The sequence below is a fragment of the Mus musculus genome, chromosome 2, assembly GCF_000001635.26.
Source record: "Mus musculus strain C57BL/6J chromosome 2, GRCm38.p6 C57BL/6J".
NCBI classification, from domain to species: domain Eukaryota; kingdom Metazoa; phylum Chordata; class Mammalia; order Rodentia; family Muridae; genus Mus; species Mus musculus.
Genome location: NC_000068.7, coordinates 152336374 through 152389349, shown reverse-complemented (window position 1 = coordinate 152389349; position 52976 = coordinate 152336374). Strand labels below are relative to the sequence as shown.

General features: G+C 48.0%; 2 protein-coding genes, 1 long non-coding RNA gene and 1 pseudogene across 8 annotated transcripts; 2 read left to right on the top strand and 2 right to left on the bottom strand.

The window, feature by feature from the left end:
* The first annotated feature begins 12724 nt into the window (after positions 1–12724).
* On the top strand, positions 12725–20595 carry Nrsn2 (neurensin 2). Of its 6 annotated transcripts, none has more exons than XM_006499311.1 (4): positions 12725–12802; positions 13345–13501; positions 15060–15254; positions 19427–20595. In XM_006499311.1, exons 2-4 carry the CDS (start codon positions 13364–13366, stop codon positions 19847–19849), a joined length of 756 nt encoding a protein of 251 aa, XP_006499374.1. In that variant the 5' UTR covers positions 12725–12802; positions 13345–13363; the 3' UTR covers positions 19850–20595. The 6 variants fall into 6 exon arrangements, with proteins under 6 accessions (XP_006499374.1, NP_001357679.1, NP_001357678.1 ...); NM_001370750.1 differs by lacking the exon at positions 13345–13501 and having other exon boundaries at positions 12745–12802; positions 19427–19588; positions 19670–20595; XM_006499312.4 differs by lacking the exon at positions 12725–12802 and adding an exon at positions 12867–13239.
* Positions 14028–43681, bottom strand: Gm14164 (predicted gene 14164). The gene is made up of 5 exons (NR_033505.1): positions 43624–43681; positions 27406–27551; positions 20550–20652; positions 18380–18546; positions 14028–15550 (listed from the first exon to the last, which is right to left on the bottom strand). It is a non-coding gene; the product is annotated as a predicted gene 14164 (long non-coding RNA).
* Positions 34713–35808, bottom strand: Gm14165 (predicted gene 14165; annotated as a pseudogene).
* A 1608-nt stretch (positions 43682–45289) lies between the features above and the next one.
* Trib3 (tribbles pseudokinase 3) lies at positions 45290–51925 on the top strand. Its single transcript, NM_175093.2, has 4 exons — positions 45290–45493; positions 46023–46313; positions 49343–49635; positions 50663–51925. The coding sequence occupies exons 2-4, from the start codon at positions 46023–46025 to the stop codon at positions 51141–51143; spliced, it is 1065 nt and encodes a 354-aa protein (NP_780302.2). The 5' UTR covers positions 45290–45493; the 3' UTR covers positions 51144–51925.
* The last annotated feature ends 1051 nt before the right edge of the window (positions 51926–52976 follow it).

The window sequence follows — 52976 nt, the reverse complement described above, 5'->3', positions numbered from 1 at the left end:
TCTTCCTCTTCCTCTTCCTCTTCTTCTTCTTCTGGAACACACCACCACCACCTCCTCCTCCTCCTCCTCCTTCTTCTTCTTCTTCCTCTTCCTCTTCCTCTTCTTCTTCTTCCTCTTCCTCTTCTTCTTCTTCCTCCTCCTCCTCTTCCTCCTCCTTCCTCCTCCTCCTCTTCTTCCTCTTCCTCCTCTTCCTCCTCTTCCTCCTCTTCTTCCTCTTCCTCCTCTTCCTCCTCCTCTTCCTCCCTCCTTCCTCCCTCCCTCCTTCTCTTCCCTCCTCTTCCCTCCTTCTGTTTTTCCAGGCATGGTTTCTCTGTGTAGCTCTTGCTGTCCTGGAACTCACTCTGTAGATCAGGCTGACCTCGAACTCAGAGATCCACCTGCCTCTGCCTCTGAGTGCTGGGACTAAAGGTATGTACCATCACTACCCAGTTTACCAGGCACAGTCTTAAGGCTAGAAGATGCATCAGGGAAGAACTCATAGTCCCTGCCTCACAGTGCTTGCACACACAAATGGATGGAAAACCAAAATAATAGGGTCGTGTGATAGATTAAATACATGAGGTAATTAATCAAGTGAGGAAAGCCAAAACAGGTAGAGACCCAAATCTGCAGCTACTCTGGGTCTCACTCTGTCATGTGTGTTCCTCAGAGGCTGAGATAAGCTGGAGCTGCTGAGATGAGCTAACAGCTCTACAGAGGAGGAAACAAGTGAGGTATTGCTGAGAGGCAATGGGGTCGAGAGCCATTGTGGGGAACAAGATTTTTGTGTTTACCTCCTACCTGCTGACAATTGGGGACCCTAGGATCACTTTTCTAAGTACCAAAAAGTCTTACAAATTTGGTAAAAATGTATGTAACAAAAATTACCATCTTAACCCTCATTCAGGACAACTTAATGGCATTAAGTGCACCATGCTTTTGCAGTGTCCCCTGAACCACTCCCCTTGAGGGCCGCTGCATGAGCTGAACTCACTGTCTGGCTCTCCTCCTTTCTGTCCTCTTGCCTCAGTTTCCTCACTATTGCCGGAGCTTGCAGTCACTCACACATCAGCAATACATCCAGCCTCCAGCAGCCATACCATTTTCCTTTTGTATGTGTGCAATTTATTACTAATGAGTGTGCGTGATTTGTCGCTTTTGTATGTGTTTGTATGTATGCTGTGTGTGTTCTCAAGCCGTGGCGTGCATGTGGAGGTCAGAGGACAACTTTCGGAGTCTTCTCTCTCTTGCTACCTTTACCTGGGTCTTAAGAATCTATGCCAGGTCACCTGGCTTTCATGGCAAGTGACTTTATCTGCTAAGCCACCTCCCTGGCTCATGATACCCGGTTTTATTAATAATAATAAATAAAAAGAAAGAAAGAAAGAAAGAAAGAAAGAAAGAAAGAAAGAAAGAAAGAAAACAGAAATACAAAACTGACTCCTGAAAGTTGCCCCTGTGCACACCATGGTACATGAGCACACAAAATAAAAACATAAATAAGTGTAATAGGAAATGATGTCAATGCTTTAAAACAAAAATAGGTTGTCACTAAGTAAGTAGCCCAGGCTGGCCTGTGATTCTCCTGATTTAGCGTCCAAAGTATCTCGCAATACAGGCCAGTGACAATAGGCCTGGCCTGCTATAGTGTTTTTCCATAGTGTCAATACCATTTTCACTGTTTCTTGTTTGTTTGTTTGTTTGTTTGTTTGTTTTGTTTTTCGAGACAGGGTTTCTCTGTGTATTCTTGGCTATCCTGGAACTCACTTTGTAGACCAGGCTGGCCTCGAACTCAGAAATCTGCCTGCCTCTGCCTCCCAAGTGCTGGGATTAAAGGCATGTGCCACCACTCCCAGCCCATTTTCACTGTTAACCAACAATCCCATCACACAGTTACTTTTTTTCCTTATGATTTTCTATTGTTTGCTTGTTTTAGACAATGGGATGCACCCCAGTCTAGCCATAACTTGATATGTAGCAGAGAACGACCTTGACCTTTGCCTCTGGAGGGCTGGGATTAAAGGCATGTGTTACCTTGCCTAGTTTTATGTGATACTGAGGATGGAACCCTGAGTATAAGGTACACCAGGCAGGCCTCTACCAACTAAACTACACCCTCAATCCTGTTACAGTTCCAGAGAAATGACTCCTGAATTGTCCTCTGACCTCCACGTGCCATGGCACACATACACACATACACAAATGCACTTTTTATAAGTGTTACATGCTGGTGAGATGAGATGCTCAAAAGTGCTAAAGGCTCTCAGCACCAATCTAAAGACTCATGTTTAAGACTCATGATTCACTCCTGGGACCCACATGGTGGGAAAAAGGACGGACTCTGCTGCCCACTGACCACCATAAATATACATGCTTGCTTGCCCACACATATTCACAAGCCACACACAAAATAATAAAATGCAATTTAAAACATTGTTGCTTTTTCAGACAGGGTCCTGGCTGTCCTGGAACTTGCTCTGTAGACAAGAACTGAGAAATCCGCCTGCCTCTGTCTCCCAAGTGCTGGGATTAAAGTCATGCGCCACTACACCTAGCCAACAAAATTAATTTAAAGTAGACTCAAAAGGCAATTCAAGAACAATTTTATTCAAGTTTGAGGAAACACAGAAGCTGTGGAATGTGACCCTTGATCCTTTTTTTTTTTTTTTTTGGTTTTTCGAGACAGGGTTTCTCTGTATAGCCCTGGCTGTCCTGGAACTCACTTTGTAGACCAGGCTGGCCTTGAATTCAGAAATCCACCTGCCTCTGCCTCCCGAGTGCTGGGATTAAAGGCGTGTGCCACTACTCCCGGCTCCCTTGATCCTTTTTAGGCCATTTACATAACATACATGCTTTCCCCAAGAGTACATATAGGTGGGTGGGTATGGGGGACTTTTGGTATAGCATTGGAAATGTAAATATGCTAAATACCTAATAAAAATGGAAAAAAAAAAAGAAATATGGGATGGGGATACCTTCAGCCAGTGTTTTAAATTCAGGATTGTTCTAGCTATCCTCATTTTTTGTTGTTGTTGTTTTGTTTTGTTACTGTTGTTCAGTTAAGGTCAGCCTGGACAACTTAATAAGAATTTGTCTTAAAATAAACTCTAAGGGAGGCCGGGGGGAAAAAAAAAAAAGAGTACATATAGATGGCTTTTCTCTCACATGTTGTTCCTTAAAAGAACTCCTGGTCAGCTATAAACAGACTCCTTGGGTTTTTAGTCCATGCTGTGATTCCTGTTAGGACCTAGGTAAAAATATTAAGGCCTAGATGGACTGTTAAGGCCTAGGTGACTGTTACCTCGCTAGCCTGCCATTGGAAGGAAACTCTCTCATGTATCTGCTATTACTGGGACATTTTCTAATGCCAAGGTTGATTACATATTCTGTGCCCTTGGAAACCAATCATGTTAAGTCAATAGAACTGTTTTGTATAGTTACCCACAATAAGCCTGGACCCGAACCAACCACCCAGCAGCACTCCCTGCAGGTGTGTATAAGCTTTTATGGCATTTGCCATTATAAACTGCCCTGAGGGATGGACCCCCAACATAAGAACGATACCTGTACCAATGTATTTGGAATAAGACTTCCATTGTGAGTAGTGGTCTAGTAAGGTTTAAGTCCTAAGACCTTCCTGGGAACTGACATCCTACTCAGCAGAAAGGTGACTGACATCCTGGTTGGCAAGTTAAGACATGAGTGTTTGACAAGTCCCTCATCCTGGTAGACAAGTTAAAACATGAATATTAGACAAAGCAAATTCTTGCCACAGTTGAATGCCCCAACCAATGGGAACAGGATAAGTGTACAACAAAGACCTGTCCCCAAGGAAGTCCCCTCTCACTAAAACCTGATTAGTGAAATTACATGGCACAAATGTTTGTGGATTTTGGACTTAAAAACCCTGTAGAATCTTAACTCAATGTCCTGATTCAGTTCCCAAATCTGGACCATGCATGGCCCTAGTCAACCAGTCCTGGGGTATATATACTCAATAAACTATCCCTGTCTAACTGAGAGCAGTGTTTGTGTGGTTTGTGCAGCGATTCATGGATCTTAACACAATCTAAGTAACCAGCTGGCTCCAAGTCCTTCTTCTCCACACCCCACCCCCATCAAACTATCTATAAAACCCAGTTCAGCCTTGAACTTGTGATTCTCCTACCTTAGCCTTCTCAGTATCTAGGATTACAAGCCTCTAGGTCTAGCTCTGTGTGTGTGTGTGTGTGTGTGTGTGTGTGTGTGTCCCTTCCTTCCTGTCTGCTTGCTTGTTTTCTTTCTTTCTTTCTTTCCTTCTTTCTTTCTTTCTTTCTTTCTTTCTTTCTTTCTTTCTTTCTCTCTTTCTTATCTTTTTCCTTTCTTGTTTGAGACATAGTTATGTTGTTGTGTGACAAAACTTTTCCTGGGGAGATGCAACTTATACATCTGCTTGCCCTAGACAGGAACCCACAACAGACACCACCAAAATACAGATACTACCAAAGTCCAATTTGGTGACCCATAAATTTTATTGGGATTACTTACCAAAGTATAGATGAGGAATTACAGAAGGAATGATTCAATGACAGCTGCATCACCAAAGCGTACCCCAACATGGGTGACCGCTCACAAAGGTGGGAACCTGGAGCACACTGCACAGCCTACAGACAGCTCAATAGGTTGAAATGCACTTCAGTTGATCTGAACTTCTTTCAAGCAGCTCAGCTGGGTTTTGTTTCTTACAAGCAGCTGGTTTAGCCTCAGCTTCTTCTTTGCAGCTGTCTGCGCATCTTTTTTGTAGCTCAGCTTCATTCCTCTGAAGACTCTCAGGCTTTATTGCTGACGTTGGCAGGGAGGAGCCTAATAAGTCTGATCAGTTTCAGGGACTTCCTGAAGATATACTGAGTAAGCTACACCCTAGCCACTGCCTCCTCCTCTTCTTCCTTATTTTGAGACAGGGTATCTGTGGTAGTTTGAATATGTTTGGCCCAGGGAGTGGCACTATGAGGAGGTGTGGCCTTGTTGGAGTAGGTGTGACCTTGTTGCAGGAAGTGTGGCACTGTGGGGGATGGGCAATGAGATCCTCCTCCTGTTTGCCTTTAGAACAAGATGTAGAACTCTCAGCTCCTCCAGCTCCGTACCTACCTGGACGATCTGGTGCTTCCCACCTTGATGGCAATGGACTGAACGGCTGAACTTGTAAGCCAGCCCCAGTTAAACATTGTCCTTTATAAGATTCACCTTGGTCATGGTACGGGGTCTCTTCACAGCGTGGAAACCTTAGCTAAGAGAAGTTGGAGAGGAACTGAGGTATTGCTGTGATAGGCCTGACCATAGGAATGTGGATTTGGGGACTTTGGAAAGCAGTGGGATGCTTTATGTAGGTAGGGCTTGATGGGTCATCCTACTAAGAATATGGAAGACTTTGGTGCTGAGGGTGATTTAAACTGCGTAGACCTGGCCTAAGAGGGTTCAGTGGAGAAGAATTTCAGTATGTGGCCTAGAGACTGTTTTTGTGTTATTTTGGTGAATAAAATAAAGTATGTGGCTGCTTTTTGTCCTTATCTGAAGAGTCTGCCCGAGTCTGAGATAAAGAGATTTATATTAATTGCAATGACAAAGCAAGTCTCAAAAAACACCCAACAGAGACTTTGTTCTCTGGTTAAGCCTCATAAAGAGCATTTTGAACAAGTGTAGCAAGCTTAGAAAGGAAAAATATAAAGTATATGGTTCAAGTATTAAAGGGGCACCAGGAAGTGAAATGAAGCTAAATCCTGTGTTCAAGGAGATAAACAGATTAAGAAAGTGGTGATCTCTGGACAAGATCCCAGCCAGCTAAGCTTAGTCCTTGTTTTTCAGTTGAACAAGGAATAGTTATATCATGTTAGGTGTTATTACCTGGTTATTGTTTTCCTTTGAACTTTTAGTATAAAGTGAACTACAATCCAGAAATGTATGACATAGGCTTTTGATCTGGATCTTGAGGAATTGTGACCATGAAAAGCTTAAGCTCAGGCATCGTGGTATACACCTTACATCTCAGGAGACAGAGGCAAGAAGATCTCTAAGTTCAAGGCCAGTCTGGGTCAGAGCAAGTTCCAAGTAGGAAAAAACTTATGTCCAGGCATGGTGGTACATGCCTTTAATCCCAGACCTCAGGATACAGAGTCATACAGATCTAAGATAAAGGTCATCTTACAGAGCAAGTTTCTGAACAGCCAAGCTTAGGCAATGAAGGATGTAATAGAAAAGAGGGGCCATGTTCCTGCTCTAGCAAGCGGCAGAACTTAGCAGCTTCAGCCATGTGACTCTGACTTTAGAGTCAAGAATAAAAGGAACTACTGGGATAATTGATGTTGGTTAGCTGAAGCTAAGAAATTAGCAGATTAAGAAGAGACCAGCATCACTGAGGTGAAATCTTCTGGGAAGTGTTTTCTGAGAGCACAGAAGCTGTGTTCCAGAGATAGCCAAGGTTATACCTCATGCTTCACCTGGACTTGGTAATGTGTAAGAGTCACTCAGGTGGTACTGGTTTTGAAAGTATGAAGGGGTCATGAGAGCAATTGAGAGACTTGGTACTGTGAGTGCTAGGAAAAGCCATGTAGCCTTAGTTGATGGCCCAGAGGGCAGAGCCGGAGAAGTATCACAAGCCCTTTGGAGGAACCCAGAAGATCATATGTAGATCCCAAACGTTGAAACAAGAAGCTATAAAGTTGAAGTTGCCTTAGATACCCCAAGATGTCTGAGATGTCGGAGCCGTTGGATACCTGTGAGGAAAGCTCTAATAGGGAATGGAACCAGCCCAAGAAAATGAAGTTTCTTACTGCTGAATGCCAGATTCAACAGCGGTCTACAAGGATAAAAGGAGCTGGAGATCTGAAGAGCACTTTGACATCAAAAATGGAGATGTGGAGTTTGGAGTTTGCCCAGCTGGTCTTCTGTTTTGCTTTGGTCTAGTATTTCCTCATCATAATGCTTTGAAATGATAATGTATATTCTGCATGATGTTGGAGGTATATGATCTGCTCTTTGACTGTTAAATGATTGAATGATACTCAGAAAAGACTTTGAACTTTGGACTTTTAACATTGTTGAGACTGTTATAGACTATGGGACTTTTGAAATTAAACTAAATGTATTTTTGCATTATGCTATGCCTAGGTACACTCTCTAGAGACTCATGTGATTGAATAAACCTAAGGGGGCCAGGAATGGAATGTGGTGGTTTGAAATTTTTTGACCCAGGGAGTGGCACTATTAGGAATAATGGCCTTGTTGGAGTAGGTGTGGCCTTGCTGGAGGAACTGTGTTGCTGTATGGGGGGCAATGAGAACCTCCTCCTAGCTGTCTGGGAGACAGTCTTCTCCTGTTTGCCTTCAGAACAAGATGTAGAACTCTCAGCTCCTCCAGTGCCATGCCTGCCCACATGCTGCCATGCTCCTGCCTGGATGACAATGAACTGAACCTCTGAACCTGTAAGCCAACTCCAATTAAATGTGATCTCTTAGAAGAGTTGCTTTGGTCATGGTGTCTCTTCACAGCAATGGAAACCCTAACTAGGACACTAATTTGCCCAGAGAAGTCATTCTGAAGCCCAGACTGACCTGAACTTTTCATTCTCCTGCCTCAGCCTTCTTAGTGTTTGCTTGTTTATTTTAGAGACAGGGTTTCACAGTGTAGACCAGGCCGGGCAGTGGTGGTGCACGCCTTTAATCCCAGCACTTGGGAGGCAGAGGCAGGCGGATTTCTGAGTTCGAGGCCAGCCTGGTTTACAGAGTGAGTTCCAGGACAGCCAGGGCTACAGAGAAACCCTGTCTTGAAAAACCAAAACAAAAAACAAAAACACAGTGTAGACCAGGCTGACCTGGAACCCACACAGATTCCCTTTCCTCTGCCTCCCAAGTGCTGGGATTAAAGGTGTGCGCCATTAAACCTGGCTCCCTAGCCTCCTTGGTAGATGGAATTACACTCCTATGCTACCAAACGTGGGTTTAATCATCAAACAAATATTTAAAACAACTTTTGATGGTTTAGGTAGAACTCAGCGACAGAACATTTATTCAGCATGTGTGAAGCTATTTTTACTCCCTAGTGTTATGTTAAAAGAATTAGAACCATTTGCTCAGGTGCTATGTGAGCAGAGATCAGAGGAAAGCAAGACACCATCTATGCAGATACCTGAAGAAGAAGAGCAAGAGATACAGGAAGAGAAGCAAATGTGTGCAAAGGCCCTAAAGACCTGAGGCAGGAGCTTGCCTGGGTGCTTGGCTCATGCAAGCAGCCTAAAAGAGCCAGGGTGGCTGGGGTCCAGTTTGAGTGAAGGATGAGGTCAAAGAAGTTGGGGTGGGGCCAAATTCAAGGTCATGAAGACCTGACTGGCTTGGCTTTTTTCCTTTCTTTTCTTAGGACAGGGTCTCACTTTGTACCCTAGTCTGGCCTTAAACTAATTCTCCTGCCTTAGCTTCTTTGGTGCTAGGGTTACAGGGTGAGCCACTATGCCTGTCTGGCTCTGTATTTCCACTGCCCTCTAATAAACCAGTAGCTGGAGACAACCCCATTTTATTCTCTGCCAAGATTCTGTGGGTTTTGGGGATTTGGCTGGATGGTCCTTGTAATCATGTAGTGTCATGTGAGAACCAGGATCTCTAAGATGACTTCTTCACATGATCCCACCCAGTGCAGTAGCGTAGAGACAAAGAGGGATCTAGAAGCCTCTCACACATGAGTGGCTCAAAAAGGGACAGGAGGGAAACTGCCAAGTTCAGAGCTGGCACAAATGACCTTGGCCATATTATGCTAGCTGAAGTTTTCACGGGGCCAAGTCAGGGGAAGAGCCCCTCCCCCCCCCCCCACGGAAAGGGAGAGGAACAAAAGGCTGGTGGCATCCTCAGTCCTGCACAACCTTTTCCGTTTACCTGGAGGAGCTGAGACGTCATCAGAGGGCTCGCTTTGAGCAAGGGCATCAGAGAATATGCCGTGTGCTTTTGTGGGCAGTATAAATTAGGCTGCATTTTATTTATTCATTGTGTGTGTGTGTGCGCACGCGTGTGCGTGTGTGCGTGTGTGTGTGTGTGTGTGTGTGTGTGTGTGTGTGTGTGTGTACACATGGGCCATAACACTCATATGGAAGTCAGAGGACAACTTGCAGGAGTCTTCTTTATTTCCATCGTGTGAATTCCAGGGGTTAAACTCAGGCCGTCAGCCTTAAGAGCGGATTTGTGTGTTGTTTGCCACTGCAAACTCCAGGCTAAATGAAGGCCCATGAGCTTTCCTGAGTTCTCCTGTTTCCACCTCTCCTCCCGGCAGGAGTGCCTGGTTTCTAGATGCTCTACTTTCCTGTCCCACTTTCCTTGGGTTCTGGGGATCTGAAGTCAGGTCCTCCTACTTGTGTGGTGAGTGTTTACCCACTGAGTCTTCTCTCTAGGCCCCGTTCTCTGGATTGTTTTGTTTTGAGCTCTTCTCCAGGCTATCCTCAAACTTGGAGTGTAGTGGAAGGAACCTGGTCTTGAACTCCTGATCCTCCGGTCTCAACCTCTCATACATTGGGATTAGAGGCCTGAGTTGCCACATCTGGCTCATGTTAACCATTTTCACCACATTGCGAACATCATAACTGTTTTCAAGTTCATATCTTACAGGTTATTGAGTTCATATATACCTTATTAACTAGCTGGGAAGTAGAGACAGGAAAATAAGGAGTCCTTGGTTCAAGAGCAGCCAGGGCTGAGTCTGACAAAACCTAAACAAACAAACAAACAAACAAACAAAACAAAATCCTTCACCAATAAGTGATGTCCATTACTGTTGTTGTGACTGATTGTCTCAATTATTCAAAAAAGATATTTGTTTTTAAATTTTAAAAGTGTTATTTATTTATTTATATTTTTTAAAAAGATTGTTATTATATCTAAGTACACTGTAGCTGTCTTCAAACACACCAGAAGAGGGCATCAGATCTCATTGTAGATGGTTGTGAGCCACCATGAGGTTGCTGGGAATTGAACTCAGGACTTTCAGAAGAGCAGTCAGTGCTCTTAACCGCTGAGCCATCTCTCCAATCCAAGTTATTTATTTTATGTGTATGATATTTTGACTGCAGGAATTGTGGATCACCTGGTGTCCTTAGAAGTCAGAAGAAGGTGTCAGATCACCCAAAGCTGGAGTCAAACTCTCTGAGGGGCAAATGCCTCCATTTTATAGACAGAGAACAGCATTCAGAGTGGCACTGCCTCATGAGCTGCAAGGGCCTCCTCACCTGGCTTGGGCTCCCAGCCTCCCATCTGCCTGTCACCCAGGGCCACTTTCCTCCCACAGCGGGCAGAGGATACAGGACAATGGAGCACAGCGTTTGTGTTACTTACTTCACATGTTGCATCGACAGAATACCTGACCTGAGGGGGGTGGGGGGGAAAGCAACTTACAGAAGGAAGGGTTTATTCAGCTCACGGTCTTAGAGCATGGTCCTCGGTCACAGGGAAATCAGGATGGCCGAAGCCTGAGGCGAGGCAGGTGACATGGTGTCCACAATTGGGAAGCAGAGTACAGTGAACCACGGGGTTGAATAATCTTTTTCCTTTTTAGTCCAGGACCTCAGGCCTTGGAATAGTGCTACCCGCACTGAATGTGAGTTCCCCCATTTCAGGTAACCTAATCTAGACAATCCCTCACAGACTCGCCCGCCAGAGACTTGTCTAAATACAGAGGCGATGCAAGATCTTGTCAAATACATTTCCTGGCTCAAGGTTGGCCCCACTTCCCAATGCATTTGGTATCCATCACCTCCAGAAACTCACATAGCTCAGTATGATAACATCAGCCATTCTCAAATTCCCTCCCTCCTGTTCCCAATGATGGTGCTCCCCAACACATGCACACAGAGACTTGTGCACACACACAAATGCAAGTGCACACACAGGTGGTTAAGTAAGCACTATAGTGCATACAAAGCCCTTCACACAACATCATTCATTTGTAGCTGTTATTAGCAGGTGCTCAGTAAATACGGACACAGTAAGTCACTTCCAGGGAGCTTGGGATACGGAATGGAAGAAGTGTATTGTACAATCATGCATGTCACACTTATCTCTCTATCTCTAGCCTCCAGCACAGGGAGCAATAGACTAGAGACTTTCTTAGTCACTGTTCTATTGCTATAAAGAGACCTCATGACCATGACAACTCTTATAAAACGAATGTATTTAACTAAAAGGTTGTTTACAGTGCCAGAGGTTAGTCTGTTATCATCATGGTGGGGAGCATGACAGAACACATGGTGCTGGAGCAATATCTGAGAACTTTATATCCTGACTCCCAGGCAGGCAGGCAGGCAGGCAGGCAGGCAGGCAGGCAGGCAGGCAGAGAGATTGGGCTTGGCATGGGTTTTTGAAACCTCAATACCCACCCCCAGTGACATGCTTCCTCCAACAAGACCACAGCCACTCCAACAAGGCCACACCCACTCCAACAAGGCCATGCCCCCTAGTCCTTCTAATCCTTTTTAAATAGCACTATTCCCTAATGACTAAACATCCAAATATATATGAGCCCACTGGAACCATAACCACCACAGATGCTCAAAATCCAAAGGTATTTGAAAAGGCTCAAAGAGGTACTATGATTCCCTTGGGACCATGCAGTGAATGTGGGCACACATGACAAGCTATGAAGCTGACAGTCTTAACAAAGGCCATCATGGATCCCTGGTGGATGTCACTGACAGGCATGGAGCATAAAAGAGGCTGTGTCACAGACTTCTGAGAGAGGAAGGACATTCTTCAGGGACCTCCTCCTCCCCATCCTGATTCCCATCTCAAGATAGGGACAGCTAATGCTTAGCTTGGGGTGGAGACTCAAAGAAGAAAGAACATGAAGAAAGAATAAGGATGGTGGACTCTGAGGGGGAGAGGGAATCAGAGAGATTAGGGATCTGATGGTGTTGGGAAGGATTCTCTAAGAGAAGTCCGTGAGAGATGTTACTCAAGGATGGCAGCTGCTGAGCCAAAGCCAAGGCCTTGCAGAGAGTGGAGGCCCCGAGAGGACCTCAGGATCTGTAGATTTTCTTATTTTGAGACAGGGTCTTGCTGAGTAGTACAGGTTGGAGATTTTCCTGCCTCAGTCTTCCTTGTTGGTATGCACCTCTAGGCTGCCTTAAGATGTAGTAGGGTTTGTTGTTATTGGTATTTTGGTTTGTTTGTTTGTTTGAGATAGGGTCTCATGTAGCCCAAGCTAGCTTAGAACTAGGTATATAAGACTAAGGACGACCTTGAACTTTTGATCCTGCTGCCTCTTCCTCTGGAATGCTGGGATTGCAGGCAGATGCTACCATACCGCGTTTAGAAGGTCCCGGGATAGAACACGCGGTTCCTGTATGTTTCATGGAAGCACTCTACCCACTGAAAGCTACATCCTCCAGCTCAGGCGTCTGCTTTCTGTATGTGTCAGGGGCACCTGGAGAAATGGAGACCCAGAGGAGGGTCTGAAGATATCAAGTGAGAAGACCGAGGCTCATGGTTTCCTGCGAGCGTCAGATCTGAGTGTGGCTGAGGAGTCTGAGCTCTTGAAAGATGCCCAAGGAGATGCACATAAAGAGCCTCTCAGAAAGAAGAGAAGGAAACTGAGTAAGGGACAACGGTGGGGAGCTGCACAGGACTACAGTCTGCAGAGCCAGCCTCCGGGGTCGGAGAGACACCCCCCCCCCACCTCCCCTCTCCACAGTATCACCTCCTCCCATCCCACTCCACCCCCGCCCGGGATTGTAGCGCAGGCGCGAAGCAAACTCGCTCTGCTCTGCTCTGCTCCAGCTCCGACAGCTTCTGTTGGCTCCGGAGACGCAGGTCCAGAGGTGAGCTCAGACCCCTGCGGCCCAACCCCCGCCCGGCTGGCTCCCCTACCCTTAGCGCCCCTGCCCACCTCTGGCATCCCCAGTATGATTGTGTCCTGTCAGAGCTGGCACATCTGCTCCCTATGCTCTGGCTTTGGGAAGTGAAGTGCTACAGAGTCCCTTGGCACTGAGGGCCTCGACACCCCAGGGCTTATAGACAAGGCAGAGGCTTCACAGAATGAGTTCACCCGCCCCTTTCTAACAACTCATTTCTATTTCTCTGTGCCTCAGTTTCCTTTCAGGGAAAGTACGCAGTTTATTTCGTCAGAGATGGTCAGGTCAGAGAGTGTGGCTGATGTTTTTGACTCCTCTAGCCATCGCACAAGGAGGGCTTTCCTTCCTGCTGCGCTGGAGTGAGCGGACTTAAGGACAGATTTTGTGCGTCCTGTGGCCCACAGGTTTGTCTCCTTCGAGACAAGTCCCTAGCATTAAAGTCTCTTTTCCTGGACCACGCAGCTTCTTCCTCTTCCAGCTCTTTTCCCATTAAACGTCTCCCTTTGCAGGTCAGGAACACACTCCTGGATGTTTCCATGGCAACCCCGCGGGCTCCTCAGCATCCTGTCGCTCCCTGTCCTCTTCCCATCCTCCACTCCCAGACCTGCTTCAGACCACCCTAAGATGGGAGGAGGCGGGGCCAGGCAGAGGGGACGCACAGTCAAGGTCACCTTCCTTCATCATCTGCTGGATGAACAGACCCTTTGCATTTGGAGGCAGGGCGAGCAAGAATTACAGGGGAGGGGCTGACTCTGGCCCTTTGTCCCTGTATCCCTCCCCGCCCCTTCTGGGCCTCTATTTGACGCTCTGGTTGTGGCGTCTTCAGGCCTCGTTCATTTTCCTCACTAGCGCACTCCCAAACAGGGCCTCTGAGATCTCTGCTCTGGCCGCATCGCTGCCCCCACCTTCTCTTGCAGTCCTGTTATCTGGCCCTCATTTTAGGTCACTGCTGTGCCTTGGCCTCTACCATTTATCATTCTCTAGGCTGTTTGTTGTTGTTGTTGTTGTTGTTGTTTTATTCCTCCTATTTTTCTTCCTTCCCTTGAATTGTGGGGCGAGTGGACAGTCACGATCCCGTCAGCACTCCCGTGCCTATGTGTGCCTCGTGTGTGTGTGTGTGTGTGTGTGTGTATGTATCTACGCAGGGATTCTGGTGTCTCGCTGATTGAAGGACAGAAGGCTCCATCAGAACAAGTCCACTGGTTTTATTTTGGTTGAAGCTGCACGTGGCGCTGAGGGAGATGGGAATGAAGCAGCAGAAAGAGCCACGTTTTTCCCCCCAGTACCTCGATGGACACAGGTCCCTTCCATCCCCAAGATCTCAGAGTCTCCTTTTGTGGGTTCCTAAATGGTCTTCCTGGAAATCTAGTAGTCAAAAGGACCAAGAGCCCTTAATCCTGAACTCACAATTCCTTGGGACTTGTGTATAGGGGAAATCTGCCTCAGGCTTTTAGGACTATACAGTGTGAAGACTCCCACCCAACTGCACGAGTATCGTCTATGAAAGTTACCCCGAGAAATGGTTCTAAAAGGACAGAAGTTTTGAGGGGGAACATAAGGATCTCTCACTGTAAACATGGGAGCCCCAAAAGTTGAGGAAGGAAATAAAAACAAAAACAAAGAATAGTAATTGGAGTTGTCAAGATGGCTCATGGGGGTAAGGACACATGCTGCTGCCAAACTGATGGCTGGGGGATTCACTTGGTCAAAGGGGAGAGGTGACTCTGAAACACTTCCTTTCACTTCTACACGGGTTTGCCCGCACATATGTGTACATCACACGGGTAGTAAGTAAATTGGAAGAAGACAATGCCATAAAAATTACAGAAGATCATTGAGTGAAACAGCTGTCATCGTTAGCCCTATTTCCCAGACAAGGTCGTTATTAGTTCTATTTCACCAACAAGGGAAGCCCGAGAGGTCAGGACCCAATCTAAAGTCACATCAAAGACGCTGTGGGCCCTGGGACTCAGTCCGACAGTGAGGCTCCAGAGCCACATTCCAGATGCCAGATGGTCCTCAGAGAAAACACTCAGGCGGACAGACAGCTACGGGGGGGGGGGGGGGTGTTAAGCGGAAAACTCCTGGCTCGTGCACGAACTTAAGGAAGGATGCTGAAAGGGTAGGTGGCCTGTGAGGGCGAGGTGACAGAGAGGTGGAGAGGGGACCTCACTCAGGGATGAAAGGCAACTCTACTGACCTCCCTCTGTTGCTGTGCCCACAGGGATCCGTGATGAGCTGCAGTCGCCCCTGTGTCTGTAGTCATGGCACCAGTGTGGAGGAAAGTACATGGTATGGGTTTGACTTCTATCCTAATCTCTTCTACAATGACTGGCTGGGCACCACCACTCTCCCCTATAACCCAGAGAGAATCCCCATTCGGTATATCAACCGACCCTGGCCCTCACTGTGTTGGAAGGTAAGGACAAAGGGATGGCACCTGTGGCTTTGGGGAGAAGGTGGCGTTGGACTGAGGCCAGATCATGGCTATAAGAGAGATGCTAGGGTGGCCAGGAGTCTTCATGTTCAAGGGCCAAAAGTACGGTGTGAATAGGTTCCGACAACAGAGACCGGAGGTTGGATGCCTTCTGGCAGAGGTGGATCCAGCCAAGGGCTAATAAGTTTACCAGCTTCTTCTGAAGTCTTCAAGCGAGCTCCTTGTGTTATCAATTCACACAGCCCAGCTTCTCGGTGCTACAGTGCTGACTCATGGCCCTTTAAAAAAAAATGATTAAAACATCATTATGTATTAAACTCCCAGCATGCACATGGTGGCTCACGAGCAGTCGAAACTCTAGTGGCAGGGAACCCAATGCCCTCCTTGGTCTCCACAGGCACTAGGCATGCGTGTGCTGCAGTTGTAACTGCAAGCAAAACACTCATACACATGAAATAAACACACTGAAAAATCTTTTAAAAGCACGATCACGGGAGTGTGTTCATGTGTGTGTAACGGTTTTTAAATGTTATTTAATAATAACTACTAGTTATTAATATGACCAGGCCAGCCCCCACCCACCCAATAATTGAGGCAAAGTCCTAAGGACTTAATTTAATCAGTTGTAGCACAATTACTGGGCAAATTATCCCTAGTCTATTCTTCTGTATGCTAGACTGTTTAATTCTCCAGCTATGCTCCCTAGGTACTGCTGTTTGAGTCTCACCAGAGTTATTTCTGTTCCAGCAGTCTGTCCTCAGGGGGCGTGTTCACTTGGCCACATTTTCCTGGCCCATCCCATCTAATGGAGACCCCCTGTTCCTCTCTTCTTTCTCCCTCTCCCTCCTTCTCTCTCCTCCTTCTCTCCTCATGGTCCCTGAAACCCCACCCACCTCTATTCTCCCCAGTAATTGGCTGTAGCCACTTATATTTAATCTACGGCTTTAAATTGGGGAGCAAGGTTTGTGCAACAAAAGTGGTATGTGTGAGAATTCTGTCATCTGGGAGCAACCAGATCTTGGGGTACAAAATTTAGCATTTGAATACATAGCAGCACCATAGCAATCTCCAACATGTGTATGCATTTGTATGTACATGCAACAGATGTGTATATACAGGTATATACAACAGAGAGAGAGAGAGAGAGTTAGTTCTGCCTAAAGTACTCTGACCAGGAAGTCTTCTCGGATAATCCCAGGTCAGAGGGCAACTCTACAGAGTCACGTCACTCTCTCTACTTCCTGTGAGTTCTAGGTCATCAATGAAGCAACCCAGGGTCTGAATCCCAGCATGGCATAAACTTGAGTGTATTGGTGACACTTTGATCCTAGCCCTAGGAAGTTAGACGCAGGGGGACCAGAGTTTTAAGGTCGTATTTGGCTATATAGCAAATTTGAGGCAGCCTGAGCTACATCTGTTTAGAAAGAAAGATCAACCTAAAAATGCCAGAAATTAACTGACTTCCGGGAGGCATAATAAAACTGTGGTCTACACTTTGGAAAGCCGAGGAGGAGGGATCATGAGTTCAAGACCAGCCTGGAATAGAAATAGTGTGTTGTAGGCCAGCCTGAGCAACTGAGTGAGACCCCCCGCCTTGAAATACATCAATTAATTAATAAGTTAATAAGTGAATAAATGAAATTAAATCGAGAAGGAATGAAAGCATTTTGTTCCTAGAAGTCTGACTCTCTTTGGGCCATTTGCCAACGCTGTGCTAATTATCACGGCTTTGGAGGGGAAACACAGCTGCCGGATGTGGAGTTCATCTCACCTACATCTCACTGTGGTTTCCCACTGTGGGTACCATTGGCAGGCAGAAGAGACATGTGAGAAACACACAACTGATGCTCATAACAGCCTGAGGTGTCAATCAGTAGTCCCTTTGTATACTTCTTCACTAAATACTGTAGAGAAACTGAAGCCAAGGGTCCCTCCGTCTGCTTTCAAGGGGCTCCGCTCTAATGGTGAGGCAAGGTGCTAACTCGTGTGTGTGGGGGGCGGGGGGATAAATGTGTGTATGTTATGAGGGATTGCACTGAAACATCCTAAATAAGCTTCCAACATTTGCCTGGGATAACCTTAAACTCACTCTGTAGCCCAGGTTGGCCTTCCACTGGCCATTATTCTATTTCAGTCTCCTGATAGCTGAGATTACAAACGCCACCAGACATAGCTAACATCTTTTTTTTTTCTTCCTAAGACAGGGTTTCTCTGTATAGCCCTAGCTGTCCTGGAACTCACTCTGTAGACCAGGCTGACCTTGAACTCACAGAGATCCACCAACCTCTGCCTCCCAAGTGCTGGGACTAAACGTGTGTGCCACCATTCCCGGCCTCTTTTAAAATTTTTGTTTACTTATTATTGTATCTCTGTGTGAATGATGAGTGTACATGGGCATGTGTGCCAGGGTTAGAGGGCAACTCTGTGGAGTTGCTTCTACCTTTACATGGCTGACTGGGCTCGAACTTGGGCTGTCGGGCTTGCTCAGCAAGTGCCTTGTCCTACTGAGACATCTTGTTTGTCCTCTTTTTTTTTGAAACATGTGTACATGTTTGATTGTACATGTGTATACATGCTTGGGAAGGTAGGTGTTGTGTGTGCTGTGTGTGCACATGGGGAGGTAGGTGTGATATCTTCCACTATTTTTCTTCACGTTACCTTTTGAGACAGTCTTTCACTGAATTCGTCTAGTCAGTGAGCTCTGGAGGTCTCCACCCTTGTGGCACTAGAATTATAGACATATGTTGCCTGGCTTTTTAAGGCAAGATTTCACTGTATACAATAGCCCCAGCTGGCCTAGAACTCACAGAAAACAGCCAGCCTCTGGGATTACAGTCATGTTCTTTCTACCATGCCCTGACCCAAACCTAGCTTTTTTTTATATGGGTGCTGGGAATCAAAACTCGGATACTTGTGTTTCCATGGAAAGCACTTAACCCCTGAGCCATCCCCCAACCTCCCACTTTAAGAACTCTCATGTATGGTCCACTTCATTGTTCAACTAGTACTTAGCACTGCATCGAGCACAAGACACCCAGTGAGTCAAAACATGTCCCGTCTTTGTTCTCATAGGGTTCAGTCCAGTAAAATAGGCAGCCATCACTCACCTAAAAACTAAAATCCATGGCCAAATCTGTTCAGAGGTGGCTGCACTAAAGGGTCACTCGGCTCTGGGCTTTGTAAAGAGAAATGACACCTGCCCGAGCCCAAGTCTCCGGGAAGGTGCCTTAGAGGAACGGTTCGAGATGAGATTTGAGGATGTATGAGCATCAACCTAGGAAAGAGACAGAGGCTGAAAAGGATCATGGGGTCAGATGGTACCCAAGGAGGAGTGCCAAACAGAGCTGGGATATAGCTCAGTCAGTAAAGTGCTTGCCCTCCATTCAATCCCAGTACCCACATAAAAATGCCAGGTAGAGCTGGATATGGAGGTACATGCCTTTAATCCCAGCACTTAAGAGGCAGCTGGAACTTGGTGAGTTGGAGGTCAGCCTGGGCTGTATAGCAGTTCCAGGACAGCCAGACCTACGTAGAGAAGTCATGTCTCAAAATCAATAAATACAATAGTGAAAAGAGACACAGAGACAGGAGGATCTCTGGGGCTTACTGGCCACTCAGTTCCGGGTCCTGGTGAGAGATCCTGTTTCTGAGAAACACCAGAGGTTGACCCCTTGCTACTATATGTCCTATATACACTCCCCTTCATACAACACACACATACACACTCAATAATAATAATAATAATAATAATAATAATAATAATAATAATAATAATAATAATAATAGAGCCTAGATAACAATGGACAGAACTCAAGGTTAGCTTTGGAAACCATTGCTAGGGTGGGTATGGTGATTCATGCCTGTAATTCCTATACTTAGGAGGCAAGCTTTCAAGGCCATCGAGGGCTACATAGAAAGTTCCAGGCTATCCCCAGTAGCAGAGCACGACTGCCCTCAAACTAAAATTCAAAAAGGGCTGAAGGTGTAGCTCCATAGTAGAGTGTTTGCCCCTTCCATGTGCAAAACCCTGGGTTCTCCTCCCATCTCTATCAATTAAGTCCCAGAGGGATGTTCTGTGAGGCCCATTTCATGATCTTATGACCCCCGGCCACAGTTGAGCCTGAATCCTTGCCGATCCGTCTGCTTCTCCTCAGGTCACCGTGGCCGTGGCCTCTCTGTTTCTCCTGCTGGGTGTGGCAGCCTTGACCACTGGCTATGCAGTGCCCCCCAAACTAGAGCTTGTTAATGAAAGTAAGTTCTCATCGATGGAGGATCCAGTAGCCGACTACAACCAAGCCCTCATGACCTGCCGTGTGGTAGGAGCGACGCTGTGCGGAGTAGCGGGGATCATGCTGGCTGTCTGCCTCTTCTTGATCGCCTCTGGTTGGATGTTCCAGGACATCAAGGCAGAGCCCCTCGTCACTGAAACTGACAGCCCCGTGGAAGTATTCAGGGATGAGCCTGAGAAGCTGTCCCCGGCCTTCCATGAGACCAGTAGTCAGTCGCCGTTCTTGACCCCGCCCAGCCCTTTTGGGCAGCAGTCTGTGCAGACCAGCCAGCCCCAGCGGGACTTGTAAGTCTGCAGGCTGGAGAAGTCAGACCCTTCCCGCCTGGCACTCCTTGCTTTCATCACCTTGACTTCTTCCTCTCAGTAGTGCCAATCTCTCTAGGACCCTTATAGCTCCCCACTCCCCCCAAATCAAGTCCCATGCTCCAATCTCACCCCTGTCCAGGATAGGAGCAAACTCAACCAAGAACTGCTCATTCAGACTCGTGAAACGACCCAGAGAGGGCTCAGAAACGGCCCAGGAAGGCCCAGGGCCTTCCTGGCGTGATTGACGATCTGAGTTTTATCTCTCACACCTACAAGGTGGAAGAGGAGAACTGGCTCCCCACAGTTGTCCCCTGACCCTCACCCCTAACCCCCAATCACAAAGAAAGGTAATAAAAATATAAATTCCAAGGATTAGGAAAAGTGGAATGTTTTTGCCCCTCAAAGTCCACCCCCTAGACAGCAATGCCCTCTGGACTTGATCCTGAGCCTAATAAACCTGTGTGCACTCCTTTAGGTCCCAGCACTTTCTTCCTATGGGTGGTCCAGACAAAAGTATGTCCTCCTGTAGGACGCTAGAGGGCGCTCTAGGACAGCGTCGGATCCTGTCTCTGGCAACCCCTTGCAAGCCCACGGGGCTTCCTGGGTGGGAGGAAGAGGGTTCAGGCACTTCCCACCACCTTTGTGCCCCCTCTGGTTGTACTTTCCAGGTCCCTGCTTCTCACCTCCTCCATCTTGCTTCGCCTTTCAATAAACAGTTGATGCATACCACCAGCGTGGCTTCCTTTTGAAGTTCTCAACCTGTGGGTCGCGACCCCCAGGGTCCTCCTAAGACCATCAGAAAACGCAGATATTTACATTACGATTCATAACAATAGTAAAATTACGAAGTAGTAACAAAAATAATTTTTTCGTTGGGGTCACCACATATGAAGAGCTGTATTAAAAGGGTCACTGCGGCATAGGAAAGTTGAGAGCCACTGTTGTAGATCATTGGAACATGGGGGATGGGAGAGAGAAATGGTTCCTAGCTGAGACCTACTATATGCTTAAGTCCTTTATTCTCATTTGCTCCCTAGGACAATCATTTAAGAAAAAAAAAAAAAAAAAGACTATTAAGTAGTAGTGGTTCAAGCCTTTAATCCCAGTTCTAAGGAGAAAGAGGCAGGTGGATCTCTGTGAGTTTGAAGCCAGCCTGGTCTACTTAGAGTTCAAAGACAGCCAGAGCTACATAGAGAATCTCTGTAATGGGGGGTGGAGGGAGGTTATTGATGGTCAGATTATTAATGGAGGCAGATCACTGATGGTCAGAGATAAGAAGTCAGATGTCCAAGGCTTCTTCTAACAGCTTTATTGGCTCGTTGCTCCAGGATAGCGCTTCCTCCCTGCTGCCCTTGGGTGGGAAGGATATCAATGACTCATCCCTGAGAGGAATGTGGAGAGGAGGGGTTAGAAGCCAGTGGGGACTCCTTTGCAGGACCCTAAGAACCTGGCATGCAAGCAGGCGCCTGGGAGCTTACCACTGAGGAGTTGGCGCAGGAAAGCTGTACAAGCTCAAGGGTAGTGTGGGCTGTCTAGCAAGAAACACACACATGCAGGTGCACAAGCGCACGCACAAACACATGCACGCACATACACACACACACACACACGCGCGCACACACATCCATGCACACACACATGTACACACATGCATACACACACATGCACATGCACACACGTGCATGCACACACACACACACACACACACACACACACAGGGACCACCCATTCTGCAGGACATGAGTAAAGCCAAGCCCACTCTCCATGCTTTACAGACAAGAGTTTCATGTCTCCAACACAAGCCAGGGTGGTAGGAAAAGCTGTCATTCCCAAACCTGGCTCCTAACCCCTAGGCCTGTGTTTTCAACTGCATTACTTACCGAGTGAACTTCCTGTCAGCCACCCAGGCTGTCCCACTGTTCCACGCAAGCCAGCGCAGCCGCTCTGCTGCCTCCATGATGGCGTCTAAGTTTCAGTTGCTCTGTCAAGCCTTGAGCACTTTCTTTGCTCATTCCTCAAACCCAGCACAAGTCAACCTTGGACACAGATCCTGTCCCCAGCCCTGTCCTGGGTCAAGCTAGCTCCCTGATCTAGGCTATCACCATCTCTCTTCCACTTGGGTAGAGCATCAGCATCTCCCTGGTATCTGGAGCCCACTTTCCCATGCACATCGTACTTCCTGGCTCTAATTTCTGCACTAGAGCTGGACAGGCACTTAGGTCAAGCTCCACCAAGCTCAGGGTCTGCTCCTAAGTAGCTTGGTGAAGCCCAGAGTTTCCCTGAAGCTTACAAGGCTTCATCCCACTGATGGCACTGTGCTTGCCTTCCTTTGTGACCTTGACCCTGCGACCAGTCAAACCAGTCCTCTGCGCCTCCAGCACTAGTGCAGCTCCAGCCTCCCAGGTTTTGGTTAGCTGTTCCAGCTGCAGCCTGCCCCTCCTCAGTGGTCAGTTCCCTGACTTCCTTCAAGACTGCTCAAAAAAGACCAGGGTGTGGTGCGTGCGTAGGAAGACTCTGTCTCAAAAAATAGAAAAGACTGCTCATAAATCACCCTATCAGTGTACAGTTTATTTAAAAATCGTGTACCCCATTTTTCTGCTCTCTGTATACCTTGGGTTTTGGTTTTGCTTTTTCATAGCACTGATCACCTTTCTTTCTTCTCTTCTCTTCTCTTCTCTTTTTTCTTTTCTTTTCTTTTCTTTCCTTTCTTTTTTCTTTTCTTTTCTCTTCTTTTCTTTTCTTTCCTTCTTCTTTTTAAATTTTGATACAAAGTCTCACTATGTAGATCTGGCTGTCCTGGAACTCACTCTGTAGACCAAGCTGGCCTCAACTCAGAGATCCACCTACCTCTGCCTCCTGAGTGTTGGGATTAAAGGCAAGCGCCATTGTGCCTGGATATTGATCATCTTTCAATACACTGCTTCTTATATCATTGTTTACTACCTGTCTACTTTGTTGATGTAAGCTCCGTAGGCTCAAGGACCGGTACCTACAGATGCCTCCCACAGTGCCTGACTCTCAGAAGCTCAGTAAGTATATAATGAACAAAGCAGTCCGTAGTACCTGAGAGGCCGAGGCAGGCAGAGTGTCTGAAACTACCTAGAGGTCTCAGCACTTGCCACCCTAAAAACCCACCGGTCTGAGTTTTATAGTAATGGGTTTTTTCTGTTGGTGAAATAAGCCAATTCAAACAAAATTAAAAATATAAAACAGGTTCATTTGGGGTCAGCTCTTGGGCAGGTTCACTGGTCTCAGAGAACGGTCCCAGCAAAATCACCATGCAGACAGGAAGACATGGGTGGGGGGGGGCGGGGGGAAGAGGGGGTGGAGCCCACACAGAGACAAGAAGTGCAAGGAGAGTGTATGAGAGAAGAGACAGAGCTCATGACCAAAATATCTGGATTATATAGGGAAAAGCCTTTGGGGGAGGGGAAGTCCAGCTCTTACATTGCAAAGTTCAGGGTAGAGAGTATCCTATAAGGGTCCATGATTCTCCAAAGAATGATACCCAGGACTCAATTAGTATGTAAACTGCAAAGAGTGTTTTATTCTGTAGAAGTCCAGCACACTCAGGTTCCCCCATTACCAAGAAAGATGGCCAAGTGAGCTCGCAGGCCAGATTAAAAGCACATTAAGGGATTCCGGGGTAGGTGACCTTCATCTTACTCCATCTCTAGGGACATTCCATTACTGGGGCGTGGGGGCTGGAAACTTGCAGGGGAGGTCTGGAAACTGTAGCTGAGGAAGTCTGGAAACTGCTGCTGACCCATTGTCCTTGCCTCAGGCCAGTTGGTGGGGCAGCTTTGAGGCCTGGACTTGAAGCCAGTCATGGACTCAGCCTAGCCTTCTCAGTGGCAGCCATACTAGGTAACAGGTAGGAACCGAGGGACACTGGGAGAACCTAGAGGCCAGGTCTGCTCAGCTGCTTGTCCTGCTCTGAAGTCCATCATAGAGATTTGGTCACTGAAGCTTAAAGACCTTCAAGCTACCGGTTCAAAGACACTCAGCTCGTGAGTGGCAGACAGGGCACTCTGAGCCACAGACCAAGCCACGCTACAGTGTCTCTCAGCTTGAAGGTCCCAAGCTGGGAACACAACCCGAGAAGCAGCCAGTGTGTCCATCTCTTGCTGCTAGATGGGAAGGCGAGCATGTGCTAGTGAGAGACCAAATCTTTTAAATTCAGACTTCATTTTAGAAAACTTGAACTCAGGTAAACTAACAGGCTTGTACCTAGCATTAGTTTTCAAATTATTCCCCTAACAAAACCCGAGCCTGGCTCCAGTTTCTAGGCTAATCCCAACAAATTCAGCATTTCCAAGTTAATTCTCAACAAGCTTGACAACCGTCAATGCAGAGGGAAGCAGAAACGAAGCTTATTGTTTGACTCTTGGCACCAGATTATGCTAAAGGCCATAGCAGCTCTCTGATTAGATGCTTGCCAGGCTAGAAATACTCAGCCCCTTCTTGCTGCTTTCTATAAAGCCTTACCCCACAGATATTCAGGGTTCCTCCCCACCAAAACTGTCCTGCAGTTGGTGATGGGCTGAGGGGCCCGAGCTAGCTTGAATAAAGACCCTGTTGTGATTTGCATTGGATAGCTCCTGTCCATTTTGGGGTGGGGGTGGGGGGGTCACTAAGACTTCCCTGGCAGTACATTAACAGAGCATTTTCCCAGACAAGTTAGGAATCCACTGTATTTTTTGGAATTTAATTTTTTTTAAAAGATGTATTTATTTTATGTATTTGAATACACTATTGCTGTCCTCAGACACACCAAAAGAGGGCATCAGATCACATTACAGATGTTTGTGAGCCACCATGTGGTTGTTGGGAATTAAACTCAGGACCTCTGGAAGAACAGTCAGTGCTCTGAACCACTGAACCATCTCTCCGGCCCTCGAATGTTTTATTAAAAATGTATTAATTAAGAATTGGGGTCAGTGGTTGTGCACGCCTTTAACACCAGTACTTGAGAGGCAGAGGCAGAAGGATCTCTGTGAGTTTAAGGCCAACCTGGTCTACAGAGAAAGTTCCAGGACAGTCAGGGCTACACAGAGAAATCCTGTCTCAAACAAACAAAATAAATAAATAAGAGCACATCTTTAATTTAAATTTAATTAAATGATAATTAATAAAATTTAATTAATTTAAATAAATAGAGTGTTGACTCTAGAGAAACAGAGGCAGGGTCTTTGTTTGAGACCAGCCTGGTCTACAAGGTGAGTTCCTGTTCAGCCAGGGCTACATGGTTACATACAAGATCTTGTCTGCAAACGGGGAACAAAGTCTGGGGAGAAGATCAGTTGGTGAATTGTGGACGCCAGTGTAATTCCCTAAGCCACTCGCACCCCAGAAACCAGGCATGATACTTGCTGTGTGTCTGTCTGTGCACCACGTGCATGCAGTGCCAGTGATGGCCAGAAGAGGGCGTCGAACACCCATTCCCCGCCCTCACCTCTGCCACTCTCAGCCTGTAGCCCAGACTGTCCTGAATCTCTCTATGTACAGCCAAGAATGACCTTGAACTTCTTCTGATCTTCCTCCGTCCTAGGTGCTACAATTCCAGTACTACATTGTAACTGTTCCCTTCTAACCCCACAACTCCTCCTCCCCTCCCCCTCTCTCCCACCCGGTCTCTCCCTCCTTCCTTCCATCCCTTTCCTTCCTTAGGCAGCGTTTCATTCAGCCAGGCTGGCTTCTAAATTGATAAGCTCCTCATTCTTTTGCCTTAGCCTGCCGAGTGCTGAGGTTACTGGCACGTGCCACTCTACTCAGCTTGTGAAACGTGGAAGCCCTGACCTTGAACTAAACTGCTGTTTGTAGATCATTCCTCACAACCGACAACACAAGGCTTTGTGCCAGGAGCTCCTGGAGAGGGGCAGCTAATAGACACGAGGCAGAGTGATACAGGTCGCCCCCTGGTGTTCCTGAGGTGAAATCGCAGCTGCTCCGAAGGCTCTCCTACCTGGGAGGGAAGGTCTTTGTCCCTCAGGGAGTCTCTCCCTCCCAGAGAGGCCAGCCAGAATAGAGAAGTGGGTTTTGTTTTATGTTCTTTCTCTCTCTCTCTCTCTCTCTCTCTCTCTCTCTCTCTCTCTCTCTCTCTCTCTCTCTCTCTCTCTCTCTCTCTCTCTCTCTCTCAAAAAAAAAAAAAACATTTACCCCGACCTCAATTCAGGTATTCACACTTGAACCTTGCTCTGCCTATTTAAAGCAGTAGCCAGAGCTCTGAACCAACACACCATCGTCAAGCTGCCCCCTCCCACCAACGCTGTAAATCCAGGGGACTAAACTATTTCAGAGAAACACCTTTAACTCATCCCCAGCCAGAATAGAGAGGTTCATTTCTGGGAACATGACTGGGGCAGGGAGCCAAGGAGCAAGAAAGTCAAGCTGACAGAAGTAGAGAAGATGTTGGGGGAAGGTTAGGGGGTGTTCCAACAGCCAGAGAGACAGAAACGAGCAACAACCTGTTCTAGACTTTTCTCCCAACCCTTCTATCTAGGGCCTGTGAGATAAGCCGGGGTTAGATGCTGTGTGACCCTAGGGCATGTCTTAACCTCTCTGAACCTCATGTTTTGCTTTTGTTTTGTTTTCATTATTTATTTATTTATTTATTTATTTATTTATTATATGTGTGTACACTGTGGCTGTCTTCAGACACTCCAGAAGAGGGCATCAGATTTTTGTTATGGATGGTTGTGAGCCACCATGTGGTTGCTGGGATTTGAACTCAGGGCCTTTGGAAGAGCAGTCGGTGCTCTTAACCCCTGAGCCATCTCATCAGCCCTGTTTTCATTTTTTAATTAAAATCTTATTTTATTTTATGAGTGTGGAGGGGGGCAGCATATACCACATGTGCATGGGTGCCCACAGAAGTCAGAAGAGAGTGTTGGATCCCTGGAGCTGGAAATGTTCTATATCTGACACAGGTGCTGGGAACGGCACTTGGGTCCTCTGGAAGAGGTCAGCCATCAATGTCTTCACCACTGAGCCATACAGCAGGGTGTGGTGGCGCACGCCTTTAATCCCAGCACTCAGGAAGCAGAGGCAGGTGGATTTCTGAGTTTGAGGCAGCCTGGGCTACAAAGTGAGTTCCAGGACAGCCAGGGCTACACAGAGAAACCCTATCTCGAAAAAAAAAAAAAAAAAAAAAAAAAAAAGGCTCCTGCCTGGCTGGGTGCACAACCTTTTTGCTGTTGATTTTATTAGTTTTGTCTCTAAAAGATAGACAACAACCCTGAATCCTTGAGATTGTTTGTAAACCTGTTGAGTCTGACACCTGAACCAATAAATGTAAGCTATGATGGAAAGCGAAAGCCAAGCCACACAGACTAGAAGTAGATATGACACAGACAGAAACCTGTCCTCCAGGGACTCACAGTCTAGAGGGATGTCCTGTTCTGCCAACAGGACAATGGACCAGGCAATGACCAGGGTAAACATTGTAAGGGGTGATACAGTGTCATATCACAGGGGACAAACAGGGAGATTCAGAAAGCACATGGGCTGGGGAATATAGCTACTTGGTAGAATGCTTACCTAGCGAACATAGAGCCTTGGGTTGAATCCCAGTACTCCATAGGCAAGGTGAGGCTCGTGTCTGTAATTCCAGCACTTGAGCGGTAGAAGCAGGAGGATCAGAAATTCAAGGTCATTCCTGGATACATAGTGAGTTCAAGACCAACCTGGCATTTGGAGAGAGAGAGAGAGAGAGAGAGAGAGAGAGAGAGAGAGAGAGAGAGAGAGAGAGAGAGAAATCTGTGAGAATTGTGAGTTTGGAGCCAATCATGGCTACATAGTGACATTCTGTCTTAGAAATAACCAATAATAGTGACACATCTAGCACCTGACTGGGTTAGGTTTTGTCCTCAGAAAACTCTAGAGGTTTTTGGGTTTTGCACACCTATAGATCTGAAGGTGGTGATCACTGTCTCCAGCTCACAGAAAGTGGAGCATACTATATGTGCATACAAGCATCCAGCCCGAGATTGATCCGCTAGTGGGCTTGAAACCATGCAAGTCCAGAATGCTCCATGCCTGCAGCACCTACAGTACAGAAACTCGCCAACCTGCCATGGGTGAGGATCATGCCCTCAAATGCCACCCTGTCCAGACCCACAGACAGAGGCAGCGTACCTGTCTATTTCAATGAACATCCTCTCCTGCCCCTGACGCATGCTCAGAGAACCTCCGAGTATCACTGTGGAACGGTGTGCATTGTTGGAGGTGAACAGTAGCTCCATTCGAACTCCCAGACACATGTGGATGGATGGAAATCAGACATAAGTTCAGGAAGCATGTTACATCCCAGGATGCTCTTTGGTGTGCACTCACATGTGTGTCAAGTATTAGGAGGAGGTCTGAGATCCACTGACAGACCCCCTGTGCATTTAGTCTTTCTCTGCTACTGTTTTATTTTTCGTCTGTTTCCTAGTAGCTACATTGACTGAGCACTTACTGTATGAAAGTGAAGCGGCTTGGCCAATGCCACCCAGTCGGCAAATGATTGGGAACTGGAGCCCTGGTCCTATCCGCAGTCTCTACTGCTTCGCCCGTGTACCTGAGTGAACAGGTGTGTTGTGGTTGGGTTTCCGTACTGACATTCCCCGTGGCCTTGGATCTCACATGTTCCTGTGAGCCCATGTTCACAGGTGTACTCCACGGTCACTCGTGGTGATAGGACCAGCGCCTCTAGTTCCTCTCATGTGTCAGGCAGGGTTGTTGTTAGCAGAGCTGGGAGTTTCCTGTCCCAGCCTCACCAAAGCCAAGCTCTGGGCTGCAGGCCACCAGGGACCCGGTGAGGGAGGAACACAGGATTTCATAAGCATCCGATCTGGGACACGTGCTCGGGGCCGAGAGAGGCAAAAGAGAAAAACAGGATGTCCTTTGGGGTGAACACCTGGGCAGGGGCCAGACCTGATCTGGTTTGGCAGGGGAGGAGCTGCCAGGCATGGCATCTGATTGTGTATACACCAAGAGGGTGTGTGAGTGCAAGTGGAGGAGGGGTTTACAGGGAGGGAGCACTTCACTGACCCAGGAAGGCAGGCCAGTGGGAAGGGCCAGAGGAAAGAATAGGGGAAGGCAGGGATTTATCTCTTTTCACGAGTCTTTCTTGTTGCTGCTGTTGTTTTAAGAGATGAGGTCATCCTTCTATTGCCAGGGCTGATCTGGAGCCTGGCAATCCTGCCTCACCGTCTCAGAGGCTGGAAATATAAGTGTGAGGGTTACCCCACTAGGTAGCCATTTTAGAGATCATAAGTGATCAAGTATTATAGTACATCCTTTAACTTAACCCAGCACTCTGGAGATGGAGGCTGATAGATCTCTATGAGTTCAAAGCCAGTCTGGTTTACACAGTGAGTTCCAGGACAGTCAGGCTACAATAGTGAAACCCTGTCTCAAAACACACACACACACACACACACACACACACACACACACACACACACACACACACACACACGGCTATCTGAAGTGGCTCCGGATGGCTGCTGTGGGTTCTTGGTGTACAATATCCACCTGACCCTGCCCACTTCCTGGCGACTAAGAGGACTCCTGGAACATGGAATGACCCAAGCCCTTTGACCTTGCTGTGTCTTATCTGGAGGAGCAGGTGGGGTGTGTGTGTGTGCACGTGTGCCTGCACACAGCTGTCTGCCACTGCATATGCCCCTAGACCACAGTCCGGGCATCTCTCTCCCAGGCTTCCACTTCTGCCCCGCCCAGCAGCAACTAGGCCTGGTGCATGTGAGGCCCAGCACCCACACAAAACTTCTTCAGCTACAGGGTAAAGGTCTCCTCAGAGTAGACTCCAGGACTCCTCCCAGCTCAGAGATCCCTGATCCTGTCAGCATGGACTTCTCTACCAGGAGACTCAGACATAGGAGAAACACACATAGCCAGAGGCTACTCTTCTGGCCTATGTACATGAGTTGTTCCTAGGTATATTCCCAAATTTCTTTATTTTTTATTTTTTATTTTCTTCTTTTTCAATTTATTTATTTATTTTAAATATTTATTCATTTACTTTATGCATGTGAGTACACTGTAGCTGCACAGATGGCTGTGTGTGAGCCCTCATGTGGTTTCTGGGAATCAAACTTTCAGGACCTCTGCTCGCTCCAGTCTGTCCCTGCTCACTCTGGCCCAAAGATTTATTTATTACTATACGCTGTACCTGCCCCAGGATGCACCAGAAGAAGGCGCCAGATCTCATCTCTGCTCCAGTCTGTCCCTGCTCACTCTGGCCCAAAGATTTATTTATTACTATACGCTGTACCTGCCCCAGGATGCACCAGAAGAGGGCGCCAGATCTCATCACTGGTGGTTGTGGGCCACCATGTGGTTGCTGGGACCAGAACTCAAGACCTTCAGAAGAGCAGTCAGTGCTCTTACCTGCTGAGCCATCTCACCAGCCCCTAGTCCCAAATTTCTAAGCATTGACAAAGCCCTCAATGGTTCAGACAGATGTGCAAATGAGACAGTGGTCCCTCTGTCCACAGGTACTATGCTAAGTACTTTCAGTCTGTACAAAAACTCTAATGCAACCCAGGCTGGCCTCACTGTGATGCCAAGGATAACCTTACATTCCCGACCCTTCTCCCTCTACCTCCCAAGGACTGGGATTACAGTCCTATGACATCACACCTTGATGTGTGTTCATAACTTTGTGCTTCGGAAGCACAATGACCAACAGGTTGGTCTTAATTTTGTCATTCTCTGAGCCCCAGACACTTTTGGTTTTGTTGTTTTGTTGTTGTTGCTGCTGCTGTTGTTTTGAGACAGGGTTTCTTTGTGTAGCCCTGTCTTGGAACTAGCTCTGTAGACCAGGCTGACCTTGAACTCAGAGATCTGCTTGCCTCTGCCTCCCAAGTGCTGAAATTAAAGGAGTGCGCTACTACTGCCAGACAGGCTTTTGTTTGTTTGTTTGTTGTTGTTTAAAGATTCATTTATCAGCCGGGCGTGGTGGCGCACGCCTTTAATCACAGACCTCGGGAGGCAGAGGCAGGTGGATTTCTGAGTTTGAGGCCAGCCTGGTCTATACACGAAAGAAAGAAAGAAAGAAAGAAAGAAAGAAAGAAAGAAAGAAGGGAGGGAGGGAGGGAGGGAGGGAGGGAGGGAGGGAGGGAGGGAGGGAGGGAGGGAGGGAGGGAGAGAGAGAGAGAGAGAAAAAAATTAAAAAAAGAAAAAGCCGGGCGTGGTGGCGCATACCTTTAATCCCAGCACTCCACTCGGGAGGCAGAGGCAGGTGGATTTCTGAGTTCAAGGCAGGCCAAACAAAGGTCTACAAAGCAAGTTCCAGGACAGCCAGGGCTATACAGAGAAACCCTGTCTCGAAAAACCAAAAAAAAAAAATTTAACTTGCTGACCCCTACAGAAATTCTCCAAGCTTGCTGTAACTATAATAACACTCCTAAACTTGGGTCTCTCACTCTGACCCAAATGATGGGGACAGTGAGTGACCTTGCTCAAGAGCTCATAATAAAGACCCTTTTGTATTTACATTGGAATTGGCTCCTCGGTTGTCTTTGGGGTACCTGCACCTTGGGCAAAACAGTACTCACAGGAAACAGCCTGCAGTCTCTTCCCTGCTGCAGTGCCCTGCTCCACTCACATCTGCGTCTCCACATTCCTACAGAGCACACCACACTTGTACTTCCCCAGGAATTGCCATGTGATGTTGTCTCCAGATAGATAACAGTGACAGTCACTAGGGCTTATGTAGTGACAAGAAACCATGAGGAATTATGGGATTGTCAGTATCCACCAGGCACTGCATTCAGCAGTTTCTGGCCCAAACCTTCACTGGACAGACACCTGCAGGTCCCAGGCCTGCGTGAGGCTTCAGAGAATCTTTGAGCGCAGAAGGGACAGACAATATTACATGTAACACCTAAGAGACAGCAGGTCAAACCATGGCAAGTCCTCTGAGTGGGAGACAGAAGGGATGGGGAAGGTATATACTTTGGATGTGAGTCTGGGAGGAAGAAATGACTGGAAAGACAGGACCATGGGACAAAGGCTCTGAGGCAGAGAGAGCTGGGCAGGTTCAAGGGCAAGAGCAAGGCTGTGAAGCAAGTCTAGAGAGTTGGCTAGACATGAAATGACTCATTAGGGGTCAGCTCCTTGATCACTGACCCAGCTGAACAGCAGGGGTCTTAACACTCAGAGGCTTGGGCTGGTGAGATGGCTCAGCAGTTAAGAGCACCGACTGCTCTTTCCTAAGGTCCTGAGTTCAAGTCCCAGCAACCACATGGTGGCTCACAGCCATCTGTAATGAGATCTGATTCCCTCTTCTGGAGTGTTTGAAGACAGCTACAGTGTACTTACATATAATAAATAAATAAATATTTAAAAAAAAAAAAAACACTCGGAGGCTAAGGGGCTGGTCCAGCATCACACAGATAATTCTAGAGGCTAGACTTACCATGGAGACACCCATTTCTGCCAGACACACCAGTATTCACATATTGATTCTGCTCCACAGCTAAGAACGTAGATAGAATGCCTCAGAGTCTGTTTTCTTCCCTGGTGTCTTGTGATTTTGTGATTCAGACAGAAGGGCAGGGTATCTACCCAGCCCAGACTTCTGGAACCCCAGGGCCAAAGAAAATTACAGAAAGAGGGACTGGTTTCCTATGGAGGAGAGGGATCAGTGTATGGGGGTGGGGGGTGGAGTGCAAGGGCTGGGTGGGGTGGGTGACAATGTGGAGGTATGAGAGGCCGTGGACATGTATGGAAAAAGAAACTGTAGGCCACAACCCCTTCCTCACTACGCAGCGCCTCCTCCCAACAAGTGTGCCCCAGTCACCAACATGGTCCCTGCACATTTGCCTTCAGGCTGGTAGACTACAGAAAGTTTCACTCACCCACTGGAACCAGAGAAAGCTCCTAAAAAGCCACACAAAGATACTTCCATTTTTCCAACTTGGCAGAGATCAGAAGTTTGGAGAACTGCCTCTGCTGTGGAAATAGTGAGGAAGCAGGCAGAGGGGGTTGGGGACCAGCCCCATGGAGGGAGCCCAGTGAAAGTACAAATGCACTTTGACTTAGAGATGCCCTGTAGTCGGCTCCAAGGGTTTCTGCACAGCACCTGCTTGAACACCAGCCTTGCTTGTACAACAGAAGCCTGGACATCCTGTCACAGGGGAGGGCAAGTATCTGCATCCCTACTGGGGCATCCATAACTTGCAAGGACTCACAGGAGGACAGGAGGGTCCCTTTGAACGGCTAGCCTGTCCTCCTCAAGACATCTGGTTAAACCAGAAGGAATCTGATGTGGTGGTGCACACCTGGAACCCAAGGCTGCTCAAGGACAGCCTTGGCTACATCCTGTATTCAAGAACAACCTGGGCAACATGCGACACATGTCTCAAAACCCTAAAAGAGGCTGGAAAGATGGCTCAGAGCCCTGGGTTCCTGAAGGCCCCGGTTCAATTCACAGCACCCACATGGCAGTTCACGACTGTTTCTAACTCCAGTTCTAGGGAATCCTTCTCATGCAATGGCCAACTAAGAGACCCCGCTGCTTCCTCTGCACAGGTTCCAGCGTCCATGGACGTTCACACCTCCACACTGTCACGTGTTATGAGGATTGAGCTCTGGAACTCACTCGGTAGACCAGGCTGGCCTTGAACTCAGAAATCCGTCTGCCTCTGCCTCCCAAGTGCTGGGATTAAAGGCGTGCGCCACCACGCCCGACAGAAGCGAGGGTTTTACCAACTGAGCCATCTCCCATCTCTCCCTTCTCGCCATTAAACCCTATTTATTTATTATTTTAAGTCCTGTGGATGTGTGAGTCTGTGTGGGGGCTGTGCATGTGAGTGTGGGTGCCTGTAGATGCCAGAGAGATCAAATCTAGAGCTGGAGCTATAAGCAATTATGAGTTGCTCGATGATATGGGTTCTGGAGACTCCACTGCTAGAGAATAAAACACTCTCAACTGCTGGGCCATGTCTACAGCCCCCTTCTTGTCCTTAATTCATTCACTCTAACTAGACTGAGCACTGACTGTACATGAGACTCAGTTCCCCTACTTCTTGCTGTCACATCTGCTCCTGTTTTCCAAGTGCTGGGACTAAAGACCTGCTTTAAAGACTAGAATCTTCTCTGGGCAGTGGAAGTATTTTCTTGACCAGGTTATTTGAAGTGGGGAGACCAACCCTAAATGGGAGCAGCACACTCTGGTGGGAGACCTTAAGGGACAACTTCTGCTTTTCCCCTCATTGTCTTCATGACTTGCTGGTGAGTTCACCTACCCTGTTGTTGCTGTTACTGCTACCACCACTGCTGCTCCATTCTGTTGCTGATATCACAACCCAGCCCTTTCCAGCTTCTGATGTAGACTGAAGTCTAGTGACTCTCCAGGAGTTCTCCAGGTGTTTATCTTCAAGTCAGGATCACAGAAGCATCCAGACTCATGGACTGAACTGCTCTAGGGTTCTCAGCTTCTCCAGTGTGATGATGGCCGTTCTTAAACCACCTAGACCATATTTGTAAGTCAATCAAATACACCGATTTTTTTTTTTTTTTTTTTTTTTTTTTTTTTTTAAAGATTTATTTATTTTTATTATATGTAAGTACACTGTAGCTGCCTTCAAACACTCCAGAAGAGGGAGTCAGATCTTATTACGGATGGTTGTGAGCCACCATGTGGTTGCTGGGATTTGAACTTCGGACCTTTGGAAGAGCAGTCGGGTGCTCTTACCAACTGAGCCATCTCACCAGCCCCAAATACACCGATTTTAAAATATATATTCACCCTATCTGTTCTTGCCTCACCAAAGAGACTAACACCGTTCCTTTTGGCACTGTTAATTCCAACCCGCTTTTCTTTCTTTTTTTTTTTTTAAGAGAAGTAAGCCTTTATTTCCATCTTTCTCAAATTAAGCAGGCTGACTTGGTTGCTTTGGCGGGATTAGTCGAAGAGACCCAATCCCATATCCTCATCTGATTCCTCCGACTCTTCCTTTGCTTCAGCTTTGGCAGGGGCTGCAGCAGCCACAGGGGCAGCAGTGGTGGCAGCAGCTGCAGGGGCAGCAGCCGCAAATGCAGATGGATCAGCCAGGAAGGCCTTGACCTTTTCAGCAAGTGGGAAGGTGTACTCAGTCTCCATAGACAATGCCAGGACACGCTTGTACCCATTGATGATGGAGTGTGGCACCGAGGCAACAGTCGGGTACCCGATCTGCAGACACACACTGGCCACGTTTCGGACACCCTCCAGGAAGCGAGAGTGCAGGGACTGCTCTGTGATGTCGAGCACTTCAGGGTTATAAATGCTGCCGTTGTCAAACACCTGCTGGATGATCAGCCCAAAGGAGGAGGGGGAGATGTTTCGCATGTTCTGCAGTGTGGCCTCGCTGGCTCCCACCTTGTCTCCAGTCATTATCAGCTGCACATCACTCAGAATTTCAATGGTGCCTCTGGAGATTTTCATGGTGATGCCCAAAGCCTGGAAGAAGGAGGTCTTCTCGGGCCCCAGACCAGTGTTCTGAGCTGGCACAGTGACCTCACACGGGGCGATGGCACCGGCCCGAGCAGCAGCTGGCACCTTATTGGCCAACAGCATGTCCCGAATCTCAGTGAGGTCCTCCTTGGTGAACACGAAGCCCACGTTCCCGGATGTGAGGCAGCAGTTTCTCCAGAGCTGGGTTGTTCTCCAGGTGGCCCCTGATGGCCTTGTGCATCATGGTGTTCTTGCCCATCAGCACCACGGCCTTCCCTCGGAGGGACATGCGGATCTGCTGCATCTGCTTGGAGCCCACGTTGTCTGCTCCCACAATGAAGCATTTTGGGTAATCATCCAAAAGTTGGATGATCTTGAGGAAGTAGTTGGACTTCCAGGTCACCCTGTCTTCCCTGGGCATCACGGCGGTGCGTCAGGGATTGCCACGCGGGGTTTAAAGACGATGTCACTCCAACGAGGATGCCTGGCGAGAGCCCAACCCGCTTTTCTTTCTCTCCTTTGGTGGCCACGCTGCCCACTCTCCTGGTCTTCTCCTTCCCAGCTCCTTCCAGTCACAGCAACTGGTCCCATAGCCCAAGTCTCACCAGGTCTCACAGCTGTGACTTTCATCTCTGGACCTTCACCAAAGACATCCTGAACTCCAGGCCATTGATCCAACCAGACAGCTCAGGCTTTTCCCAAACAGCTTGAGCCTTCTCATCAAATAGTAAAGCTCTGGACTTGCCTTCATTTGGGCCAAGAACCTGAGGGGTGTCCTTGGTGCCTCTTTTTCTCTCTCATCCTACATTTAAAACCTCAGGGGGACCTGTAATTCCATTGTTCAGAGGCTCAATGGCAGAGTTCATGCTTACATACACAACACCATGTAAATAAATAAAGCCGGGCAGTGGTATCACACACCTTTAATCCCAGCACTCGGGAGGCAGAGGCAGGCGGATTTCTGAGTTCGAGGCCAGCCTGGTCTACAGAGTGAGTTCCAGAACAGCCAGGGCTATACAGAGAAACCCTGTCTCGAAAAACAAAATAATTAAAAACAAACAAATAAATAGATAGGTAGATATTCAAATATAAATGGAAATAAAGCTGCAATCCTCTTGGTGCCTGCTTTAAAATATAGCTGAATCTCATATCCAGTTCTCCGGAAACAGGCAGGAAGCTCTCTGTGAGTTCCAGGCCAGGCTGGTTTATGCAGTGAACCTGTCTCAAACAACCAAGCAAAATATATGACTAACATACCCCCATCTTATGATGATTTGTCTTGTACAGTGGACATATTGAAAGTGGTGTCATGAATTCGGTGAAAACTGTACTCACAATTTGGGATTTTGATTTTTTTTCTCCCTGGGGTAGTAAAATGTTGGTCAACAACAAAAAAACTATAGTCCCTATAAGCCATGTCATGATGGCAAGCCAGCGATACAAGGCATGGTGTGTGAGTGTGTGTGTGTGTTGGGGGGGCATGTTCTTTAGTTATATTGAGGGAATTTAAATTCTGTGTGTGTGTGTGTGTGTGTGTGTGTGTGTGTGTGTGGTCTGTGGAGGGGCATGTATGTACCATGGTACATGTGAGGTTAGAGAACAGCTTTGTGGAGCCTCCTCTCACTTTACATGGGCTCCAAGGATAAGACTCCAGTCATGGGGCTTACATTGTTTGGGGCACTAAGCACTTTTACCCTCTGAGTCCTCGCAGGACCTACTAGTGTGCTTGCGCACCAGTGTCTCCAGAAGCCTTAGCTTAGCACACACACCTTGGCTTACCACAAATTCTGCTTCATCTGCTGCTGCCCTTACTTCCTGTGGTCCATTCCAAGCACAGCTCCCTCCAGGAGCCCAATTCATTTATTCAGCTTTAAAAACTTTTTAAAAAAAACCATTTATTCATTTTATTTTATATATAGGGCCACTTTTTGCCCACATTTATGGATGTGCACCACACTCATGGCTGTGCCTTCAGAGGCCAGAAAAGGGCCATCAGATACCATGGAACTGGCATTACTGATGACTATGAATCAAAAGCTGGTCCTCTGTAAGAACAACGAGTGCTCTTGGGCCATCTCCTTAGCACCCAGGAGCCTACTTTCAAAGTCAGACCACTTTCTTCCTCTGCTTAAACCCTTCCAAGAGCTTACTGTTTCCCCCAGTCTTCAAAAGACTCCAACGATGGTCTGACCTCTCCTCAGACCTCAGGTACCACAGCCAACCTCTTGCCCTATGTTCTGGAAGTCTTTGCAGCTTCTGTCCCAGCCTGTGTGGTTGACTTCTAGTAGGTCTCCTGGTGTCCTTGTACTGGCCACCCACCACCTCCAGTCCTCATCCTCTCTTCTTCCTGTCTTCCATTCCTTTTCCCCACTAGCACCTGCCAATACATGCAAGCATGTTTTTGGTTGTTTTTTTAAGATTTACTTATTTATTTTATGTATGTGAGTAAACTGTCCAGAAGAGGGCATCAGCCTCCATTACAGATGGTTGTGAGCCACCATGTGGTTGCTGGGAATTGAACTCAGGACTTCTGGAAGAGCAGTCAGTGCTTTTACCAGCTGAGTTATCTTTCCAGTTCATGAGAGCACTGTTTGTTGTTGTTTGTTTGTTTGTTTTTGTTTTTATCTATTATTCTCTTTGCAGTGTCACCTACTTTTAGAACACAGCCTGACAAGTGGCATTGTTCGATGACTATTTAGCAAAAGAGTAAATGGATAGATACATGGTGTCAATGCTGTTGGAAAGGTGGATGGCTTGCTGAATGGAGTTCGAGCCAGAGCGACACTAAGCGAATGACAAAAGCATACATAGTCCTATCTATAAAAAGTCTCATCGTAAAAGGACAGGAGACTCTGGGGCTCTAGGAGAGAACAATGTGGATGAGAAGTAGGAAATGACCATAAGTGGGCAAGATCATGGAGTGAACAGGTCTGAAAGCAGAGGGTCAGAGGCAGGAGGACCTCTGTTAATTCAAGGGCAGCCTAGTCTAAATAGTGAGATCCTAACTCCAAACAAACTAACTGTCCAGATGGTTGCACAGGGAAACTTCTAGACCAGGACTCCCCGCACTCTCCCCTAGCTTAGTGCTCCAGGGAGTCCTTCCTGTACTGACTCAGCACCTGTCTAGCCATTCCGGAGTCTCTGCCTGACTCCATCCACACTTGCTTCACCCTGCCACTTAGGCTCGGGTTAGTCAGGAGCAGCCAGTACGTCTAATGTATGAGCTGGCCTGCACTGTGGGGAGAGGACCAGAACACAGCAGGGCAAGGAGCAAGTACCAGGCTCTTGGTGCCCAGTCCTATGCCCTCTTGATATCTAGCTCTAAAGTTGGGTTTGTTTGGGGCTCAGTCTATAACCAGAGTCGAGGATTAGGGCTCAGTCAATGTCTAAGACACTGGCCTAGTCTAATTTCTCTAGAAAAAGGTTGTGGGCTGGGCTCTCACTTTCCTGGGGAGAGTCTTTTTTTTTTTTAAATTTTTTAATTTTTTGAGACATGGTTTCTCTGTGTAGCCCTGGCTTGTCCTGGAACTCACTCTATAGACCAGGCTGGCCTCAAACTCAGAGATCCACCTGCCTCTGCCTCCCAAGTGCGGAGATTAAAGGTGTGCGTCATGCCCGGCGTGGTGGCAGCCAGGGCGACACAGAGAAACCCTGTCTCGAAAAACCAAAAAAAAAAAAAAAAAAAAAAAAAAGGTGTGCGCCACCACTGTCTGGGGAGTGTCTTATAATCAATCACCAAGGAGCCCAAGTCCTCTTAGCACCTGCCTCAGTCCTTGCTGTCCATCACCTCTGAAGAGCTGGACTTCCCTTGGTCACTCTCTGAAGGCCAGTTTGTCTTGGGGTCTTCCAAGGGAGCTCACAATTCTCACTGGAGTCCAAGGGCAGCAGGCTGGGGTAGGGCCTGGAGGCAGGGCTGTGTCTATCCAGGAGAGTATAGTGTGCAAGGCTTTCTGATGCAACTGGCTGAATTCTTGTTCCCCCTCCCCCAGCTTTTCTCAGAAATAGAAGGGTTGGGCAGTGGCCAGGACTCAACACACAGAATCCCTTTGCTTCTCTAGACAGGAAGAAAGGCTGGAGAGGGGCCAGATGACTCAGCAAAGGGTTCATTCAGTCTTAGGACGCACAGGTGGTGGATGTGGCTGGAAGGTAAGGAAACCAGGATTCCTGGAAATTTGGAGGTCCCTGCATGTCCCACCCACACCCACACCTATACCCACCCTCAACACAAACCACAGAACCAGAATTATAAGTAATTGTGTGCATGAACCTAGGGAGGAGTTGTTGGTAGTTCAAGACCACCTCAAGTCAGACAAGGTCAGAGTCAGGACCAGCTCTTTCCTTGCTGCCTTCTAGCTCCTTCTCCCACAGGGAAAATCAAAGCCCTTCACCCTTGTGGAAGGCTGGATCCCAACACCCCCCACCCTGCCCCAATCTTCCCTCCACGTCAGGCTCCTGAAATGGAAGGTGCTTGTGGTTTGGGGACAGACAATCCTGGATTCAAGTCTCGGCCTCTTCTTGTGTTCCCTGGGCAGGTCCTTCTGCTCTCTGACACTAGTTTGCTCCCAGGCTCCCAGACTGGTTGGCGAAGATCACATGAGTATGGAGAAAAAGGGATCAGCAGAGGCCTGCTAGGGTGTGGCCCCTGCCCCTTCGTCACTCCATGCTGCCATTGCGTCACTGCTGTTCTGATCTTCCTGCCTCTCCTGGATGACAGGTCTGTGGGAAGGTCACAGGAGACCCCAGGGAAAAGGAGAGGTCCAGTCCCTAAGAGAAGGCTCCCCAAGCGGAGCACAGATCAGCTGCAACCCCTGAATCACCCACACAGCTGCATCTTCTCCAAATGGGCTGGCCCATCTGTCTTCCCAGTGTCCTGCCATGGCCTCCCAAGTACTGGGATCACAGGCATGCACCACCCCATCTGGTTTATGTGTCGATGGGAATTGGACCTAGGTTCATGCATGATTTGCAAGCATTATATCAATGCAGCAATATCTCCAATCCTTCAACCTCTTTTTCAGGGAAAATAACAATTTTCCATCAGAAGTGATTTTTAAATATCCATTTTAGGGCCAGAGAGATGACCCAGTGGTTAAGAGTGCTTCCTGGTCTTACAGAGGGCCTGAATTTGGTTCACAGCACTCACACTGAACTGTGCGCAACTGTCTGTAACTCTAGCTCTCAGGGATTCAGTGCCCTCATCTAGCCTCTGCATGCACACACATGCATGCCCATGTTCTCTCTCTCTCTCTCTCTCTCTCTCTCTCTCTCTCACACACACACACACACACACACACACACACACACAAACACACACACACACACACACACGGTGTACATACACACACACAAATAAAAAGATGATAAGGGGATGTCCCAAGAATACCATTAGTCCCAACACTCAAGAGGCACGGCAGGAAGGAAGATCAATGTGAGTTTAAAGTCAGCCTGGGGGCTGGTGACATCTCTTAAGAGTGCCGACTGCTCTTCCAAAGGTCCTGAGTTCAAATCCCAGCAACCACATGATGGCTCACAACCATCCATAACAAAAATCTGATGCCCTCTTCTGGAGTGTCTGAAGACAGCTACAGTGTACTTATAAATAATAAATGAATAAATAAATATTAAATAGAAGAGAAAGATTGTTATCTCTCTTTTAAAAAAATGTTTTAAAGTCAGCCTGGTCTACAGAGCCAGCCCAGACAGAATTGTAGTGAGATCCTATTTCAGAAAAACCAATCATAAAATACAATGTCCATCGTCAGGCTGTGGAATGGCTACTTAGCCAAGGTGCTGCTGCCTAACCTGACACCCTAAACCCAATCGTGGGACCCAGATCGTGGTGGAAGACAGACTCCTGTGGGTTGTCACAGTCTGGCCTCCACATGGGGTGCTGTGGTACAAGGGGGGAACACACACATAAAAACTAAAATCAAACAGTATGCACTTAAAGATAAATAAAATGTCCATTCTAAGCTAGACTTGGCACACATGTCTATAATGCTATCTACTCAAGAGGCTGAGGCAGAAGAATAATAGCACATTCAAGGTTTGGGTTTGCTTTGCTGATGCAGTTGAGTTAGAGGCCAGCCTGGAAACTTCAGCGAGACAGTGCATCAAAAGTTAAAAAGAAAATTTGGGGGGCTGGAGAGATGGCTCCGTGGTTAAGAGCACTGACTGCTCTTCTGAAGGTCCTGAGTTCAATTCCCAGCAACCACATGGTGGCTCACAACCAGCTGTAAAGAGATCTGACACCCTTTTCTGGGTTGTCTGAAGACAGCTACAGTGTACTTAATAATTGATTAAGTTCCCAACCTCAGTTTCTTCTTTTCTGTTTTTTTGAGATAGGATCTTATGCAGCTTAGACTGGCTTCACAATCAGTGCTGCCAGGCTGGCCTCTGACTCTCGATCCTCCTGCCTTTAGCTCTCACATGCTGGTAGTACAGGTACGGGCATTACACTTGGCCTGACCCATAGGTCTCTCTGTGTAACCTAGGCCGGTGTCTAACTTATTTAGGGCTGAGATTACAGGCCCCAGGCACCACTCCTGGCTCTCCAGTGTGTGACATTTCTTTTGAATCTAAAGGATCATGGAAATTAAGCTATAACTGTTCAGCCCAGTGTGGCAGCCCATTTCTGTGATCCCAGCATTTAGGAGGCTGAGACAGGGGAATTGACATATATTCAGCTTAAGCTACAGAGTCCTTATCTCAAGAAACAAAACAAATGTGGGCTGGCAAGATAGCTCCGTGAGTCAAAGGCTCCTGTCACCAAGTGTGAGCTGGATCCTCACACCCCACATGAGGAAGGAAAACAACGCATCCTCTTCCACATTCCTACACATACACACAACATGAATTATTTTACTAAGAAATAAAAACTGGAAGAGGGCGTTGGAATATGTCAGTGGGAGCACCTCTGTCCAGCCCTGGGATAGCAGGGGGGGGGGGGCACTGAATCCCAGCAGAGGCTCGGCTTCCCCTCCCCCGTGAGGCTCTGCTCGACAGTGCCTTGGGGAGAAAGTCTTACTTCAGACTTTCTGTGTGTTTCACGCTTCTCTCTGAAGAACTGGAGCGCAGAGCTCAGCTCAGAGACTTTAATCAGAACTGGATTGAGCTGCCATTGCATAATCTTGTTTTGCTCTTCTGGTATTTAATTTTATGGTGACCTCTTTCTACTTCTTTTTTTTTTTTTTTTTTTTCCTGTTGTGCTGGAGACCAGACGGGGACCTTGTGCTTGTTAGACAAGTGCACAACCACTGATCCCTGGCCCAGGCACTCTTTCTCGACTACTGGAGGCTGAATCTAGGCAAGTCACTGAGCTGCGGGCCTCATCTTTTGTCCTATTTTTCTGTTGCTGTTGTTGTTTGTTTGTTTGTTTTGAGACAGTGTTTTTCTGTGAGGCCCTGGCTATCCTAAAACTCATTTTGTAAACAAGGCTGGCCTTAGAACTCAGAGATCTACCTCCATCTGCCTCCCAAGTACAGGGATTAAATTTGTGTGCCACCAACACCTGGCTTCCTAAATTTTTTTTTTTAAGATTTACTTACACAAGCACAGTCGCTAGCACCACATTAAACTGACAGTGTGGTACACGCTTGTCACCACAGCATCTGAGGTAGAGGCAGGATCAGAAATCCAAGGTCAACTCCGGCTACATACAGTGCCTCAACAAAACAACAACAACAACAGCAGCAGCATCCAAACCATACAAGATATAAAACAAAAGCAAAAGAAAAATTCTGAGGTTATTAGTATGAGAAAGTATACTGTTATTGGCAATTTTGTTTGACTATCTGTTGAGATAATATGTCCAGTGTGTACTAAATACGATAGATTCGTAAAGTGAATTTCTTTTTCATTTTTCTTCAACCACAACTAAAAATAATTTCTTGAAACAAAAACCTTTTTTTGAGACAGGGTCTTATGCTGCTCAGGCTGGCCTCAGATGTGCAATGTAGCAGAAGATGTCTTTGAATGGCTGCCTCTGTCTCCCAAGTGCCCGGATTAAAGGTGTACACCACCAGGCCTGGCCATTACCCCATTTAAAAATTATTTTTTAAATTCAGTTTTGTTTGTTTGCTTGTTTTGAGTCAGGGTTTCTCTATGTAATGCTGGCTGTCCTGGGACTCACTCTGTAGACCAGGCTGGCTTTGAACTTAGAGATCTGATGGCCTCTTTCTCCCCAGTGCTGAGATTAAAGGCAACACCACCGTGGCCCAGAGCTAGGATCTACTTTAAATTACTGTGGTTCTTGGTTTTATTTTTCTGATTTATAAGATTTGTGTGCTGAGAGTAGTCAGGGTGGTTACCTTGAGTCCATCGCATTTGAGCAAGCCTGGCAGATCCTGTAAGTTCTGAGCACTGGCAAGCACACCTCACTCAGGTGCCTGTAGTGCTCGGAAATAACAATCCCACTGCCCTGGGGTTCTCACATCTCTGAGGCCCTGCCCTCCTTTCTGAAGTTCATTCATCCCTCCCCAGCCGCCAGGTGGGCCGGATCAGGTTAGATCCCAGAATCCTCTGGGGCGCGTGGGGGTTGGGAGAGGGAGATGCAAGAGAGTTGGTCCCCTGACTTCTATAACCAGAGAAACAAATGTGTCATGACCCTGCCTCCCTGTAGCTTTTCCTGGAGGAAGTTTGTTTTTTACTTGAATAAACTCAAGTATCAGGAAAGGCACTGGGCCTTTGGGGCTTTGCCGGGGTAGAGGAATAGGGGTAGTAGCTGTCACCATCACGACTAGCCTCACTATGTCTGTCTTCAGCTGTGGCTGGAATCTTGTTAATGTCCCTCCACCTGCAGTGTCCAGCGGCTCCATCCTATTTACAGAGTGCCTACAAGTCCCATAGACTACACTTTGTTGTTACTGGGGATCGGACTCACTGCTTACCATATGCAAATGTACTACTAGGCTAATGTTCTGTGGCTGAGCTACAAAACATTACTCTGCTTCAACCCTTACTCTTTTTTTTTTTTTTTTTTTTTTTTTTGAGACAGGGTTTCTCTGTGTCCTGGAACTCACTCTGTAGACCAGGCTGGCTTTGAACTCAGAAATCCGCCTGCCTCTGCCTCCTGAGAGTGCTGGGATTAAAGGCATGCACCACCACTCCCGGCCACATTTCTTTTTAGCTTGATAACAAGGCCTTTAGTCCCAGTATTGGGGAACAGAAGCAGGTACATCTCTGTGAGTTTGAGAGAAGCCTGCCTTACAGAGTGAGTTCCAGGCAAGCCAGAGCTGCATGGTCAAACTCATCCTCCTGCCTTAGGCTTCCGAGTAACTGAGATTCTAGGTGTGCATCACACCCAGCTCTTCTAAGAGCTTTGAGCACACGAACTTACTAATAATGTTCACGGCAACCATGTGATGAGAGCAGCATTTTACGGAGAAGGGAAATGGAGCTCTGCTTCCTTTGGTTGTTTTTGGCTTTGTGCTCTCACAGAGCCACACCCCGAGCCAGACTGGGCGCTAAGCGGCTTTTCTGAGCTACAGCAGAACTGGGTGCACCCTTGAAAGGGTTGCTTTGGAGGGAAGGTTCCCAGGATGCACGCAGAGCACGGGGCTTCTAGCCCAGTCCTTAGTGGGGTGTGGAGGCGATATTTGTTTTGTTTGTTTGTTTTTCGAGACAGGGTTTCTCTGTGTAGCCCTGGCTACCCTGGAACTCACTCTGCAGACCAGGCTGGCCTCGAACTCAACGATCCACCTGCCTCTGCCCGACTACCGGGTAGCGGGTGGAGGGGATTGACGAGATTTTTAAACAGCCTCCGTTCATTCTTTTTTCCTCTATTCTCATTTCATATACGGGGAAATAGGTATAAAGTACTACAATACGGAGAGTCGGTGGCTCCGAGTGCTACTTCAGGAGCTGGGGGGCGGGGTAGGGTTGGGGGCGTGTGGCCCCGAAGGTGAGGGCGGAGCTCACTCGGCGACATGGGCGGGTCACAGATGGTGCAATCCCGGGCCGCTGGGCGTCAGCAGCAGATTAGCTCAGGTTTACATCAGCCGGGCGGGGATCCGAGCCCGCGTCCCGGTGCCGCAGCACTTTAGCAGCGGAAGAGGCTGCTGCCGAGTACGTGACGGCTGGGGTCTGGCACTAGCGTGCAGGAGACTCCGAGAGCTGCTCAGTTAGGCTGGCGGCGGTCCACGGGCGTGGGCGCAGGCGGCTCTGAGGCTCCAGGACAAGGTACCCAGTAGGGAGCTGCGAAGGGGGATTTACCCGGGTCTGGCAAGAGGGTCACTGGAAGTCCAGGCGTATTCATGAATATTTCTATTCTCTCTCTCTCTCTCTCTCTCTCTCTCTCTCTCTCTCTCTCTCTCTCTCTCTCTCTCTCGTTCTCTCTCTCTCTCGTTCTCTCCCTCTCGCTCTCGCTCTCTTTTACTCACTCTCACTCTTCTCACTCTCACTCTCTCGCTCCTTTACTTCGCCGTCTGGGGGCGCCCTCAGCCTGAGCTGTCGACCCCAGCTTATTATGCAGCCCAGGCTGACTGGCAATTCACCAGTCAGCCCCCAGGGTGCTGGCGAAGCAGGGGTGCGTCCCTAAGCTCAGCTCTCCTTATTGCGTTATTAAACCTTTCATTCGTCGCGGGTCCCTTCCTTCCCTAGCAGTCCTTGCATTTGAGAGCTTCGGAAAACCCAGTGTGGTGTTTCTCTGTTCGGAAGGTCCTAGCAGAGAAGACAGGATACCAAACAGTCTTTCTTCCTTGCTCTCTAGATGCGAGCTACACCTCTGGCTGCTTCTGCTGATGTTTCCTGCAGGAAGAAACCGTTGGAGTTTGATGACAATATTGATGCCAAGTGTCCAGTCCTAAAACGAGTGAGAGATGAGCCTGAGCCCGGACCACTCCCCAGCCTGCTGCCCCCCAGCCCACCTCCCGCCTCAGACTTGTCACCTGCTGTGGCCCCTGCAACTCGACTGGGGCCTTATATCCTTTTGGAACGAGAGCAAGGCAGCTGCAGCTATCGAGCCCTGCACTGCCCCACAGGCACAGAGTACACCTGCAAGGTATATTCTATGGGCTCTCCCCTCTAGCATCCCAGGGCTCTGCAAAAGGCCCGGAATCCAGAGGACTGTAGCTTTCTAACCTTGTAGATTATCACTGGGTTCCTCAACTGACATTCCTCCACGGAGTACTATACATATAATGCATTTGCTGCAGCCAAAAAACCAGACCCAAGTGGGGTGTGGTGGCACATGCCTATAATCCCAGCACCAGAGAGGCTAAGGCAGGAGGTTGGCTCTGAACTTCAGGCTAGCCTAGAGTACATACATGCTGAGAACCTGCCTGAAAATCAACCCAAGTCTAGATCCAGTGCTCTTGCTTGCACACTTGTAATTCTGTACTGGGAAAGTGGAGATAGGCAGATCTCTGGAGCCAGACTACTGGTCAGCCAGCTAGCCTATTCAGCGAGTTTGTTCGGAGGTCAGTGAGAGACTATCTCAGGTAGAGAGAAGAGAGAAAGGGAAGGACTAAAGGGGCTGGAGACATGGCTCAGTGATTAAGAAAGTGTGAAACTCTTGCAGAGACCCAAGTTCTGTTCCCAGCATCTGCTTGAAGCAGCTCACCACTGTATAACTCCAGGGCCTCTGACCTCAAGCATCTGCACTTGTGCTTATACCCAGACACAGACAGACAGACAGACAGACAGACAGACACACACACACACACACACACACACACACACACACGATTAAAAATAAATCCTAAGACAAAAACTGGGTGGCATCTGAGGAATGACACCAGAGACTTTCCTCTGCCTGCCACAAGAACACACGCATGTGCACATACCAGAAGAGCCCAGGCAATGAAGAGCATTATGGAAATGAAGCTAGTGTCAGAGGGCAGGGAGAAGCAAAGAGAGGAGGAGACATGCAGGGATGCAGGGGAACTTAAGGAAGCCTGGGAGGGCTTTGCAGATGATAAAGGGCCATGCATGTCAGGAGCTGAAGGAGGCTTAGGGAGGAGGGTCCAAAGGCAGTGTGTCCCCGCTGTGGGTACAGGAAACACAAAGGGCCAGCCATAGTGATACTCACCTTTAACAGCAGCGCTTGACACGTGTATCTTGTAAGTTCAAGGCTAGCCTGGTCTACATAGTGAGTTCCAGGGCAGCCAGGGAGACACAAAGAGACCTTGTTTCAGAAAGCTCACCCCACCAGGCAGTGGTGGCATACACCTTTAATCCCAGCACTTGGGAGGCAGAGGCAGGCAGATTTCTGTTTGTTTTGTTTTGTTTTGTTTTGTTTTTTGGGGGGTTTTTTCGAGACAGGGTTTCTCTGTGTAGGGCAGGCAGATTTCTGAGTTGAAGGCCAGCCTGGTCTACAGAGTGAGTATCAGGACAGCCAGAGCTACACAGAGAAACCCTGTCTCAAAAAAAAGAAAAGAAAAGAAAAGAAAAGAAAAGAAAAGAAAAGAAAAGAAAAGAAAGGTCACCCCTTCTTTCCCCCAAATAAAGAGATCCAACGGTGCTGAGACAGGACCAAGCTTTGGGAGAGAATGAAAAAGTAGTCTGTGTATTTATTTCCTCCTTGCTACCTACCCTAGCTCTTTCTTCTAAGATCACGTTTTGTTTTGTTTTGTTTTGTTTTGTTTTGTTTTGTTTACTTTCAGCCCCCACCCCCCACCCCCAATGCCTGAGTTTAAAGTCAAAAGCAATAAAGTAACACTTCAGCTCTGAAACCCTAGCTCCTAGAAGGCCTCCAGTGTATCCACAAACTCTGAGCACACTTCCCAGCTGCCTCACTGTGCCCCCATATGACTCCCCCCCTCCTCATCCTGACCACCTGCAAGCTTTGCCTGTAATTTGAGAGCAGGTTGATGGCTTGATTACCTCAGGGCCTTTGCACTGCATATGCCCCCAACACAGGGAGCTTTTCCTAAACGTATCTTTGGATCATTCAGGTCACATTTCCTGAGTCACCTGGGCCCACACTTCAGACTCTCACTGTGTAGCTCTGGCTAGCTTGGAACTTCTTTGTAGATCAGGCTGGCCTCAATGGCCTCAAACTCAGAGATCCTCCTGGCTCTGCTTCTTGAGTACTGGGGATTAGACAAATATGCTACCATGGCAGGCTCACATTTTTTTTTAAGATTTATTTATTTATTATATATAAGCACACTGTCACTATCTTCAGACACACCAAAAGAGGGCATCCGATCCTATTAGAGATGGTTGTGAGCCACCATGTAGTTGCTAGGATTTGAACGCAGGACCTCTTCCAGAGCAGACAGTGTTCTTATCCACTGAGCCATCTCTCCAGCTCACGGCTCGAACTTTTTAAAATAGGTGCTCCCTTCTAAAATACCAGCCCACACTTGCCTAGCAAAGACTGGTCCTGTGTTTGGTCTCCAAGATAGCAATATAAAATACTCTGGATTTTAGCATCTTTCTTTCTTTTTTTTTTTTTTTTTTTTTGTTTTTTTTTTTTTCGTAACAGGGTTTTTCTGTATAGCCCTGGCTGTCCTGGAACTCACTCTGTAGACCAGGCCGGCCTCGAACTCAGAAATCCTCCTGCCTCTGCCTCCCGAGTGCTGGGATTAAAGGCGTGCGCCACCACGCCCGGCTATCTTTCTTATTTCTTTGGAATATATGGTTTGGGGTTTGCTTGTGCCGTACTGTGGACACCAAGAGAACAGGGGCAATGGCTGTGAGTCTGGTCAGCTGGGCAGGGGCTGCAGACAGGCCATTGAGCTGGCTTTTCTTATGCTGGATGTGTGGGAGAAGGGGGGCTATGGTGGTGATCTGCCTCCACGAGTGGTTTTCTGTGTGGGTTACATCCTAGTTTCTGAGGCCTAAATCACACAGGGTGGCAGCTTAGAGCAGAGATTGGTGCATGGGTTCTAGTCCCAAATATGCTACTTGCTGGCCCTGTGACCCCGGGGTCTCCTGACCTGTGTGGCTTTGCGGATATTCGGTTGATATTTGGCTGTGAGTGACTTGCTAAACAAGGGCTTCTGTATGTGTAGCTCACAGCTCACAGAGTTGGCTGTCCCATTTTGCTAGGTCCCTTGTGCTTACTCCTGACTCTGTCTCCAGGTGTACCCTGCCAGCGAGGCCCAGGCGGTGCTGGCACCTTATGCCCGGCTGCCTACCCACCAGCATGTGGCCCGTCCCACAGAGGTCCTGCTGGGCTCTCGGCTCCTTTACATCTTTTTCACGAAGACCCATGGGGACTTGCACAGCCTGGTGCGCAGCCGCCGCGGTATCCCAGAGTCCGAGGCTGCCGGGCTCTTCCGGCAGATGGCTAGTGCCGTGGCACACTGCCACAAGCACGGGCTTGTCTTGCGCGACCTCAAGCTGCGTCGCTTTGTCTTCAGCAACTGTGAGAGGTGAGTGTGACCCCAGAGGCACACTTGAGAGGTAGGCCACAGTGGGGAAACTGAGATCCAGGGGAGCAGAGTAACTTAGGAAGAGCTAAGGTAAGCATAGCTTATGCTTAGCATGTGCAAGGCTCATGATCCATCCTCAGCAGCAAAAGAAGACAGGGAAAGAAACCTCCAGCACTGAGTGACCGCTGCCTGTGCCGTGAAATCTGTAGCCCTAACAACTGGGCTCGGGGGAGAGACAGGTGGGTCCCCAGAGATCACTGGCCAGCTAGTCTATTCAATTGGTGAGCTACAGGTTTAGTGAAGGACCCTGTTTCAAATTAAATAAGGACAAAAGGAATATCTTATTTTGGGGGTGGTAGCATACACCTTTAAATCCTGGCTGAGGGGAAGATAAGTGGATCTCTGTGAACTGGAGGTCAGCCGGGTCTACAGGGTGAGTTCCAGGCCAGTCAGTGCTATGTAGTGAGATCCTGTCTCAGAAAAAAAAAAGTGTGTGCTGGGGGATGGGGGAGTTGGCAAGATGACTCAGTGGGTCAGAGAGGACCCATCCACGTGATAGCTAACAACCACCTGTAAGTCCAAGTCCAAGGTATCTGACAGGCTCTTCTGGCCTTCATGGTGCCCAAACACATGAAGCAGGAAAACACCCATTTGCATAAAATATAATAAATACAAAAAGAAAGAGGCCAAGTGGTGGTGGACTTGGACCCCTGCCCTCAAGAGGCAGAGGCAGGCTGATCTCTGAGTTCAAGGTCAGCCTGGTCTACAGAGTGAGTTCCAGGACAGCCAGGGCTATATAGTGAGACCCTCACCCATCAAAACCAAAAGCAAACTAAACCAAACAAACAAAAAACTAACTGAGGCTCGGCATGGTGGCCCACACATGTAATCCCAGCACTCAGGAGGCAGAGGCATGAGGACAGTAATTAGCCCAGACTGGACAGTGTACAAGACAGAGAGTGGAGAGGAGGCTGCTATTCCAGAGGACCTGAGTGGGACCTGATTTTTTTTTCTGTCTGTGACCCAGGACGAAGCTGGTGCTGGAGAACCTGGAAGATGCCTGCGTGATGACTGGATCAGATGACTCTCTGTGGGACAAGCATGCGTGCCCTGCCTACGTGGGACCAGAGATACTCAGCTCCCGGCCATCCTACTCTGGCAAAGCGGCTGATGTCTGGAGCCTGGGTGTGGCGCTCTTCACCATGCTGGCTGGCAGATACCCATTCCACGACTCTGAGCCAGTCCTGCTCTTTGGCAAGATCCGTAGAGGGACCTTTGCCCTGCCTGAGGGCCTATCAGCCCCAGCCCGCTGTCTGATCCGCTGTCTCCTCCGCAAGGAACCTTCAGAGCGACTTGTGGCCCTGGGAATCCTCTTGCATCCCTGGTTGAGAGAGGATCACGGCCGAGTCTCTCCTCCACAGTCTGACCGAAGGGAGATGGACCAGGTGGTCCCAGATGGGCCACAGCTGGAGGAGGCTGAGGAAGGGGAGGTGGGGCTGTACGGCTAGGGCCACCTTACTGGCCCCTCAGCTCCAAGGTGTGAGTTGAGTACCTGAGTCTCAGCTTTCTCCTGACTTTTTGGGCCAAGCTAAACCTTAAGTGCCTTTCTGGAGGAAGAAACAGCCGGCGTGCCTTATTCGTTCCTGTGCCTAGTGGGGTGATGCTCCCTGAGTGCCACGCCCTGCTCTAGGTGCTGTGAACAGCAAAGGAAAAAGAGGGAGAAATATACCTTGCTGGCCAAGTTGCCACAGTGCCGCATGCTCTCCGGCCAGCCCCTGCCTTGGGCACGTTTCCTACCGGGGCTGTCTTCTCTGGTGCTGGTTCATGGGACAGTCCCTTTTATCAGTGCCCCAGCTGCCTTCTGTCTTGTGCCTTTAAACAAAGGAAACATCTCTGTGCCAAAGACCAAAGTCCTCACTCACCATGTGCCTCAGGACCACAAATCAGGCCGGGCTGGGATTGTGGCCTCCAGGCAGGAGAACCTGTTTGAAGAAGACTTGGCTGTGGGATTCAAGCCAAAAGGATGAGACTCCAATAAAGAGGCATCTGACTCAAGGAATAGTCTGGAATAAGGATCCGGGTCTGTTTACCCTGGTAGCCTCCGGCTGAAGCACCAAAGTTGGAGGGGGAGGACCAGGCAGGGTCTGTCCTACTGCCTACAGACAATCTCAGGCCCTGTTCTGGGGACTTTTAGTACCCAGGCCCACAGTCAGTTTGATGACTTTGGTCTGGTTAAGTGTGTATTTTCATCATGTGCCCAATAAAAGAGAGCTGTGTGGTTTGATATGTGAAACATCCTTGGTGACTTTCTCTTCTTCAACGCTGGCCCCACCATGAAAGCCAGGTACAGCTCAGCCCCTACCAAGTGGCTTGTGAAGAAATTCCTCTACTGATCTTCCTGTACATGCCTTTTCTTCTAGAGACCTTGGGTCTCAAGTGGGGAGCTTTCTAAGCTGAGCACTGGGGTATGGCTCACGTGTAAGCACACACCTAACATATTCAGGGTTATGGGTTCTGTCCTTGGCCCAAAAGGGCATCAGTTTAAACTGGAAGAAACATACTTTGCATAAAGACAGGTCAGTGACCAGGGTAGTTTCAGGGCAGGTCAGTCTGGCTCTCCAAGCTGTTGGCAGAATGTCTGCTTTCTTGACTCCTTCAGTCCTTGGCTGTTTTCCATGGAGATAGCTGGCACTTATGTCACATTGCACAAAGAAAAGGGGCATTGTAGCACTTATGAACCTAGCACTTGAGAGTCAGGCTGCCCCAAGTGCAATCTTTCCAGAACACAGCAGTTGTTGGATGAACCCTCAGCAAGTTTCTTAACCATTCTATACCTCAGGCTCTTCATCTGGAAAAGCAGAGACTAGGACGTGTGTGTGTGTGTGTGTGTGTGTGTGTGTGTGTGTGTGTGATGTGAACCTTCGAGAGGGCATGTGGAGGCTGGAGATAGATAAATTAGATCATTCTTACTTTTCCTCCTCCACCTTATTCCTTGAGGAGGGTCTCTCCCCCTTCTCTCCCCCTCCCTTCCTTCTTCTCTCCTTCCCTCCCTCCCTCCCTCCCTCCCTCTCTTTCCTAGACAGGGTTTCTCTGTGTAGTCCTGGCTATTCTGGAATTTGCTTTGTAAACAGGATGGCTTTAAACTCAGAAAGTAGCCTGCCTCTGTCTCCTGAGTGCTGGGATTAAAGGCACATGGCACCACTGCCTGGCTGAGAAGGGTCTCTCAGTTAAACCCTGGTCTCCCTGATATGGCCAGACTTGGATCCCATCTCTCATTTTCAAGGCATTTGTGTAGGTTCTGGGATCTGAATGTGGGCCCTCCCATGTTTACACGTGCTTTA

What these genes read in the sequence shown, in the direction of transcription:
- Nrsn2 (XM_006499311.1), top strand. Translation starts at nt 13,364, where the DNA reads ATGTTTCCATGGCAACCCCGCGGGCTCCTCAGCATCCTGTCGCTCCCT. An exon ending in AGAGGGGACGCACAGTCAAG is followed by an intron (nt 13,502 to 15,059) that starts GTCACCTTCCTT and finishes CTGTGCCCACAG; the next exon opens with GGATCCGTGATGAGCTGCAG. An exon ending in GGCCCTCACTGTGTTGGAAG is followed by an intron (nt 15,255 to 19,426) that starts GTAAGGACAAAG and finishes GCTTCTCCTCAG; the next exon opens with GTCACCGTGGCCGTGGCCTC.
- Trib3 (NM_175093.2), top strand. Translation starts at nt 46,023, where the DNA reads ATGCGAGCTACACCTCTGGCTGCTTCTGCTGATGTTTCCTGCAGGAAG. An exon ending in GCACAGAGTACACCTGCAAG is followed by an intron (nt 46,314 to 49,342) that starts GTATATTCTATG and finishes CTCTGTCTCCAG; the next exon opens with GTGTACCCTGCCAGCGAGGC. An exon ending in GTCTTCAGCAACTGTGAGAG is followed by an intron (nt 49,636 to 50,662) that starts GTGAGTGTGACC and finishes TCTGTGACCCAG; the next exon opens with GACGAAGCTGGTGCTGGAGA.